The 72,089-nt window shown below is 46.5% G+C and overlaps 1 protein-coding gene across 1 annotated transcript; it reads left to right on the forward strand.

Moving 5' to 3' along the window:
* The first annotated feature begins 15,928 nt into the window (after nucleotides 1-15,928).
* On the forward strand, nucleotides 15,929-40,415 carry LOC136588322 (schlafen family member 9-like). Its single transcript, XM_066587480.1, has 5 exons — nucleotides 15,929-15,972; nucleotides 24,402-25,423; nucleotides 26,762-26,884; nucleotides 35,347-36,058; nucleotides 39,529-40,415. The coding sequence occupies exons 1-5, from the start codon at nucleotides 15,929-15,931 to the stop codon at nucleotides 40,301-40,303; spliced, it is 2,676 nt and encodes an 891-aa protein (XP_066443577.1). The 3' UTR covers nucleotides 40,304-40,415.
* Nucleotides 40,416-72,089: the final 31,674 nt, after the last annotated feature.

Below are 72,089 nucleotides of genomic sequence, written 5' to 3' on the forward strand. Positions count from 1 at the left end.
ACCCCGGCGTCCATCTTCAGCAGGTGAGTATGAAGACGCCGGACCGCCGGGATTCAGGTAAGCACTCTCCGGTTTGTTTTTTTAACCCCTGCATCGGGGTTGTCTCGCGCCGAACGGGGGGGGGGGGGGTTAAAAAAAAAAAAAACCCGTTTCGGCGCGGGACAACCCCTTTAAAGCGGTCTGTGTCAAGCACCATGCTTGACAAAGACTGCTTTAAGGTAGAAATGTTGCATGTTTCTGTATATTATGGAGTGAAATAAACGTCTTAGATTTTTTTTCAAACAACTTGGATCTGCAATGAGTTCTTGAGTGCCGCACCATTGTATTCTATTAAATCTGTTTGAGTCCACATGAAAACCCGTGACAGATTAAATTGTCAGATCCATAATATTGGGAATTTGAATGGAGCAACAGGGTGCATGCTCAGCCCCTGCTCAGTGCAAACTCGTCCTAGTCACAATCTGACTTCCACCGACCTAGCTTTAATCCAGTGGATAATTTAGGACTAATGCACACAGGTGGGTCAGATTCCGCATAAGAAATCGGACCCTGCCAGCGTCCAGCATCCGTGCGTACCTGCTGTTTCTTCTTTTCTGCTGTACTGCAGATGGTCCGCACAGCGAGCAGTCAGACATGTGAAGTACAGAATATATATAATTTTTTTTAAGCCGCTGCTTTTCCTGCATCATCGCTTAGAGATGACTCGGAATCCGTGACCCTTCTGCAATGTCATCGTGGAAAGGCCGCGGACTGGATGGCTTCCATTGATTTCAATGGAAGGAATCCATGCTGGAATAGGACATGCTGTTATTTTTTTTCCTTCTGTGATTGGAAAATCGCAATTGACTTCCGCTCATGGACATGGAAAAGCAATTACATTCCCCCCCCCCCCCGCATGCAGCTTAAAGCCGGCTTCACACAGGTGCACTAATCGTGCACTACTTGTTTGTTTTTGAGTTGTACAAATCTTGCACAAATATATACCCCACTCATTTGAATGAGTTAATATACATGAGTGATGTTTTCTCACATGGCTCCGCGATGCTGTGCGGCAAACAAATGCGATGCTGTGACAGCCGCAGGGGAAGATTACTTCTACCCCGAAGTGATGTGAGGCTGTTTTCCCATGAAAACACATCACAACACTTAGTATTTCACATGGTAGGGAGCGCGATATGGGGATGGGATTCCCAGCCCCATACTGCGCTCATATGTGTGAAGTTAGTTTAAGCTAATTTTACGTGGGTGAGTGTGATATTGGGCTGTGAAACTCGGCCCGACATCGCGATTGTCAAAGCGTGATTTCCCTGCTGATGCAAGGCCTTTTTGCGTCACTTCAGGAAAGTAGCGATCCTCTGGAGCAGCCTGTCATTGGTTTCAATGGGAAACATTGCATTGCACTCACATGCATGTCGCACACATTGAGGGGTATATTCCGAGGGAACGCCCAAAGATGGGACATGCCACAATTTTTTTTTCATGCAATGTGGGGAAAAATTGCTCATGTAAATGACCCAATTCAAAAGAACGGGGTACATATTTGTGCATCTTCCAAAACACAAATCTTGCACGATTTTTATTTATTTATTTATTTTCCCCGGCCATGTGAAAGCGGCCTCAGTTCTTATTCACAAGGCCGTAGCCATGTGTAATGTGACTCTTCTTAGCCAGATGACTCTTCTCTGATAATGCCTCTTCCTTTGCCTCCACCGGCTAATGAAATATAGTTTGAGTTGAGATAGTGGTGACAGGTTCCCTTTAAAATAATTGAGAATATGTTGTATTAATTACTCTTCAGCAAATCTTAGGTCTTGTTTTAAATGTAAAAAATAATTGTTTCTTTATATTCATTATGGTATCTTTCAGCTTACTACTTTCTTTGTGGACTTGCCGTAGTGTTCTTGCCAACTTGAATTTTATTCTGAGAAAGATGGCACAGAGGTAAGTCGATGCTGACTCACTAAAACCTTTATATATTGAGCAAGACTTTGGAAAAATAAGCTGAATTATGTTATTCAAGAATGCTAACCCCTTAGTGATGAAGCCGTTTCTCGCCTTAATGACCAGGCCAAAGTTTTGAAATCTGATGTGTCACTTTAACATAGAATGTAACTCTGTAAACTTAGACCTTTATGAAAGGGGTTAAAACAACGTTCACCATTCATGCAAGCATTCAGTGTGTGACTAATGGGTTTACTCTGTTCTAGAAAGTCCTTTTATTGAAAGCAGGTAGTGTGCGGAGCACGGCGGCCGCTCTGATGCTGGAGGGCTTTCCTCTGAAGTTTAGTTACTGTTGAATTGCTTTAGGGTGTTGGACAGGCTACAGCTGTACTCCCAGACTGTACCTGGAAAGGGCGGCCTATCATGAACTGGGGGGAGAAGTTTGCTTTGAGCGCCGGCATCGTGGTAAACTAAGATTTTGGATAGAATTAGGTTTTCGTGGACATTCTTTAACTTTTATTTGTCATTAAAGCATGCCGTAAAGTGAAGGTTCAGTGCTACATTCAAAACTTGTTGGTTACAGTAGAGTACCTGGATCTTTTAAACATGTATTAGTTTTTATTTTTTATGTACTTTTTAATTTTTTAAAATGGCTTTTCAAAAATACATTTCAGAATGCGAGTCTATTGGTTCCTTCTCAGTCACACGTGCCACAAACCCTTCTCTCCCTGTATGACCGGTCTCCTCAGAGCAAAGTGTGTTGTCGCACATGAACAATTGTTGCACTGTACTAGTGTCTCAATGTGAAGTGAGATAAAGTAGCCATCGCCTCCTACAGTTCCAAGAAAAGCTGTCAGTCTCGAAGCCTCAGTAATAGGTTGTTATGACTGCTGTTCCAAAGATCTTTTACTAAGGATATAGTACAATATATTCAGTCAACTGCAGGGTTCCTAAAATTGGCATTTGACCAAGCCCTCGAAGTAACAGTTTTTGGCTATGCTCACACTGAATCAGATGAACATGTTTGGCAAAAGCACTTGGAAAGCTCCCGGTTTATATGCTGTGAACTTGTCCAAAGGGCACTTATTTACCTAACACAGGTAAACAAGGGACTCCTATTTACCCGGGAAAGACTTTTTTTTTTTTTTTTTCGCACTTTATAGGATAACTCGTCAGACTACCTTTTCCTACACAGGAGGTCATTGCAAAAAAAAAAAATTCCAAGGTATAACTTTTTTAATTGTGTCCAATGGCTACAGGATACTACTATTTGGCTGTACCATGGAAAACGTTATGGAAATAGATGAGTAAAGCGTACGAAACTATTTCTGTAACTCCCTTAGGCCACTTTCACATGTGCATTTGGAAAACACTGCTTGTAATCGCTGCCTTTTTTACTGCAATTTAGAGCGGTGCTTTTGAATGCATGTCACCACCTTTGACAGCGCATTTTAACACACCCTATCATTGTGATGGCTGATGAGGTGCGTTAAAAAGCGCTGAAACATGCCTTTTTAGCAAGGTCGTCCTACTCTTGTAGCATTACAGACCATATACATTTAACTGAGAAACCCACATTTAGTTTGTTTTACTGGATATCAGTAGTACAGCGATTTGTGCAGCATTAAAAAAATAAACTGCTTTGTTGTTTTTAGAACTCTTGAAAGAAAGCAATGCATCTTGGAGTGTTACCAATCATGTTAGATAGATTGCGTAAGGATGTTAAAAATCACCCCAAGGACTCTAGAAGCCAGTAGTCCATAAATAGTGTAACTTAAAGGGGTTGTCTCGCGGCAGCAAGTGGAGTTATACACTTCTGTATGGCCATATTAATGCACTTTGTAATGTACATCGTGCATTAAATATGAGCCATACAGAAGTTATTCACTTACCTGCTCCGTTGCTAGCGTCCCCGTCGCCATGGATCCGTCTAATTCTGATGTCTTCTTGCTTTTTTAGACGCGCTTGCGCTGTGCGGTCTTCTTCCTGGTGAATGGGGCCGCTCGTGCCGGAGAGCTGGTCATCGTAACTCTGCCCCGTCACGTGTGCCGATTCCAGCCAATCAGGAGGCTGGAATCGGCAATGGACCGCACAGAGCCCACGGTGCACCATGGGAGAAGACCCACGGTGCATCGTGGGTGAAGATCCTGGCGGCCATCTTGGTGAAGGAAGAAGGAAGACGTCGCAGAGCGGGGATTCGGGTAAGTAATAAATTTTTTTTTTTTTTTTTAACACATCCTTTGGGGTTGTCCTGCGCCAAACGGGGGGGCCTATGGAAAAAAAAAACCCGTTTCGGCGCGAGACAACCCCTTTAATAGCCGAGATCCATATTCTGTTTGCACTTTCCTTCCTGTGGCCTTGCTGGTGTCTTTTTAAGAGAGGTTATTCCATATAATAAGTTAGAAACAAGTGATATTACTTTCTAAGTTTATGGAGCAATGAAATCTGTCCACAGAGAACAAGTTTAAGAACCTTAAGGCTTCATATCCACGGGAAAATTATATTTAGCAAATCCACTCGTGAAAAAAAACGCAAATCTGCATCCCATTGGAAAGCATTGACCATCCACAGGTAATTAAATAGCCGCGGATGGTATTTGCGGATTTCACACGCAGGGAAAAAAAGCGACATGCTCCATTTTAGTGCAGATCACCCATGCGGGAGCTCATAGAGCCCATATCTCAATTGATGTCCCGCATGAGAAAAAAAGACAAGTACGATGCATCCGCAGCAGAAATCCGTGTGGGCCTGATTTTCCCCGTTGACGTGAGGCCAGGTGTTGTCCAATTGCTGGAGAGTTTTAAGTTTCACTGAAAATGTCTTAAAATGACAATCAAGTGTATTTATTTATTTTTGGTTATATATGACTGTTAGGAGGTTGCATGTGAAGTCTGTCCTTTTGCAGGACTTGATTAGTGAATTTAATAATGTCTTGATCGGTTCATTTAACTACCTTGTAACCACAGTTTCCTTCCTCACACAAAATGTTTTCATCAGTGTTACACAACTATACTTCGCATCAAGTAAACATTCCGGTTATTTACTGAGAAATGCTCAACATCTTCTGCTCCTTGAAGTCCTGAAGCTTTGTAGATGTGCGCATAGGGTAAAGGGGATTGTCTACTAGAACACTTAAGTACTCAACCTGATCTAGGATGCAGACACCCAGATCTTCTGCCACTGTACTACTATGCAGATTTTTGAGTGTAAAATCCACAAAGAATGTCAGTAACAATTGGCTGCACATCCATGGCCATTGGGTTAGAAAACTCCTCATTCATGCACTGTAAATTTGTGTATGCTTTATCTGCTGTAAATGTCACAGATATCACCCACTGTATTGAGGGGGACAGGCAGCCGAACTTGTATCCTGAATTATTCCTGATTTTTATTTCCTCTGCAGGTTGTATAACTGAATTGCAGTTCTCTGAGAACTGGTGGGATGAGCCAGGTTGTTATGCTGTGTTCTATGGACTCAACTACAAATTCTGTGCTCTGTAACAGTGCCCCCTCCCCCCATCTCTAGTCCTCTGGGATCCCCAACAGGTCATGTTTTTAGGATTTCCTCAATATTGTACAGGTGATGTCATTATTGTCGGTGCCTCAGACATTCCTATAGGTGTTCTTACCATAGGATATCCTGAAAACATGACCTGTTGGTGGTCCCTGAGGACTGGAGTTGGTGACCCCTGCTGTAACACACACGCGATCCTGTAGGACAGTGTACAGCAGGACTAAGCAGTGTAGATGTGAATAAATGGCAAATAACTCTGCATTCACTGCAGTAGCAGGTCTGTGCTGACTGTTTCCTCCTCCTCCGCTTTCCCTTTTGCCGTAATGTCCTCTCCAGTCAGGCACTTGATAATGGGCAGTAAGCAGAAAGTAAGGAGGAAGGGAGGTTCCTAGTGTCCTGCATTTTAGAGCCTGTTTTGTTTTTTTCAGCACAGTAACCTTAAATAGCCAGTGTGATAATTAGCAAATCTGCTATCATATATAAGCCTAAGTTGTTTGAAAAATTAGTGACCATTCTCATTCCGGGATCTGTGGAAGAGCAGTGATGGGGTCTACACAATTTTTAGGCAGATCGGATAACTGTATTCTATAGCACCCTGGTTAGGCCTATAGCAATGTCCGTACATAACATGATTACTGATTTTCTAGACTGAAGCTGCATGGGTGATAGCGATATCTGGACTAGAAAACGAGCCCAATACTGCGCTTGTCAACGTTCTGCGAGGCATTTTCATGCAAAACCCGCCTCGCATCACTTCTGAGATTCTGATCCGCTGGCACCTGCCTCAAACGCGTTGGAGGATCGACAAGTGCTTCCCATTGATTTCATTGGGAAACGTCACATCGAACTGCATGCGATATGTTTGACTGTCCCATTGAAAAGTGCATTCCAAGGGCCTCGAAAAAATACAACATGCAGCAATGCTGCAAGGGAAAACGCCACTCATGTGTATGACTCCATTCAAAAGAATGGGGTTCACATTTGGGAATTTTGTGCATCTCTCAACGCACAAAACTCATACGATGTTCACACTTATGTGAATGCAGCCTTAGAGATAGAAATGAGCAGATTTTTTGCAAGGACTTCAGTGAAAGGCTTTTTATTAAAGGGAATCTGCCACCAGATTTATGCAGCTATATGAGCCCCTGACTTCAGTACCGTCACTTGCTCTCTTTTTTTTTTTTTTTACTGCAGAACATGCTAAGTCTTGGAGTCCTTGCAATAATGTGCTAGCTGAAGAGTCCCCGGTATTAATGAGCTGCTGGTTCTTGCACAGTGGTTGATGGTTTTCTCCCTCTGGAGTGTCCGTAACTCCACTTTTTTCCCCCCTTTTATTTGAAGTGAAGCCACAACCCGCCCTCTTGTTGCAAAACTACTTAAAGGGGTTGTCCCGCGCCGAAACGGGTTTTTTTTTTTTTCAACCCCCCCCCCGTTCGGCGCGAGACAACCCCGATGCAGGGAGGTAAAGAAAGCTCACCGGAGCGCTTACCTGAATCCCCGCGCTCCGGTGACTTCTCTACTCACCGCTGAAGATGGCCTCTTCCTCCGTGGACCGCAGCTCTTCTGTGCGGTCCACTGCCGATTCCAGCCTCCTGATTGGCTGGAATCGGCACGTGACGGGGCGGAGCTACACGGAGCTACACGGAGCCCCATAGAAGACTGCAGAAGACCCGGACTGCGCAAGCGCGGCTAATTTGGCCATCGGAGGGCGAAAATTAGTCGGCACCATGGAGACGAGGACGCCAGCAACGGAACAGGTAAGTATAAAACTTTTTATAACTTCTGCATGGCTCATAATTAATGCACAATGTACATTACAAAGTGCATTATTATGGCCATACAGAAGTGTACAGACCCACTTGCTGCCTCGGGACAACCCCTTTAAGGTGTAATTTTAGAAAGTGTGCTTTGTTAAGGATCAGTAGCTTAACCACCTCATAGACTATAAATGTTCATGCAGTCCTTATCTGTCTCTGCAGGGATGTTTTAAAGCACATGTGTCAAACACAAGGCCCGCGGGCCAAATCTGGCCCGCTGTCTCGTGTTATGCGGCCCGAGGCGTGCCGATGCCGCTCACCACTGCAGCGATTACCAGCTGGGGTGCTGCAGCTCCCCGCTGGTAATCATGCTGTTAGTGCTGATCCCAGCTGCACACTGACGTCAGTGTGCAGCCAGGATCCTTCTCCCCTGAGTCCCCTGCTCTTCAGTTCCACAGGAGAGGACTCGGGGAGGAAGCGTGTCGGGCGCACACACTGATGTCAGTGTGCATCCGGGCTCATCGTGAGCAGAGGGGGAGCGACGCTGACAGCTAGGAGGAGGTAAGTATATGGGTTGGGGGGAACTATTATTATTGGGGGGGCTTATTATTATTATTATTATTATTTATTATTATTATTTAATCTTATTACTTTGGAGGGATTATTGTTGTAGTTGTAGTTGTAGTAGTTTGGGTCAATATTAGGACTCGTTCACACGGGCATAATCGTATTTCGGTCGCACAAATACACTGCGTATTTGTGCATTCGAAAATCGCTTATGCCTGCGTATTTAGGCACACAAAAAACATAGATGGGTCTACTGAAATGGTGCGCAAATATGAAGTGAATACATAGGTTTTTGCGCGTTCACCACGTATTTGCACGGCCCATTCACTTCAATGGCCTATTGGGGTGCATAGTACGCAACAAAATAGGTTATGCTGTGTGAAAATATACATAATGTGAATGACTCATTGAAATCAATGGCTTCTATTCACTGCATATTATGTACGCAAATACGCTGGTGTGAACAAGCCCTTTAATACTTTAATACTTTAGACGTACAGATTTAACATTAATATTTTGAGGAAGACTTTGTTTTCCTAAACCAAGCCAAGATTGCAAAGGCCCATACGTATCAAAATGATAGGTACCACCACAAATGACCCCATTTTAAAAAAATACACATTAATATATTCACTGAGGGGGGGTCATGAATATTTTAACCTTACAGTTTCTTTTCAGGGCTTAATGAAATTTTATTTTTTCTTCTCTAAATTGCATTTTTTTTTTTTTGCAAATATGTAACTTTAAAGACATAATTTTTTCTATAGTGTACATTAAAATGAGAATTTGCACCCCAAAATGGATACCCCCTGTTTGTTCAGAAACATACCCATTGTAGCCCTAATCTGTTTACAGGACACATGGCTAGGCCTATAATAGAGGGGACACCCATTGGATTTCAGAGCACAACTGAATAAATTCCAGACCCCTAAATCTTAGATAAAAGTAATAATGTAATCTGTGTGGTGTGTCTGAAAACGGGGGTAATTACGGAGGCCTGGTTAAGATGGGCACATGGGACAATAAAACCGGGTATCCCTCCTCCTCCCATGCGTGCTGTAAACCTGACACTTTTTGGGGGGTATTTCTTGACCTCAGCGGCAGGGATGGGGTGTAAAAAGTGGTGCTCTGTGAGGCTTTGTAAGCTTTCTGCAGTGCGGCGGTCTCGCACAGAAGGCGCTTAACGAGCTGCTCCTAGAACTGCAGGAAGGCGAGCGTTCCCGGGGGCTTCTTGTAAATCACGTATTACAGGTAGCAATCTGAATAATGCTGAGCTCACACAGCCATATGTGGAATCTACTTGCGGAGGCCTGCAACAAATCCTAGCTGTGAGCCCAGCCATGGCCCTGCGTAAATGCGTACTCGCACAGGCGGTCATGCGCAGTACACTTTTTTTTTTTTTTTTTTTTGTTTATCTGTGACCATGGAGCTCAATGGACTCGTATGTTGCAAATATCCGCCGTAAAATAGAACATGCTGTGTTCTGTTTTCTGTGAGTGGATTACGTAATTCCGACTCGCTAATGTGAGCAAAATTATGTAATCCAATGCATTTGATTGATCTGCGTTTTACCACAAATCAAACACATGCGGATTCTGTAATTTTCCCAGTCTTCACGACCGCACCAGCTGGGATCGCCTCCTCCTGATAGGACATGAACACACAGAGGTTTAAAAGCTCCCCCCTCTCCCATCTTCCTCATTTTTTTTTTTTTTTCTTACTGTCCTGCCAGGAGGCGGGATCACAGAGAGATGCTGGGAATTCCAGCAGGATACTTACTGGGAACTGAGGTCAGGAAGTTGGTCCTCCTTTCCAAAAGATCGTCTGCTGGGATGCTGCATCGGGTGGTAAACCCAGGCCGAATTCCTCCCACTGTGAATCATCGGGGGCTTTACGTGAGGGGGTTGTAGTCTCTCCCTGCGGCGCTGGTCCACGTGGGTGCCGCGGGCCTAGAGCTCTGAAGCTCCCCTAGGCAGTGGTGCAGGTAGTGGGCGGAGCCTGTGGTGTCACGTGACTAATGCGACCACTTTGGGGGCGTGGTAAGGTGTGGCAGGTGCCAATTTAAGAAAAACACTTTGAAAGGAATCCGAGAGAAGATAAGACTAGATGCGAAGAAAGCTCTGCAGGACAAGTTTCTGTCCACAGGTGGTCTGCAGTACTGCAAGAATGAGTACTCCAGTACTGGATATTCCCGAACCGGCTGCTACCATGGGGGGCGTACGCAGCCCATTGGGTAAAAAGTCGCTTAATTGTATGTCATGTTTAATGCAATATTGATACATTTACTTGCATTTACATATTTGTTGAGACAAGAAAATAGACCCACCAAAAGCAAGGCCAAAAAAGTGTGCAGAATGCACAAAAAGTTTGCCCTCCGCATACCGCAAATGGCTATAGAAGCTTTGTATAGCCAAGGTAATTAAAGAAGCGGTGAGTGGTTTTATGGAGGATATTAGGCAGTTAATCAGGGAAGAAGTTTGCTCGGCCCTGATATCCCAATCCATACAGCCAGCTACAGCATCCGTGTCAAAGCTCTTAAGGAAGCCTTGTAGCTTAGATGAGTATTCAGACTCTGAAAGGATTACCACGTTTTCAGATATGGAGGAACATCCAGCTCCAGATGAGTCCTCGGATGATTATAAGAAATTTCTGTTTAATCAGCAGGACCTCTCTGAACTTCTAAAGTCAGTCAGAGCTACCCTCAAGATGGAAGAGCCCAGGCAAGCTCGCACCATTCAGGATGAGCTTTTCGGGCGGCTGGGGGAAACGCGTAGACTCACTTTCCTAGTCCATAAAAACATCCAGAAGTCGATCAAAAAAGAAAGGGGTAAACCCGGGGTCCTTTATGAATAAGGGAATCAGGAGACCCATTTTGAGAGGAGGTGTGCGCGGATTGGGAGGAAATACCCAAGGTGGATGTCCCTGTGGCTAAAGTGTCCAAGCGAAGAACTCTACCATTTGAAGACGCTACACAGCTGAGAGACCACCTGAATAGAAAAGCGGAGGGCCTATTGAAAAAAAACGGGGAGGCAGCTACTAAAATCTGGCGTAGCAACCACCTGCGTGGCCCAAACCTGAAGCGTGTGGCTGGATCAGTTGAATATCCACATATAATATTTATTTGTATAGCGCCAACTTATTCTGCAGCACTTACTTATTCCGCAGCGCTTATCTAATAAGTCCCCGAGAAAAATTCTGGATTCCCTCCTGGTCTTGAAGATGGACATAAATTTCTCGGGTGATTTATCGGCCAAAGCTGTCAGCTTGCTCTGCAGCACTATCAAACTCCACTAGAACGGTGCTGTGGCTAAAATCCTGGTCTGGCGATTTAGCCTCCAAAAATAATGTTCGCTTCCCTTCCATGGGCAATTTTTATTTGGCCCGAACTTGGACAAAATTTTAGAAAAAGCGGCAGATAGAAAAAGGTTTCCAGAAGAGAGGCAACAAAGAAGGAAGACCTTTTCTTGGGCCCCCATGCAGCAGTCAGAGCCCTATAAGGGAAAAGGCAAGTTGTGGAATGCGAAGCGCCTGGATTCCCCAAATTCTACATCAGGGGTACCAAATAGAACTCATGTCTCATCCCCAGAAAAAATTTCTGACAACAGGAGGCTCAGGCCGCCAATTAGATTTTCTACAGCAAGGTGTTCAGGACCTGTTGAAGTCGAAAGCAGTAACCCCGGTCCCTCAAATAGAAAGATCTATGGGTCATTACTCCAGACTGTTTTTGATTTGAAAAAAAAAGCGTGTGGAAAATGCTGAATGATCATAAATCTAAGGGCTCTTACCCACTTTTTTTTTTGTTTTTTTTTAACGCTGCAATATTGCTGTGTTTTTTTGTTTTTTTTTAAATGTGATTGTCAATGGGACTTTCTAATGTTAAAATCGTAAAGCACAAACTTGCGATGTGTTTTTAACACTAGAAAGTCTCATTGACAATCGCGTTAAAAAAAAGCAACGATTTCGCATTGTTAAAAAATGCAAATGGGCAAGAGCCCTGAAGCCGCTAAATGCTTGTATCCAGTATCAAGGGTTCAAGATGGAGTCAGCGAACTCTGCAATAAAACAAGGTCCTTTCATGGTGTCCATAGATTTAAAGGACGCATACTTCCATGTACCGATTTCATATAGACTCGCAAAAATCCCTCAGGTTTGCGCTCCACATTGAGGGAAGAACAAAGCATTTTCAATTCTCTTGCTTCCCCTTCGGGATATCATCGCCCCCACCCCCCTCCCCCCACACACACACGTTGTACTTCATTTAGGTGGTGAAAATGGTCCGATATAATTTGTGTATATTTATTACAAGTGCCAATATTGGGAAAATGTTTTTTTTCACATTTTCAATTGTAATATAGCAAATATGTGCAAACATACTGTACAAACTTTTGCTAAGATATATATTTCCATCTGTTTACTTTATTCTGAATGCGCATTAAGCTACTAACACGTTGTAGTAAGTAAGTGGCTCCAAGCCGCATAATCCGGGCCGGCTTTTCCTGGAGTGACCAAAGTGAAGGGTGGGATGGTCACTCCCACGTACCAGGTGGGGCTGGTACCAGGCCTTATAAAGCCTGGGCCTACAGGGCCAGGAGGAGAGCTGAGACCTTTGCAGGTCTAAGAGTCCTGGCTGGCTGTGTGCAGGAGCCATTTATTTACCAGTACGTAGACAGGGACGCTACATGTATAGTAAGTGCTCAGATGAGCAGGGTTTACTTTGTTTGCCTGATGTAAAGGCCTGTATTTTGCTTTGTTTGCTTGGAAATAAACCCAGGCAAAGCCTGGACTAAAGACTTTATCCTGTGTCACTGTCTCTGACTGTTTATGCCCAGGTTGCTACCAATCCTAAACGCTAGTCCCTCACATATGGTGGAGGATGCAGGCAGCGGTTTTAAAGAGACATACACCAATTAATGGACATTTTGCTGCAGCAGCTGGAGAACCGTTGCTAAGGGCAACCGCCCAAGAGAGATTGACTGGAGAGTGCTGTAACCCCCATGTCCTGGTTGAAAGCTGCAACGGCACAGCCATCAGATACTGCCAAGATGGAGGAACTGATAAAGCAGCTGGTACAAATGAACGTGCAGCAACAGCAAGCGTTGGCCCAGCAACAACAAGTGGCGGCGACCCAGCAAAAGATCCATGAGGAGGCCATGAGAGCTCAGGCCGAGACTAATGCTCTCCTGGCGCAAGGTGTGCAGAGGTCGTCTGGTTCGCTCCCCACCACCCGTACCGCGGTACAGACGGCCTTACAAAAGATGACGGCCACCGATGACATCGAAAAGTTACCGGCGCCTCAGTGGGCTGAGGTAGTAGCGCCTTTCCTGACGGGAGAACCCCAAAAGGCCTACTTTGACCTCGGTGAGCAGGATGCCAAGGACTATAATAAGCTCAAAGGTGAGATCCTGGCACGCTTGGGCGTGGACACCCATGTGCGGGCCCGACGCGTACACGCCTGGACTTTCGCGGACGACCTACCAGCTCGCTCCCAGATGTACGACCTGTTCCACCTGGTGAGAAAGTGGCTGCAGCCAGAGGAGTCGTCCCCGGCGGAGATCGTACAAAGAGTGGTTCTGGACAAGTTCATCCGCTCGTTGCCCCCCGCAATCCAGCGCTGGGTGGGACAAGGGGGTCCCCAGGATGTGGGCCAACTCGTGAGCCTCGTCGAGAGGTATAAAGCCACGGAGGACTTACTGCAAGCCATGCCTCCTCGACGTTCCAACCCCGGGAACAGCAAGTCGGCCGGAGCACCTGGTAAGACTGTTCCGTATGTAAGGGGTGTCAAAAGTGTCCCAAAGGGAGGCGGCTCAGAGGGGGATCATGTGGGACAGAAGAGGAGTCCCAACTGGACAGTCCGGTCCCCGGTAGAACCCCAAGGGGACCGGGGCCCCATACTATGTTGGCGCTGTCGTGAGCCCGGGCATATTGCCGCCAACTGTCCACTTACCGTGGAACCCATGGACTGTGACTCTGCCCGGCGGAGGTCGATGTTCGCACGGCCAGTGTGTTCTGCAGAGACTGCGTCAGAGACTGATCGACCATTATGTCACCTAAAGGTGAATGACTTTGCGGTGACAGCTCTACTGGACTCAGGGAGCTTGGTTACGCTGGTGCACTCCAGCCTGGTCGATCCCACAACCTTCACCAGCCGTCGCATGGGGGTTGTTTGTGTGCATGGGGACACCAAGGAGTATCCTATTGCCCTTATACGACTTGATACTCCGTGTGGACTTGCCACCCATGAGGTGGGCGTCGTCAAATCCTTAATGCACACCGTGATCCTCGAGAGACTTTCCCCTATTTTGGGACTTGTGGCGACACCGAGGGTCGTCTGCAAATAAGGTTCATGATGATTCAAATGTGTGTGTCCAGAACCGTTTGACCCAGAGGGTACGGTTTTGGCAGTAGGGGTGACCCAAGAGAATGGGGATAACTTTCCCTTAACAGTATTGGCGGGTGAGACGGAGGTACAGGATGAAGTAGTTGCTATGCCTGACTTAGAGGTCTCACGTGCCAATTTCGGAACTGAGCAGCTCCGAGACCGCACCTCGGTAAAAGCCAGGGAAAATGTAAAAGTGATAAATGGGGAGCCTCAATTCCCGTGGGCTGATACTGTGTTTCCACACCTGGCAGTCAATCAAGAGTTGTTGTATCAGGTTGACAAGGTCCGTGGGGAGGTTGTGGAACAGCTGGTGGTACCTCAGTCTTATCGCAGGATGGTCTTAGACCTGGCGCACAAGCATGTGCTGGGAGGTCATCTCGGGAGCGAAAAGACTAGGGAACGCATCCTTCAGCGTTTTTTCTGGCCGGGGGTACATGGTGATGTAAAACGTTACTGTGAGTCGTGCCCGGAGTGTCAAATAACAGCTTCTATGCCCCATTACCGGAGCCCCTTAGTGCCCTTGCCCATCATAGAGGTGCCGTTTGAGCGGATCGCTATGGACCTAGTTGGGCCCTTGGTAAAGTCTGCCCGGGGTCACCAACATATATTAGTGGTTGTAGACTATGCCACCCGTTACCCCGAAGCCGTTCCTTTACGCAATACGTCATCCAAGGGTATTGCAAAGGAACTACTTCACATGTTCTCCCGCACGGGCATACCAAAAGAGATCCTGACGGACCAAGGAACCCCCTTTATGTCAAAGGTCATGAAGGCAATTGTGTAAGCTGCTGAATATTAAACACTTGCGGACGTCTGTGTACCACCCACAGACGGATGGTCTGGTTGAGAGATTTAATAAGACCCTAAAAAGCATGCTCAAAAAGGTAGTCAATAAGGATGGGAAGGACTGGGACTGTCTGCTGCCATATTTAATGTTCTCAATCCGTGAAGTACCACAATCCTCCACTGGGTTCTCTCCCTTTGAATTAGTTTATGGTAGACATCCCCGAGGGCTCCTTGATGTAGCTAAGGAGACCTGGGAGCACGAGTCCACCCCCTACAGGAGTGTTATTGAACACATCTCCCTCATGCAAGATCGAATTGCGGCGGTCATGCCCATTGTTAGAGAACATTTACAGCAGGCTCAAGAAGCCCAAAGCTGGGTATATAACCGGTCCACCAAGGTGAGAACCTTCAGCCCTGGGGGGGTACTAGTGTTGGTGCCCACCCTAGAAAGTAAATTCCTAGCAAAATGGCAAGGGCCCTATGAAATAATTGAGAAAGTCGGAGAGGTAAATTATAAGGTATACCAGCCAGGTAGGCGGAAACCAGAACAGTTGTACCATGTAAACCTAATTAAGCCATGGAAGGACAGAGAAGCCCTGACTGCAGTGAGCACCCCCCCATGGTGGGGTCCCAGAGGTGTGTGTATCAGGGTCCCTGTCCAAATCCCAACAACAAGAGTCGAGGGAATTTATACAACGTAACTCAGATGTGTTCTCTGATATACCAGGGCGTACTGGTGTCATAAAACACGACATTATAACTGAACCAGGGCTAAAGGTTCAGTTGAAACCGTACAGGGTTCCAGAAGCCCGCAGACGAGCCATCTCAGAGGAGGTCAAGAAAATGCTAGACCTCGGAGTAATTGAGGAGTCGAAAAGCGAATGGTCCAGCCCTATCGTGCTGATACCAAAACCTGATGGCTCTCTGCGCTTCTGTAACGACTTCCGGAAGCTAAATGACGTGTCAAAATTTGACGCATACCCAATGCCGAGAGTGGACGAGTTAATTGAGAGACTGGGTCATGCCAGGTACGTTTCCACTCTTGACCTTACTAAAGGCTACTGGCAGGTTCCCCTTACAGAGAGCGCGAAAGAAAAGACTGCGTTTGCCACACCAAAAGGGTTGTTTCAGTACATCTGCCTACCCTTCGGTTTGCATGGAGCCCCAGCAACCTTCCAAAGATTGATGGATATCATACTCAAACCCCATCGTCAATATGCGTCAGCATATTTAGATGATATCATCATCTTTAGCGAAGACTGGGACAGCCATCTACCCAAAGTACAGGCAGTACTGAACTCCCTTAGAAAAGCAGGGCTCACAGCAAACCCAAAGAAGTGCGCCCTGGGTCTTGAAGAAGCACGATACCTGGGGTATATAATAGGTAGGGGTATTATAAAACCCCAGGTCAATAAAGTTGAAGCCGTTCAGAACTGGCCACAACCCACAACTAAAAAGCAGGTGAGAGCCTTTTTAGGCATTGTAGGGTACTATAGGCGGTTCGTGCAAAACGTTGCTAAAACAGCAGCGCCCCTAACAGACTTGACCAAGAACAGTAAGTCAGTCATGGTCGTGGAACCCTGACGCAAAAAAGGCGTTCCAAGAGTTAAAACGGGCCCTCTGTAGACGTCCAGTGTTAGTCACACCCAATTTCAAAAGAGAATTTATTGTCCAAACAGACGCGTCCGATGTGGGACTGGGAGCAGTTCTGTCCCAGGAAGTAGAGGGAGAGGAACATCCCGTGATATATCTGAGCAGGAAGCTCACGCCACCGGAAAAAAATTATAGTATCGTTGAGCGGGAGTGCCTAGCCATCAAGTGGGCCCTGGAATCCCTAAAATACTACCTGCTAGGTCGGCACTTCACGCTGATCACAGACCACTCCCCCTTAACCTGGATGTCACAGGCAAAAGAAAGAAATGCCAGAGTCACTAGATGGTTCCTGACCCTTCAAAATTTTAGCTTTTCAGTAGAGCACAGGGCCGGAAAGCTACAGGGCAATGCCGATGCCTTATCAAGGACGCATTGCATGACGGCGAAAGGTGTCCGACCCCACAGGCTCGAACAGAAGGGGAGGGTATGTGAGACGGTGACCGGCAAGGTGCTGGAGGGCAGGTATATTTCGCCTAGGATGCTCTCCTATGCTGCTTTGGGGAGCGCTTGGGCAGATACGTGCCACCGAGCAGCCTGGGCTCGGTGGAGGAAGCCGGCAGTATAGTGTTAGTAGCATTAAGCTACTAACACGTTGTAGTAAGTAAGTGGCTCCAAGCCGCATAATCCGGGCCGGCTTTTCCTGGAGTGACCAAAGTGAAGGGTGGGATGGTCACTCCCACGTACCAGGTGGGGCTGGTACCAGGCCTTATAAAGCCTGGGCCTACAGGGCCAGGAGAAGAGCTGAGACCTTTGCAGGTCTGAGAGTCCTGGCTGGCTGTGTGCAGGAGCCATTTATTTACCAGTACGTAGACAGGGACGCTACATGTATAGTAAGTGCTCAGATGAGCAGGATTTACTTTGTTTGCCTGATGTAAAGGCCTGTATTTTGCTTTGTTTGCTTGGAAATAAACCCAGGCAAAGCCTGGACTAAAGACTTTATCCTGTGTCACTGTCTCTGACTGTTTATGCCCAGGTTGCTACCGATCCTAAACGCTAGTCCCTCACTAATATATAGATATATAGATATATAGATATATAGATATATATATATATATATATATATATATATATATATATAATATAAATTTTTTTATTTTTATTTTTAACCATTTAGGAGACCTACAAATTTAACATTACTTTTCAGCATTTTGAGGAACATTTCAGAATAATACCTCCACAAATGACCCTATTTTAAAAACTACACTCCTTAATGTATTCACTGAGGGGTGTCATGAGTATTTTGACCCCAAAGTTTTTTTTTCAGGAATTAATTCAATTTAGAGGAGAAAAAGTAAATTTTCATATTTTTGCAAATATGTTATTTTAAAGAAATCTTTTTCCTATAGTTTACATGAAAATGAGGATTTACACCCCAAAATGAATCCGTTTGTCCTGTGTTTAGAAATATACCCATTGTAGCCCTAATCTTATATCTGAGTGCACAACGGGGCCCAAAATGAATGGAGTAGTCAGTGTCTTTCAGAACAGAAATTTTGCTTGAAGTCCTTTTTAGGCCCCATAGCACACATGTAAAGTTCTTGAGCGACCAAAACCATAGAAAACACCTAAAAATGACCCCAGCTTGAAAACTAGACTCCTTAACAAATTTATCTAGGGGTGTACTACCTATTTTGACGCCATTGTTTTTGAATTAATTCAAGCAAAGCAAAAGGAAAAATTTATTTTTTTTGGCAATTCTGTCATTTTCAAAACTTTTTTTTTTTTTTTTTTTGTACAGCACACATATGAATGAAGACTTGCACCCCAAAATGGATATCCCTGTTTGTCCCGTGTTCAGAAACATACCCATTGGGGCACTAATCTATTTACAGGACACATGGCTAGGCCTATAATGGAAGGAACACCCGTTGGATTTCAGGGTACAACTGAATAAATTCCAGGGCCATTGCTCACTTGTACGGAATAAAAATTGACTCTCTAAAAATAACCACCCTCCGCGCCCTTTTCAGTGTTCCCCCAAATCTTATATAAAAGTAATAATGTGAACTATGTGGTATTTCCAAAGACAGGGCTAATTAAGGAGACTGGTCGGAATGAGCACATGGGGCAATTAAACCGGGTATCTTCCCCCCCCCCCCCCCTCCTCCTCTCATGCTTTTTGGGGGGTATATTTTGACGTCAGTGGTGGGTATGGGGTGTAAAAAGTGGCGTTCTGTGAGTCTCCGTAAGCTTGCGGAGGTTCGGCGGTCTCGCACAGAAGGCACTCAACAAGCTGCTCCTGGAACTGCAGGAAGGCGAGCATTCCCGGGGCTTCTTGTAAAATACATATTACAGGTAGCAGTCTACCTGTAATATGTATTCCAGATGTATTCCCAGCTGTGAGCCCGGCTGTGACCCTGCGTACGACCGCGTAATGTACTGCCTACTCACAGGTGGTCATGCACAGTACACCTTTTTTTTTTTTTTTTTTTGTATTTCCTGCACCGTCGCTTAGCAATGACACGGGTACCCGCAGCCCGTACACAATGTAGTTGCATATGGGCTGCGGGTATATCCGCGACCGTGGAGCACAATGGGCTCTACGTTGCGGATATCCGCAGTGAAATAGAACGTGCTGTGTTCTCTTTTCTGCGAGTGGATTACACAATTCCGACCCACTAATGTGAGCGGAATTGTGTAATCTAATGCGATTGATCTGCGTATTACTGCGGATCAGACTCATGCGGAATATGTAATACCTATCTGGTCATGTGATAAATAGTAAACCAGCAGCATCAGGGGTGTCAGTAAGATAAGTAGAAAATCTTCATGGATACTAAAATCCCATCTTTAATTCATCTTGCATAGTAAAATACAACGTTTCGACTGGTGAAACTCCAGTCTTTATCAAGCCAAAATTTCCTGGGCTCCCCGGGTCCTGCGAATGTGTCCGGCATTTTGCCGGTGGGCGCATGCGCAGCAGCTGGCAGGATCCATGGAGGATAATCACATCTGGATTGAAATGCGGAAGCCTCCGAGAAGATGTTTCATCTCCTCTCACCGATCGCATCGGTGAGGGGAGATGAAACTGCCACTTTTTAAAGAACTTTTACGTGATCGCCATTATGCATTGGATAACGGCGATCACGTGACCAGTAACCGCATACCGCGGCTCCCCGTGACATCTCCAGGCTCTTGGCTACCTTTGGATAGCGGCGACCACGGGCCCGGGGACCGCTCACCACGGGCCGGGGGCCTCTCCTGGTTCCTGGCTACCTTCAGGAGCCCGTAGATTTTGAATTTGCTGGGGCTGCCAGCCTTCTGCGCATGCGCGTGATGTCATTCGTCTGGCGCGCATGCGCGGTAGAGTGGTGACGGGTCCCGGAGGACCCCTTCACTGCAGAACACCCCGGAGAAGGAGGGTGAGTAATTTCAGTTGCCCTGATGGATCCGATCCAGCAGGGCAGCTGAATCTTTAACTTTTTTAAACTTTTTTTTTTTTTGTTATTGCGATCGCATTGTCAGGGGGGACTGCCCACAGCCCAGGATGAGGGTTCCATGCTGTCAGCTAGCTGCGGCCACTGACAGCATGGAGCTGTCACGTCCAGAGCCCACGTGGCTTTATTCCTTGCAGGACATATGTTTTTATGTCCTCAGTGAATAAAGCCCACTTGGGCAGGACGTAAAAACACTATGGGCTGGTCACTAAGGGGTTAATAGAACATCTAGCGACAACTATTCAGCTTCTCCAGTACTTAGGGTAGATGGTAAACTCTGACAAGCCGGACATTATTCCTAGCCAAAAGAAGCTGTTTCTGGGCATCATGCTAGACTCAGTCGGCGGACATTTCTCCCTGATTGAAAAATACAGGGGGTTCAGAGCCAAGTCAGTGCTTTTCTGAATAACAAAACATGCTCAATCAGGGAAGCCATGTCACTACTGGGGAAGCTAACTTGCTGCATCCCAGGGGTGGTGTGGTCTCAAGAACACACCAGGGTCCTACAGAATGCAGTTCTGGGGGCCTTGGACTAAAGCAAGTCCTCACTAGCAAGAAAGCTGTACATGGAGAACTCAGGATATCTGAGGCTCCATCACAAGTAACTTATCACAATATGTTGACCACTAACTGCAACGGTTTCCTGCCTACTTGCCATCTTATCTAAGGGACACAGGACACCTAAATTTAATTAGAGGTACCCTGGAAAGGGGTCCTACCTCTGGGCATCCTTAGATGTGAAATCTTTGTACACCAGCATCTCCCATGATAGGGTAATCCAAGCCATTCAATAGTTTGACGAGGATCCCCTGTTGCTGGGCCCACCAGCGGGCCTTTATTTTGGATGCGATTGTCTTTATTCTCACAAACCATTATCTTCAGCAATTATTAACTCCTAGAGGTAGGGTACCACAATGGGCATTAAATTTGTGCCTAGTTACGCCAACTTGTATATGATCACTTCTGAAGAAAAATGTGAATAACCCAAAAATAGTCTTTTACAAGTGTTTTGTAGAAGATATTTTCATTATTTGGGATGGCTCATGTCCAAAATTTTGTACAGGGTCTTAGCAACAACGCATGGGGCTTGGAGTTTTTTTATTTAAACTAGTAAAACTTTTTTAAACTTATTTTTACTTTTAGTTCCCAAAGGAGACAAGAACATACAATGCTTTGATCACTCCTGCAGTATAATGTAATACCATAGCATTACGTTATACCTTGCTCTGACAAGCATTCTATGATGGCTTGATAGGCATTCTGCTATGACAGCCTTTCAGAAGGCCCCTGGCTGCCATGAAACCCGCACGACAACCCGCGATCCCATTGCAGGGGGCCGCACAGGAACCCAGAACATCGGTCGGGGAACTTAAATGCCGCTGTCAGAATTGACCGTGGCATTTAAAGGGTTAACTGCTCGATGAGCCACAGGGCTTATTGGTGCTGTTACAAGTGGGTGCCGGCTGTAAGAAACAGTCTGCACTCGCGTTGTATGGAGCAAGATCGCCCTGCGTTCTCCTTTCATAAATAACCCGAACGTGCATGATGTAACTGTATGTCCTATAGCGTTAAGGGATTAAATATCCCATATGGCCAATTTTGCAGAATTAGGAGAAACTGCACTACAGATCTAGATTTTACTGAACAATCGAATATTTCAAAGAAATGATTTAACGAAAAGGGTCACTCTGTGACTTTGATAATATCAGCAATAGCGAAAGCACGTTGTGATGAACCAGTCATGCATCAGAAAACAAATTATTTTAATAAGGGTAAAACTCCATCTTATTACTAAATTCAATACACATCATTCCCTTTAAAAAAAATAAATAAAAATTTGAACACTTAGGCATCCTGCAAAGTGATCCCTTTCTTTTGAAACAAACTTCTGACCATCCACGAATAATCTTTCAGAAGAACACTTCCAAATCTTTCAGCACAATAACGACCACAGACATTTGACGGCAAACCACCGTACTTCATCTAATATGTGGGGTAAACAATTACATGGGGCTTCATCACAGGTCCTACAGTTATATATAAAACGCAGAGCAGAAGAACAACAAAATTGGGGCTCTTGGAAGGGGAGGACAAAAATAACAAAATGAAAATACAACAATGCTATTTTTATCTCGCCCAAAACTCGGCGGTCCTGACCGTAGACACCGACCTACCTCCACCAAAGAGATCTAGCCGGCTGAAGCATCAGCGGTAACGTCACTACTGTGGGAGGAGCCATTGTGCAGTTTGGTACTGCGGGTTCTCCTAATACTCCACCCCTGGTGACATCATCGCAAGTCCTACATGATATATAAAACACAGACCCTGACCGACAAAAGAGCAACACCGTTAGGGCTCTTGAAAAGGGGAGGACAAAAATAACAAAATGAGAATACAACTAAGCCATTATCTCAGGCACCTCAGTCGTCCTGACAGAAGACACAGACCTACCACCACAGAGATTTGGTGAGCTAAAAGACCTGCGGTGATGTCACTGATGTGGGAGGAGTTGAGCTGTGTTTTGTCTTGTGTGAAAATCAAGATTGATGTAGTAGAGCTGTGTCTGTGATGTTTTATATATATATCTAAATCTATCTAATTTAAAAAAAAGTTTTTTGTTATACCATAAAGCCCCTCCCCCTTATTATAACACCTTTATTATTCTAATTACTATAAAACCCTGGGTGTCTAGGGATGACTCCATTCTATTTATCTTAATACTCATATTTGTTTGTTTGTACTTGTCATTTTTACATGTGTCTTATCCAATTAATTGGGTCGAAAGGTATCACCCCTTTCCCTTGGACTTAGCTGATTTCAGGAAACCTACAAGCCTCTGTGAGCAGTATTGGACTTGTGTACTTTTAAACTATTTATTACCGGACTTCGAGTAAAGCAACATTGCCAAACGTTGCCGGCTTTGTTTTCAGCTACTTTGTGTGAACTGTTTTTCTATAACTTAGCCTCACCGCAGAGGAATGAACAGGGGTGCCACGTGTGACAATCCAGTAGGACAAAAACCAGGTAGCCAAGTTCCCGGATGCCCACCCTTTAATAGCCTGCCCACGGACCTGTGAGATGTGCCTCTGGCTAACCTCTGGGTGAGAGACAGTAGAGCCACCGTGACAAGGCCTACAACTCATCCACACTTTCTTGTAGGCTAGGGTCCACTCCTCGGACACTGCATAATCATATGACAGTAACACCAGGGTCTAACGTGTGGCCACGTGACCTGAGCGATCACCTGATGAGGAGTCCTTTCGAAATAGTGTTTGGCGCAACCCTATCATCCAATGGGATTTCCCCCCCACAGCTAATCATGCCATCATTATATTGACACTACATAAACTATATGTTGAATCAATCTCTCATGCTTGAAAAGGAAGATTTCATTGTACACCTTTGAAACACGTTGCGTATTACTGGCCTACATTATGTCTTATGAATACCCTGCTTGAATGAATAAAAGGTGTGACTGAAATTACCCAAGGAGTCTTCTGGATTTAGAGGAGTCCTAACATCATTTATGTACGCATTATCGAATCACCAGGAGCGTGAGGATTTTTACTAGATTTCCTAATGTATATGTATCGGAAACCTGGAATTCGGGGGTACAGGAAGAGACAAAGCAGGCTCGAGTGTCTTGTAGGGACGCGGTGAGCTCCTCCATTCTCATTATGTCATCGACTTTATAAAGGCAATGAGAGAGGGCTGGAGAGGAATTGGACCTCCAGTGGGCTAGAATGTATCATCTAGCGGTGTTGATTAAATGTTTTAGTATGGACTTCCGATAGGTTCTCACAGGTAGTTTAGAAAGATCTAGTAGATATTTTTAGATCTAGTAGATTAGGTAGACTTTTATTTTAAATCCATGTGTAAAACATTGCGTAGAATTTTGTGAGTCTTCTCCACACTTTTTTTTTTTTTTGTATATTCTTAGAATAAGCCATAAAGACAGGTGAGGGTTTGCTCATTGTCAACAATCATTTAAAATGTAGGCGCTGTGGCTCCAGCCAGCTATGCTCGTGTTTTCTTGGAAGACATCGGGTTGACCCACAAACGATCATGGATTGATCTGATCTACCAGTTATAAATGTGTGGTATATTGATAGGATAGGCTATGAATTAAAAGTGACCCTCTGTCATAGACAATCTAAGGCCGCTCTCATACATGCCACTTTTTACTGCGATTAGCGCAACATCCCGAGTGCCGTGCTAGCCACAGTACGACGCAGTCATTGTTTTCAATGGGGCCTAGCAGACATGCACACTAAGGCCATGATTTTCAAGCGCTGTCTGTTCTATTTTAGTGCATTTTACAGTAATGTAATGGTGACCTAAGTAAGATTTTCTTTTTTCTCTTCCAGTGACGATTATTTAAGGCAAGCGTTTAAATATCCTGATAATCTGGTATATGCAGGTGAAGCTTCACTGGGTGAAGAGAGAAGAAGAAAAATGAACCCTGAAATCAGAAAACGCGAGCGGGAAAATATAAGTAAAGCAGTGTGTGCTTTACTGAATTCTGGAGGAGGAATAGTACTGATTGAAAGTTGTGATAAAGATTTCAATTATATTAGAGATAGGTTAGGACTGGACCTTGAAGACAAATTACATGAACTCGTGTATGAATTATCTGCATGCGACTACTATGACTTTTCTCAGAAAGGATCATATTTAATTATATTTGTTAAAACCTGGGGTATGCAAAAACCCCATCCCGAGCTTTGTACTCTAGATACTGGTTTACATGCTCGAGACTTCACCTCGAGGAAATTGCTAAATGCTACGCGGCTGATGAACATTCTAGAAAAAAAATCACAAGGGAAAGGGAAGGTGGCTCGCCTTTCTACAGATACCGAGCAACGTATCCTAGAAGACTTGCTAGCCAAAGAGTATCTGTGTCTTGGTCAAACAATGGGCCTTGCAGAATCAGATCATATTGAATTCAAAGATTATAGCACGGAGAAGTCGACACAAAGAATTAAAGAAGTAATTAAACAATATGCCTCAGCGTTTGGAAACAGTCAGGGGGGATACTTCATTATCGGAGTAGATGATAAAGGAACAGTAAAGGGTTGTGCAAGAGGAACCACAAGCTCAGAGCTTGAATGTAAAATTAAAGAATTCCTGAAAAGTCTGATATTTGTCCATCTTGGTGACTGCAAATCAGATGATGACTTTTACACACTCACAATTAAGGATGTTAAGCATGAGAACAATCATTCTGGATATGTAATCTTCTTGGAAGTGAAACCATTTTGTTGTCTTGGCTTTGTGGAGAATCCTCAGTCCTGGATTCTAGATTCTGAGCCTCCTGACTGTTTGGGGAAATGCTGTGAAGCAAAGCAACTGACCGCATCTGAGTGGGTAAAAATTGTGACCAACCAAGGTCCAGGTAAGTATTTTTTTGGTTTCTTATAAACCAGACCAGCTGGTATGAGAGGTGTATATATAAAATGTAGCTTATGCATCTGCTCTGCATGCCTAACCCCTCACCTACAGCTTAAGTATGTCAGCCTTTTATGGCTGCACTACTGATTGTCACACTGATAAAAACTGAAAAATAGTGAGGTTTCATAGGGTTGTGACAAGCAATGCTGCTTTTAGGCCTCCTGCACACTGCAGAGCAGCATTCTGCATGCAGAATCCCTCGCTACCCGCAGCAACGACTGTGCATACCTGTTCTGTTGCTGGGTAATCTGTATTGTGGATAGACCCAACAACTCTCCTTCGCACAAGTGCAGTGCATTACAGATTTTTTTATTTTTCAAATTTTTTTTTTTCCCCCCGCGCTGTCACTAGGCGACAACACGGAATCTGCAGCCCATCTGCAATGTTCATTGCAAACGGGCTGTGGGTCAGACTGCTTCCATTGACTTTTTTAAAAAATTTTTTCCCCCTCCGCTTGTGGAAACCGCAATTGGTTTCCGCAAGTATGGAGGAAGAATCTATTTCCTATAGCATACTATAGGCGCTATTTGCTGTGGATCTGTTGTGCGGATACCCGCCATGGATTATGCAGCATGTATCCACCCATGGGCAGAAGCACTTAGCAGTATCTCCTATGTAGTTCTGGCCTTATGCAAGAGAAACACACTACACTTATAGGAAGGTGTAAAAAAAAATGCCCTTCATGGAATGGTCGATTTGGCCTAAAATTAACTTTTTCTTTTTTCAAATGTTTTTTTTTCAAATTTATCTTTAATCTTTTTTTTTTTTCTTGTGCAAGCTAAAATACAAAGACTTTTTTCCATAATGGGACTGCATGCACAGCAATTCCTTAATGTATACTGATTATCTGAGTTGTATTGGACAATTCTGATATCGGTGTATCAAGGAACCACTGTGCATGCAGTCCCCAGAGTACTGAATCCCCATCAATTTGCACTGGGGTATTCATCAGACCTGCATTTTTCATGCTGCACTTTCTTTTTTTTCTATTGCACATTTTTTGTACTCCTGTCTACTTTTGTCACATTTGTTTTAACAGTGTTTTTTTTTTTTTTTTTGAGAGTGAGCCCTCTATGATGCCTCCGACCCCTATGACGTCAGTACAGCTGTGTCGGACGTCAGCAGGCCGGACGATTAGCTGATGACCAAGTAGGAGGTCCTGGATGATGATTTATCCTTAGGATAGGTCATCAATAGTATTTGCTCGGAAAACCTCCTTTTAATCACTTTAATAGCTTTACTGAATGTTTGACATGTTACCTTCATGCTTTCATAGTTCCTTCTCCGGAGTCACAGTTTGAAAGACTATCCATCGAGAAAAGACCACCACTGGCTAAACCAGTGTACAGAAAGAAAGGCCTGGAAAAGTTATCAGAGTTACAAGACAGTCTGTTTGGAAGTATGTACTTAATCACCAAAATAGAATTTAATTCACTCAAATTTTTAGAATTGACTTTCGTCTTTTAGTAACTGTTTCCTTTTGTAAAATAAAGCGAGACCATCGTGTGACAGTACAAAAGTGGAAGGAGAAAGCTGAGCAAGGGTACATAACGAAAGCAATTTGTAGGACTCATGTCTACATACAATGTAGATAGTTGGAGGAAGTACTAGGACAGTATTGTTGAGGACAATAGCTAACCACCAGGCCAAAACTATATCTACTATCTTTTATTTGGGTGGCTTATTGTAATGACTTAAAGACAGATTCACTGACCTACAGTAATTTCAGGTGTAACTGTCTTTTTATTATGGCTCTCCTCCTATACAATGCTTTGTGTGTCATGAGTTTCCTACAAATTTTGTGTTGTGTGGAAAGAGTGGGTCTCTTGCACTGCTGTTTGTGTTCTGGACACAAGAGCAATTTATCCAGAAGGGAAAGCGTGTCTCTGGTCTTATTCTGAGGGCTGAAGTGCGAGTATGCATTTCTACCTTGGTTGAATATGATTGGTTAAGGATCAGCCAAGCATTTTCATTATGTCCCGCTACTGGTAATGAGTATTCTTCCTGTTTTTTTAATTTGCCACGTCTTCTCCTTCAAACATATTAAGGAGAATGGCAATATATGGCATAGTTTTTGCCGCTATGGTGTTATTTGTAAATATCCAGCACCTTTTACGTTTATTTGATTTATTGAAAGTCTAAACCATAATATTGCGATGCCTAACAATTTTTAGGCTGGTCTCACACGACTGGATTTGAATTGCGCATGGACGATACGCAGTAATATGCGGGTATTAAAAGGCATGGACTTTCGCTGGTTCGCTCACACGTGCAGGTAGGAATTGCGTATTCCGCGAGCTGAAGAAAAAATGCAGCATGCTCTATTTTAACTCTGATTCTGTGCGTATTGTCTCCATGGATCTTATGGATGCATGGAAACCGCAGTGCATACGCAATTAACATTGCACGTGAGCTTGGAATCACTCGCAACTTGCTAGGACAAGATACAAAAGCCGGAATCGTATTTGCCTGAACAGGTAGTCTGGCTTTGGAGTAACAGCGAGGAAGTATTTTGGTAGCTCTGCCTGAGTTTGTCTGGCACAAGCCATGTATCCCTGCAAAAACATGGTCGCAGCATTGTTGAAGGCTGGTGCAATCCAAGTAGAAGACACAACCTCACACATTACCTACTTTCAGTGATTGTTTTGATCCATGGCTCAAATGTGACATCATAGAATAAAGCATTCAAGGGAATCACAGGTGTTTACCTTTCCTCCAGACTCCCTCTTCATCCAGTTTTGCACCCTTCCAATGCTACACCTTCTTTTCACCACTAGGGCTGGTTCCTGATTCAGTTGCAACCAGGTGGATAGTTGTTACGTTGCTCAGAGAGAGCTTAATTGCTGCCTTGGCAACTTTTTGATTTCCCATAACTTCTGGAGTCCTTTCTTTGGTGTGAGCCTGGTACAAGGATACTGTCTCTGCACTTTGCATTCTGTATTGGGTTACCCAATGATCCAGCAAAATTTCTGCTGAGCTTCAGGTGATAAATTGAATGTGATTCCCAAAGGCATTTTTCCAGTCGTAGACACGAACAGTCTTGCCTTCAGCCAATTTACATGCTTCAGCGAGCACCAGCAGCTCGGCCTCCTGAAAAGACTTCTGGGGGGGGGAAGTTGTGAGCGGTTTCTGTCTAATTACCTTGTTGTTGGCTATCACTGCATAGCCTGTTTTTGCGTGCCCATTTTCATGGTACCTAGAACCATCTACGAAAAACTCAAAATCTGCATCAGCAATGAGAGTTTCAACAACATGTCAAGATCCCTGATCTCATTTTCCATTAACTGTAAACTTATATGCATTTGCATTTGATGTTCCACGTTTTGTCCACCTCTCCTAAATTCACTGGAAGTAATAAAGCTGGATTCACGACTGTACATCTTCTAATTGTGAGGGTGCTATTTGGGAGGGACAGGCAGTCACAGAGGAGTTGCAGAAAGCTTCAGGCTGGGGTATCCATTCCCTACAATATCCCATTTAATCCAAGGAAAGTGTGCGGTTCCTGAGGAGTGGTATAACCTCAATTTCCTGTATTTTGTCAGTAGTAATGTACCTAGTGCCCTATGAAATGCAATGGCCTAGGAACACAACTGTGGATTGGCAAAACTGAAGTTTGGACTTGGGTGCCTTGCAGTCATAGGGATGTCTGTATTGCGTTGTTTGAAATCTTTATGGTGGTGTCCAAAAAGTTGATTTCGGTATACGAGTATCTTAATGTGAGGTTTATGGTGGGGTGGAATGCATTGAATCTCTCATGAAATTTTATTAATTCTTGTTCGGTGTTGGTCCAGATAATTATGATGTCGGCAATGTAGCGGTAGTAGGCCAATGATTTGCTGGAGCAGGAGTCCAGAAAGTCACTCTCCAGTTTTGCCATAAACAGGTTGGCATATTGCAATGCCATTTTACTGCCCATGGCAGTCCCAGTTAGTTGCAGCAATATCTCTTTGCCAAAGGAGAAATAATTGTGTGTGAAGATGAATCTTGTGAGTTGTAACACGGATTCAGAGGCAACCCCATTGGCCTCAAGGTGTGCCTGGCAGGTGGTCAGTCCATCTTCGTGTGGGAAGTTGGACTATAAGGACTCCACATCCATAGTGGTCAGGATGGCGCCATTGGGGAGGGGACCTACGGTTGACAGTTTGTTCAGTAGGTCCGTGGTGTGTTGCAAGTAGCTGGTTGTGTTTCTCACCAGTGGTTTGAGGACTCCTTCCACCCATCCTGAGATTCCTTCAGTGAGGGTTCCCACACCTGAGATAATTGGCCTGCCTGGGTTGCCAGCTTTGTGTAGTTTGGGAAGCACGTAGAATGTTCCAACCTTGGGGTTCTCCGGTATCAAGTCAAGAAGTATTGTGGAACCCACAGACAGACTTCTGATGACCCTTCTCAATTCCCTCACATATTTTTGAGTCTGGTCTTGATCCAGTTGGTGTTGTATCTGGTGTCTGTCAGCTGTCTGTCTGCTTCTTGTAGTCGGCTGTATTCATGAGGATTATAGCACCGCCTTTATCTGCGGGCTTAATGGTGATTTCCTTGTTGCTCTTAAGTGCATAGATCAGTGGTGGCAAACCTATGGCACGCGTGCCAGAGGCGGCACGCAGAGTCCTTACCGCTGGCACGTGCCGCCATCGGCCGTTCCACCAATAGGGAATACCGTCAGGGGCCGCGGCTTGCCAGTATTTTTGTATTATGTCGCCACCGGAAGTTAGGGGTGGCGACATAATACAGGGGTTTCACATGTTGTAACGCCCCCAGATTCTGATAGACTGGGGGCGTGTGTGGCCTTAGCAGGGGAAGTGTCGGTGGCAAAGGAATCCGCAGCAGAGGGAGCAGTGGACCGAGCAGAGAGATCAGCGGCAGCAGGAGACGGAGCGCCGGCATCGGCAGGGACGCTGGAGGGTTTGTCACTAGTACGCGGGGGGGGGGGGCGCGCTAGGGTTTGTCACTAGTACGCAGGGAGGGGGGTGGCGGAGGCGGCGGCGCTGGGGTTTGTCACTAGTACGCAGGGAGGGGGGGGCGCTGTGGGGTTTGTCACTAGTACGCAGGGAGGGGGGGGGCGCTGTGGGGTTTGTCACTAGTACGCAGGGAGGGGGGGGGCGCTGTGGGGTTTGTCACTAGTACGCAGGGGGGGGGGGGCGCTGTGGGGTTTGTCACTAGTACGCAGGGAGGGGGGGGGCGCTGTGGGGTTTGTCACTAGTACGCAGGGAGGGGGGGGCGCTGTGGGGTTTGTCACTAGTACGCAGGGCGGGGGGGCGCTGTGGGGTTTGTCACTAGTACGCAGGGAGGGGGGGGTGCGCTGTGGGGTTTGTCACTAGTACGCAGAGAGGGGGGGGGCGCTGTGGGGTTTGTCACTAGTACGCAGGGAGGGGGGGGGGGGCGCTGTGGGGTTTGTCACTAGTACGCAGGGAGGGGGGGGGCGCTGTGGGGTTTGTCACTAGTACGCAGGGAGGGGGGGCGCTGTGGGGTTTGTCACTGGTGCGCGCGCGGCGCTGTGGGGTTTGTCACTGGTGCGCGCGCGCGGCGCTGTGGGGTTTGTCACTGGTGCGCGCGCGCGGCGCTGTGGGGTTTGTCACTGGTGCGCGCGCGCGGCGCTGTGGGGTTTGTCACTGGTGCGCGCGCGCGGCGCTGTGGGGTTTGTCACTGGTGCGCGCGCGCGGCGCTGTGGGGTTTGTCACTGGTGCGCGCGCGGCGCTGTGGGGTTTGTCACTGGTGCGCGCGCGCGCGGCGCTGTGGGGTTTGTCACTGGTGCGCGCGCGCGGCGCTGTGGGGTTTGTCACTGGTGCGCGCGGCGCTGTGGGGTTTGTCACTGGTACGCGGGGGGGGGGGGGCGCTGTGGGGTTTGTCACTGGTACGCGGGGGGGGGGGGGGCGCTGTGGGGTTTGTCACTGGTACGCGGGGGGGGGGGGGCGCTGTGGGGTTTGTCACTGGTGCGCGGGGGGCTGTGGGGTTTGTCACTGGTGCGCGCGCGCGGCGCTGTGGGGTTTGTCACTGGTGCGCGCGCGCGGCGCTGTGGGGTTTGTCACTGGTGCGCGCGCGCGGCGCTGTGGGGTTTGTCACTGGTGCGCGCGCGCGGCGCTGTGGGGTTTGTCACTGGTGCGCGCGCGGCGCTGTGGGGTTTGTCACTGGTGCGCGCGCGCGCGGCGCTGTGGGGTTTGTCACTGGTGCGCGCGCGCGGCGCTGTGGGGTTTGTCACTGGTGCGCGCGCGCGGCGCTGTGGGGTTTGTCACTGGTGCGCGCGCGCGGCGCTGTGGGGTTTGTCACTGGTGCGCGCGCGCGGCGCTGTGGGGTTTGTCACTGGTGCGCGCGGCGCTGTGGGGTTTGTCACTGGTACGCGGGGGGGGGGGGGCGCTGTGGGGTTTGTCACTGGTACGCGGGGGGGGGGGGGCGCTGTGGGGTTTGTCACTGGTACGCGGGGGGGGGGGGGCGCTGTGGGGTTTGTCACTGGTGCGCGGGGGGCTGTGGGGTTTGTCACTGGTACGCGGGGGGCTGTGGGGTTTGTCACTGGTACGCGGGGGGCTGTGGGGTTTGTCACTGGTACGCGGGGGGCTGTGGGGTTTGTCACTGGTACGCGGGGGGCGCGCTGTGGGGTTTGTCACTGGTACGCGGGGGGGGGGGGCGCTGTGGGGTTTGTCACTGGTACGCGGGGGGAGGGGGGGTGTTACTAGTACGTGGGGGGCGCAGCGCTGTGGTGTGTCACTGTTACCACTGGGGGTATGTTTACATGTGGTGGAAATGGGCAGGGCTGTTTCAAAATAGACCGGGTGCAGATTTTGACTGCTGTTTGGATGCGGAAATGCTGCAGAAATTTCCGCTGAGGACATTCTGCAGTATTTCCGCATCTAAAAAGCAGTCCAAATCTGCACCCTGTCTATTTTGAAACAGCGCTATCCTTTTTTAGAACGATGGGGGGGGGGAAATCCTACGTGGTGATAAGCTCCGCCCCCTGATGTGTTGGCACTTTGCAACCCAAAACCTACTTATTTATTGCAGTTTGGGCACTCGGTCTCTAAAAGGTTCGTCATCACTGGCATAGATGGCCCTTCTTTCCTGCATGTTGATATTAAATGTTTCCCTTCTCTGCTTGTCCAGTATAGTAGATTGCACCATATTTCTATAGGAGCCTATGTATTAGTCCAAAGTGGATTTGCGGCTAGGAGGGGGTGTCCAATCAGACTTCTTTTTGTCCCAAAATCCCTCTTGTGTTTGTGTGCTTGAAAGTCCTGTGTCCTCTTTATCATGAAAGAATTCTTTCAGTCTTAGTCTTCTGAAATACTCCTCCATGTCGCTACGGAGTTCTATTTTGTCAAGCGTTTTAGTGGGACGGAATGAACGTCCCCTGGAGAAGATACTGAGCTCCACATTGGTGGGGTTGTAAGATGACAGATTGTGTCCTGTAGGGGGTTCTGTTCGATCCTGCCAGGCTCGGAGTCAAGTATAGTCCTTCATGGTAATGGTATTGGTATTCTCTTAGTGGACTGTTTTTAGTGGGATTATCAGCCCTGCCACACTGCAAAACATGTTTAGGAATGGTTTGAGGATTCATGACAAAGAATTCAAGCCTTTGACTTGGCCTCCAAATTCCCCACATGGAACTTTAAAAAGCTATTCTCCTATCATAACCTCAACAAAACCCATCATAAAGCAATTCCAAGTGTAAATAAATCACTCTGATAGCACAGAATGCAGTGATGTAATATTGTATGAAGAGTCAAGCTAAATAAAAATAGATCTGTACTTGCTTAAAGGGGTTGTCTCGTGAAATCAAATGGGGTTATACACTTCTGTATGGCCATATTAATGCACTTTGTAATATACATCGTGCATTAAATATGAGCCGTACAGAAGTTATTCACTTACCTGCTCCGTTGCTAGCGTCCCCGTCGCCATGGATCCGTCTAAATTCGCTGACTTCTGGCGTTTTTAGACGCGCTTGCGCAGTCCGGTCTTCTCCCTGGTGAATGGGGCTGCTCGTGCCGGAGAGCTGGTCCTCGTAGCTCCGCCCCGTCACGTGTGCCGATTCCAGCCAATCAGGAGGCTGGAATCGGCAATGGACCGCACAGAGCCCACAGTGCACCATGGGAGAAGACCCGCGGTGCATCGTGGGTGAAGATCCCGACGGCCATCTTGGTAAAGGGAGAAAGAAGTCGCCGCAGCGCGGGGATTCGGGTAAGTAATAAACTTTTTTTTTTTAACCCATCCCTTGGGTTTGTCTCGCGCCGAACGGGGGGCCTATTGAATAAAAAAAAAACCGTTTCGGCATGAGACAACCCCTTTAAGGGGGTTATGCACACAAATACTATTTACGAGCTATCCTTGGGATAATCATCAATGGTTGATCAGCTGAGGTCTGCTGATCAAGTGCGTGCACCACAACACATGGGTACGGACCAGAAGCAGTTCTTCTGACCCCCCTAAGTAGGGGCTGGCAATTATAATTGCAGATGCAGCTGTCATTGATTATTTATTTTTTTATTTTTTTTTGAGTTGTGCCTGCAGTTACAAGCATCGACTCCTGCATAGAGGGCAGAGATATCGGTTTCAGCTCCACCCCTTGAATGTTTGTGGTGCAGGTGCCTGATCAGCTGATTGGCTAGAGTCCACCTCTCAGGACCCTGGCAATCAACTATCATTGGCCTATCCAGCGACCTTTCGACCAAACATTCGGGTCTTTCTCAAGCTTGAGAAAGATCCGAGTGGTGGGTCTAAACGTCACTGTTGCTGTGACTATGGAAGAATAAAGAAACACACTGTGGCTATGTACTGTGCTCATTGAAAGTTTTATTACACCCCCTGATGCTGCTTCCTAGTTGTGCAATATTGAAGTTTATATGGATTTGAGTCTAATCCCAGGTTAAGCGGGCATAGTTTACCACTGCATCCAAGCGGAGAAGATTGGTGAGCGCAGCTATTTCCTGTGTTGATGTAGGTTGCCAGTAGTGTTTATGTGGACAACCACAAGTGAGCACGTTTTGTCTTGTGACAGTTGAAAAAGGTTGGGAAACCTTATTATAAACATGTTAGATAATACAGAAGTGAATAAACGCCATAAAGCCAGGCTGTAAGCATGTTTCATCACCCTGTACAATGCCTTACAAGTCTTTTGTCTCTTACCGTAAAACCAGACAACACCACTAGTAACAATGATTTTTCTGACAGCATGACTGATGAATATCAACAAACGATTATTGATTTTCTTCTTCATAACATTATGCAATTATCATTAATGTGACTGTCAGTTATTAGCTCTCCTCCAATCAAAGGCACTGCTAACACAGCTTGGCACCCCTGATTAGAAATCACAGTGGTGGGTGGGGCAGGGGGTTCTCTAACTGCACCAGGTAAAAGAAACTTTGAGGCAAGAAGATCTGTTTGAATTCTTGCCTAAAAAACTAAATGTGTATTTATCTTTTAGTCATTTGGACATTAAGTAATCGTTTTTATAAGCTATAAATTATCTGGTCACAATAGAGTAAACCAGGCACTATAGTGATTAGAGATGAGCGAGTATACTCGCTAAAGGCAATTGCTCGAGCGAGCATTGCCTTTAGCGATTATCTCCCCGCTCAAGACCAAAGGTTCGGGTGCCGGCGCGGGGGAGCGGTGAGTAGCGGCAGTCAGCAGGGGGGAGAGAGGGAGAGAGAGATCTCCCCTCCGTTCCGCCCCGCTCTCCCTGCCCGCTGCCGGCACCCGAACCTTTGGTCTCGAGCGGGCAGGTACTCGCTAAAGGCAATGCTCGCTCGAGCAGTTGCCTTTAGCAAGTATACTCGCTCATTTCTAATAGTGACACATAATACTAGCATTGTTGTTCGTTATGGTAAAGTCTTGAAATGGCTTACATTTTTTGTTTGTCTCCTTGCACAGGTATTGGGGATAAATTTACTGTAAAACCGGATAGACTGTATGAGGATCTTAAAGCAGAGTACCCTGGTTTAGAAGACCTCCTGAGTCCTATACTGCCAAACGCTGGGGTGGTAATTGTATCCAGGAGCTGGGCTGTGGACCTAGAGCTGGGGAGCAACCCCGATGTTGTGTGTGACATTTTGCTTCTATCACCTAACCGCTATCCAACACTATACTCTGTCCTCAATACAGAGGTTTCAGAAAATGGGCTTAATTATTCACAAAAATCAGCCTTTGCCTTGAAGCAAAAATTGGTTAACATTGGAAGCTACACTGGGAAGTTGTGTGTAATTCCTACTGTGTTGTGTCTAAATGCTGAACATGGCAAATCCAGCTCCTCCGGCCCTGTGATGGAGTACCCAGAGACCTACAAACTGGATGATTTGGATACTGTGAAAGAATTACTGCAGTCACTATCTATAGTAATACTCGGTTTTAGGAACCTGCTAAGTGACAAGATTGGAGTTGAGTACTTCAACCTTCTTACCATAGAACAGTATAGGCTGCTGGCAAATAACTTAATTAATGAGACCTTATTTGTGCATGGACCACCAGGAACTGGAAAGACTGTTATTGCCCTGGAGATTATCAAGAGAATAAAAAATAGATTTAATTGTTCAATTTCTGACATCCTCTATATTTGTGAGAATAAACCGTTAAGCAATTATGTGAGGTAAATATAGTAATCAGAATTTTTACTTATTTTATTTTCCAAGAAATGTATATATACTTGCCTAATTGGAAACACCTGGCCTCCTGCAGCAACCTAGATCATGGGTGCACAATTTTTTCTGTCAAAGGACATAAAACTTAGACTTGTATCACACGAATAGATTTGCGTATGAAACTTTTGCACGTGCAATGCACTGAAAATACAGCCCGTTGATTTTTTGCAGCATGCTCTATTTTTCTGTGCTTTTGGGAGGCAAAGAGCATCTCTTGCACTTATTAAATTAATTTGGCCATTTCAGTGATGGAGCACTGCACTGTGTTTTGCATGCGCAAAAAGTATGGTAAAAACCGCTGTTGGATATGCACATATCCAATTCCTGATATGAAAAACACCACACAAATACGCATATACTCGCGTGACACGGGCTTTAAAGCAGTATTACCATCTGAGGCATTCATGGCATTTCCAAAGTATAACATAAGTATGTGAAACACTGAACGAGAAGTGTTTAAATGGAATGACAAGCGAACGAGCTATCTATGAAATGAATTGAGTTCATATAAATCTTTGACTAGCTTGCTGCTCCTCATGGCAGCCGTGCACTGTAAACTTTATATATATAACTAGCGTACCCGTCGCGCGTTGCTGCGAAGACAGACATACAGACATACATTCGTTTTTATATATCTAGATGACGGCAGCAGCGACCACTGAGGTTTTGTAGGCCGCTGCTTCCCCCTTAGGCTGAATAAAATAGCCGTTGTGTGGAACATCCAATTTATCCGGCTGCTGTGGCTTCTTGGGAAGATAGCCTAGTACATGTTTGCCCACTTCCAACTCCAATGGAGACTGACTGTAAATGGCTGGCGTGCTCTAGTATTTATGGTTCCAAGCTGTACGTGTCATTGCATACAGTCTATCTATCTATCTATCAGGGTTATTGCATACAGTCTATCTATCTATCTATCTATCTATCTATCTATCTATCTATCTATCTATCTATCTATCTATGACATCAGGAAATGAGAGAATTATATTCCGTACGTAAAATTTGAACGCTAATTCTTTGGCGCTTTGAATTGAATAATCGAGTTGGGACCCATTAACTTTTCCTATTTATGACATAATCAATGCTCGTGCCAAATTTCAAGTTTCTATGACATTGGGAAGTGAGAGAATTAAATTCCGTACATAAAATTTGGACGCTAATTCTTTTGCGCTTAGAATTGAATAATCGAGTTGGGATGAGACATAAGGCCTTGCCCATAAGCATTCCCCAACCTCCAAGAACTGAACCTACCTACCCACTTCCAACTCCAATGGTAATTGGCTGGCGTGCTTTAGTGGTTCCAAGCTGTACGTGTCATAATAGAGCCTTAATGACATCACAATGCAGCTTATGAGAACATGTTGGGGCATGTTCGCGCGTTGCTGCGAAGACAGACATACATACATACTACGTTTTTATATATCTAGATGACAGCAGCAGCGACCACTGAGGTTTACCGCTGGGGTATGTCACTCTTATTACTAATGGGGGGAGTGTCACTATTATTACTGCTGTGGGATGTCACTATTATCGCTGGGGTGAAGGTGTCACTATTACCGCTGGGGTATGTGTACATGTGGCAGAAATGGGCAGGGCTCTTTCAGAATAGACCGGGTGCAGATTTTGACTGCTTTTTAGATGCGGAAATGCTGCAGAATTTTCCACAGAAATCTCCGCTGAGGACATTCTGCAGTATTTCCGCGTCCAAAAAGCAGTCAGAATCTGCACCCGGTCTATTCTGAAACAGCCTTGTCCTTTTTAGAACGACGGGGGTAAAATCATACGTTGTGATAAGCCCCGCCCCCTGACGTGTTGGCACTTTGCGATACATAAGTGGGTTTTGGGTTGTAGTTTGGGCACTCGGTCCCTAAAAGGTTCGCCATCACTGGCCTAGTACATGTTTGCCCACTTCCAACTCCAATGGAGACTGACTGTAAATGGCTGGCGTGCTCTAGTATTTATGGTTTCAAGCTGTACGTGTCATTGCATACAGTCTATCTATCTATCTATCTATCTATCTATCTATCTATCTATCTATCTATCTATCTATCTATCTATCAGGGTTATTGCATACAGTCTGTCTATCTATCTATCTATCTATCTATCTATGACATCAGGAAATGAGAGAATTAGATTTTGTAGGCCGCTGCTTCCCCCTTGCGGGCTGAATAAAATAGCCGTTGGGTGGAACATACAATTTATCCGGCTGCTGTGGCTTCTTAGGAAGATATCCTAGTACTTGTTTACCCACTTCCAACTCCAATGGTAATTGGCTGGCGTGCTCTAGTGGTTCCAAGCTGTACGTGTCATAATACAGCCTTAATGACATCACAATGCAGCTTTATAGAACATGTTGGGGCATGTTCAAGGGCGTCCGATGTTGATGACATCAGTGATGACATCACAATAGCAGGTGGCTTACTTATTCGATCTACGTGGGGGGGGGGGCGTAACTTTCGACGACGCTCGCGCGCCATTTATCGTAGGATATTTGTACTATGCCTATAATCTTCCCAGGAGTGTACTCAACAACTTCCCAAAGTTTCATGGCGATCGGATGAATGGTGTAGTAGCGCATAAAGGACAAACAGACACGCACGCAGACACGCACGCACGCAGACAGACATACATTCAATTTTATATATATAGATTAATATCTGTCACCAGGACAGATCTGTTTACACTTGAGACATTGAAAAATGCCAAAAAATAAGCACAGCCCCATTGATTGTTCCCTTAAAACTCCTATTAAAGCCTCAGCCCCAATGTCCACGGGCAAAATAGAATAAATAAAACCCGCACATGTGATCTGCACCCATAGGGAATCATTGGATGCCCACAGGTAATTAAATACCTGCGGATGTCATTTTTCCCTGGCGCACGGATCGCACGTGCGGGAAACTACCTGCAGCATGCTCCATTTCGTGTAGTTTTTCCACACGGATGACTCCCACAGCTTCCATGGAAGCCGTCCGATCCCGCGGCACACCCACAGCTGTTGTGCTGTGCTGCAGGAAAGCGGGATTTCCAAAAAAAAAAAAAAAAAGATCCGGCCGTGACGGAGGGGAGAACCGCAGCATCTTGACAGGTAACTATATAATTTATGTTCTTGGCCTCATGTCTGCGGGGCAGGAAGGATCCACAGCGAGATTCTGCACAGGCCCGAATTTCCCCGTGGACATGAGGCCTCACTGTAAACCTTGTCCTATATACAAAGTAACTATCCCTAATTGAAGACCTAATTGTAAATTTGACCTCCTTTTTTTGATTTTATTTTTTTTGCCCTTGCTTTTACATACTTTAGAATTTACTGTGTATCCATGAACTCATAGGTGCTTTATTTTCTTATATTTATCAAATAGACTAACATTCTAAATATTAAATGTATTGTTTTAAACATATCCATGTCTTTCACTTTCAGGCGTTACATCATTTGTAAAGTCATGACTCGTGCTTGGTTTGAAACTCTGGAAGAAGTTAATGTTAAGCACATTGTAGTGGATGAGGCTCAAAACTTTCGTTTAGAGAAAGGTAATTGGTTCACGAAAGCAAAAGACATTACTATAAAATCTAATGGTGTATTTTGGATTTTCCTGGACCATTTCCAAAAATGCCACAATAAATTTACTGGCTTGCCAGAATGGAGATCGCAGCATAAGTACATCTTAACAAAGGTGGTTCGGTGCCCACAGTTAATATATTCAAAAATGCATGAGAAAATGAAAACACTTGCTACCAAATTTTGGCTCAGTTTTTTGAATAATGTAATGGAAGATAGTAAGTGTTGCCATGAGATAGAAGGGTTCTATACAATGAAGTCCCTGTCTAAGGCAAACATTGTGAACTATGTTTCTGAAAACTGTGATAAATATCTTTCGGAAGGTTACGCACAAAGTGATATTGCTGTGTTATGCAGCACACACGAAGTAGCCAAAGAATACAGGGAGCAGCTGGATGAGGCAATGAGCAGACTTGCAAGGAAAAGAGTACTGATTATGTTCAGAGATGCTGAAGAGATCTCCCGAAATGCTATCCTTGTAGACAGTGTCCGTCGGTTTTCTGGACTGGAATGCCTCATTGTATTTGCAATTGACCCTGTTTCTACATATGGTAACGTTAATGAAAACCTTTTTATCTGTGCTGCCTCAAGAGCAACTGGAAAGCTACATGTACTCTATGAAAAAAACACTGAGTAGTTCATGCATAATTAGGTGCCATTTGAAGAATTGTGGGCAATATTTCTAAACACTTTTCTCATGGGGTTGTGCCTAGATCACAACCACTATTGACATGCTCTCTTAGGGCATATAAACATCACAACCCCCCACCACCACCACCACCACATAACACAGAATGCAGAATTGCTCTGTAAGGCATTTACACATCTGAGAATAACGAGTGAGTTCTGTGAGATCTCAAGCATTATTTTAAATTTTCATGCTCGGCAGATCGCGGCTATAAATCGTGTGAAGAATAGCCGCCATCAAGCTCCGAGCTTAATTAGTATTTACTCATCCATTAAGACCATATGGATATCGAACGCTGCGGGAGAAACAATGCACATTGGCAAAAGTAGAACCATGCTTCCTCTGGGGATTAAAGCCCTGCAGGCTCTGCTCGTGACAGCTCCAGGCACCGACACCACCACCACCACCCTGGTCATGCGATCACATTAACCCCTTAACGACTGCCCCATCGGGAAACTACGTCCTCAGTAAGTGGGCTTTAATCCTAGAGGACGTAGTTTTATGCGTCCTCTTAGGATTAATGCCCACTTGCCTGAGGACGTGACAGCTCCATGCTGTCGGTGCCCGCAGGTAGCCGACAGCATGGAGCTGTCATCCCAGGATGCGGGCAGTCCCCCCCGGTATTGCGATCGGCGCTATCCGGTGGATAGCGCCGATCGCAATAAAGTAAATAAAAATGTGTAAAAAGGTAGATATTCAGCTGCCCTGATGGATCGGATCCATCAGGGCAGCTGAAAATACTCACCCGGCTTGTCCGCGGTGTCCCCCCAAGATCGGGTCCTCCCGGACCCGCCGCCGGCCTTCTGCACATGCGCGCCAGACGATGACGTCACGCGCAGAAGCCCGGGAGCCCCCGGGAAATTGAAAATCTCCTGGCTCCTGAAGGTAGTCGGGGACCAGAAGGCGTTACCGGGGACTGCTGTGAGCGGTCACCGGGCCCGCGATCGCCGCCATCCAATGGATAGCGGCGATCGCGAAAAAGTTACAAAAGTTAAAAAAAAAGTAAAGTTTCACCTCCCCTCATGGATCGGATCCATGAGGGGAGGTGAAAATACTCACCTCGGGTCCTCTGCGATGTCCCGGGACCCGAAGTCCCCGTCTGCGCATGCGCGCCCGATATCAACCATCGGGCGCGTGCGCAGACGGGCTCGAGCCCCGGGAAATTTAAAATCCCTCTGCTCCTGGCTGCCATGTGTAGCCAGGAGCAGAGGAATGTCACTGGGGACATGATCACTGTCATCCAATGGATGACAGTGATCATGTAAAGTAAAAAATAAGTGTAAAAAGTGAAAAAAAAGATTTAAAAAGTTTTTAAAAAGTTAAAAAAGCTTGCGTTTCATCTCCCCCCATGGATCATATCTGTGAGGGAGGATGAAATGACGTACCTAAGGCCCGCGGATTTATCCGTGGACCTTACCCCAGCTTCTGCGTAATTTAAAATCTCCCTGCTTCTGGCTACAAAACTTAGCCGGGAGCCTGGAGATTTCACTGGGGGCCGCGGCGAGCGGTTCCTGATCACGTGTTCGCCGTTATCCAATGGATAATGGCGATCACGTAAAAGTAAAAAAAAAGGTGAAGGTTCATCTCCCCTCACCGATGCGATCGGTGAGAGATGAAACTTTTTACCGGAGGCCTCCGTATTTGCACACCGACGCGATCTTCCTCCGTGAACTTTCCCGGATTCTGCACATGCGACCACCGGCAAAACACCGGACACGTGCAGGAGTCGGGGAGGCCAGGAAATTTAACATCTCCTTACTCCCAGCGACAAACGGTCGCCGAAAGCCTGGAGCAGTGACGGGTGGCCTCGTTGAGCGGTCGCCGGTCACGTGAAAAAAAAGGTAGCGATCTACCTTTGGCCGGTCTCACATGACCGGATAGGAATTGCGGATTCCACATGCGTCTGATCCGCGGTAATACGCAGATCAATCGCATTGGATTACACAATTCCGCTCACATTAGTGGGTCGGAATTGTGTAATCCACTCACAGAAAAGAGAACGCAGCATGTTCTATTTTACCGCGAATATCCGCAACATGGAGCCCATTGTGCTCCATGGTCGCGGATATACCCGCAGCCCATATGCAACTACCTTGTATACGGGCTGCGGGTACCTGCGTCATCGCTAAGCGACAGTGCGGGAAATACAAACAACCACAAAAAAAAATACTGCGCATGACCGCCTGTGTGAGTAGGCAGTTATGCGCAGTACATTACGCGGCCGTACGCAGGGTCACAGCCGGGCTCACAGCTGGGATCCGCTGCGGGCCTCCGCAAGCGGATTCCGCCTACGGCTGCGTGAGCCCGGCGTTATTCAGACCGCTGCCTGTAATACGTAATTCACAAGAAGCCCCCGGGAACGTTCGCTTTCATGCAGTTCCAGGAGCAGCTTGTTGAGCGCCTTCTGTGTGAGACCGCTGCACCTCATCAAGCTTTCGGAGACTCAGAGCGCCAGTTTTTACACCCCATACCCGCCACTGAGGTCAAGAAATGACCCCCAAAAAGCATGAGAGGAGGGGGATACCCGGTTTTATTGCCCCATGTACCCATCCAACCAGCCTCCGTAAATACCCCTGTCTTCGGAAATACTACACAGTTCACATTACTTTTTTCTAAGATTTGGGTAACGCCGAAAAGGGCGCAGAGTGTGTGTGTGGGAGGGGGGGGGGGGGGGGTATTTTTTTAAGGTGTCAATTTTTATTCCGTACAAGTGGGCAATGGGGCCTGGAATTTATTCAGTTGTACCCTGCAATCCAACGGGTGTTCCCTCCATTATAGGCCTTGCCATGTTTCCTGTAAGTAGATTAGGGCCACAATGGGTATGTTTTTGAACTCGGGACAAACGGGGGTATCCATTTTGGGGTGAACGTCTTCATTCCTATGTACACTGTACAAAAAAAACAGTTTTTAAATTGACGAAATTGCCAAAAAAATGAAAATCGTAATTTTTTTCCTTCTGCTTTGCTTAGATTTATTCAAATACTGTGGGGTCAAACTACACAGTACACCCCTAGATGAATTCGTTAAGGGGTCTAGTTTTTAAAATTGGGTCATTTGTGGGGGTTCTTTATCGTTTTGGACGCTCAATGGCTCTAGAAGTGGGCGATGGGGTCTGGAATTTATTCCGTTGTACCCTGAAATCCAACGGGTGCTCCTTCTATTATAGGCCTTGCCATGTGTCCTTTAAGTAGATTAGGGCCACAAGGGGTATGGTTCTGAACACGGGATAAACAGGGGTATCCATTTTGGGGTGAAAGTCTTCATTCCTATGTGTGCTGTACAAAAAAAACTGTTTTTAAATTGAAACTGCCAAAAAAATGAAAATTGTAATTTTTGCCTACTGCTTTGCTTAGATTTATTCAAAAATTGTACGGTAAAAATACACAGTACACCCATAGATAAATTCGTTAGGGGGTCTAGTTTTCAAAATGGGGTCATTTGTGGGGGTTCTCTGTCGTTTTGGCCGCTCAAGGGCTCTACAAGTGGGCAATGGGGCCTAAATCACCTTCATGCTAAATTTCTGTTCTGAAAGCCACCGACTACTCCTTTCATTTTGGACCCCGTTGTGCATCCAGACATAAGATTAGGGCCACAGTGGGTATGTCTCTGAACATGGGACAAACAGGGGTATCTCTTTTGGGGTGCAAGTCTTCATTCGTGTGTGCTGTACAAAAAAAGCAGTTTTTAAAATGACAGAATTGCCAAAAAAACGAAAATCACATTTTTTTCCTTTTGCACAGACAAAATCAGAGAAAGGAGTTTACAAATGCAACAAAATTAGGTGTAAATGTTGCATTCATATACAGCAAAAGAGACACATTTACATTGAATATAGAAGGTAAAGATGTCACCATTCACTATAAAAGTAAATTAAATTGCGATAGCACTCACATTATATATCTTTTAGAATGTGATTGCGGTTTAACCCGTTAACGACCGGGCCATAGCCTTTTTATGTCCTCCCGAAGTGGGCTTTATTCTGAGGACGTAAAAACACGTATCCTGCAGAGAATAAAGCCCCTCGGGCTGTGGACGTGACAGCTCCATGCTGTCGGTGTCCGCAGGTTGCCGACAGCATGGAGCTGTCATCCTGGGCTGTTCGGACCCCCCCCCCCGGCATTGCGATCGGCGCTATACAATGGATAGCGCCGATCGCAAAAAAGTAAATAAAAGTACAAAAAAAGTTAACGATTCAGCTGCTCTGATGGATCGGATCCATCAGAGCAGCTGAAATTACTCACCCAGGTCCGGCACGCTGCTCCCCGCTCTCCTGCTGCTTCGGGGCCCGAAGCCGGTCTTCTGCGCATGCACGCCAGGCGGCATTACGTCAGCCGGCCGCGCAGAAGGCCCGGCGGCGCAGGAGATTTAAAATCTCCTGGCTCCCGGCTCCAGTAAGTAGCCGGGAGGCAGGAGATGTCAGCGGGGACCGCAGTGAGCGGTCCCCGATACCGCGATCGCCGTTATCCAATGGATAGCGGCGATCGCGAAAAAGTTAATAAAAAAAAGTTTTTAAAAAGTCAGTTTCAGCTCCCCTCATGGATCGGATCCATGAGGGGAGGTGAAAATACTCACCCCCAGTCCTCAGCGATGTCCCGATGTCCCGGGACCCGAATCCCCGTCTGCGCATGCTCGCCCGATGATTGACATTGGGCGCGTGCACAGAGGGGCTCGAACCCCGGGAAATTTAAAATCCCTCTGCTCCTGGCTGCCATGTGTAGCTAGGAGCAGAGAGATTATACCGGGGACATGATCACTGTCATCCATTGGATGACAGTGATCATGTAAAGTAAAAAAAAAAAGTTAAAAAAAGTTTAAAAAGCGTACGTTTCATCTCCCCTCACGGATCATATCCGTAAGGGAGGATGAAAGTACGTACCTAAGGCCCCCAGATTTATCCGCGGACCTTACCACAGCTTCTACGCACGCGCCCGTCACCAAAATGGCGGGCGCATGCGCAAAAGCTGTGGATTGCCAGGATAATTTATATTCTCCCTGCTCCTGGCTACAAAACGTAGCCAAGAGCCTGGAGATTTCACGGGGGGCCGTGGTGAGCGGTTCCTGATCACGTGTTCGCCATTATCCAATAATGGCGATCACGTAAAAGTAAAAAAAAAAATTTGAAGCTTCATCTCCCCTCACTGATGCGATCGGTGAGAGGAGATGTAACTTTTTACCAGAGGCCTGCGTATTTGAACCCCGACGCGATCTTCCTCCGTGGACCTTCCCGAATTCTGCACATGCGATTGCCGGCAAAAAGACGGACACATGGGCAGGAGTCGGAGAGCCCAGGAAACTTAAAACCTCCTTGCTCCCAGTGACTAACGGTCGCCGAGAGCCTGGAGCAGTGATGGGTGACCTCGTTGAGCGGTCCCCGGTCACGTGATAAGAAGGTAGCGATCTACCTTAGGCCGGTCTCACATGGCCGGATGGGAATTACGGATTCCGTATGCGTCTGATCCGCGGTATTACATGGATCAATCGCATTGGATTACACAATTCCGCTCACATTAGCGGGTTGGAATTGTGTAATCCACTCACAGAAAAGAGAATGCAGCAGGTTCTATTTTACCGCGGATATCCGCAACATAAAGCCTATTGTGCTCCATGGTCGTGGATATACCCGCTGCCTATACGCAACTACGTTGTATACGGGCTGCGGGTACCCGCGTCATCGCTAACCGACGGTGCGGGAAATACAAACAAAAAAAAAAGGTGTACTGCGCATGACCGCCTGTGTGAGTAGGCAGTTATGTGCAGTACATTACGCGGCCGTACGCAGGGTCACAGCTGGGCTCACAGATGGGATCCGCTGCGGGCCTCCGCAAGCGGATTCTGCCTGCACCCGCGTGAGCCCGGCGTTATTCAGACCGCTACCTGTGATACGTATTTTACAAGAAGCCCCGGGAACGCTTGCCTTCCTGCAGTTCCAGGAGCACCTTGTTGAGCGCCTTCTGTGTGAGACCACCGCATCTCATCAAGCTTACGGAGACTCACGGAACACCACTTTTTACACCCTATACCCACCACTGAGGTCAAGAAATGACCCCCAAAAAGCATGAGAGGAGGGGGGATACCCGGTTTTATTGCCCCATGGGCCCATTCCAACCAGCCTCCGTAATTACCCCTGTCTTCGGAAATACTACACAGTTCACATTATTACTTTTATCTGAGATTTGCGAATGCCAAAAAGGGCACTGAGTGTGTGTGTGGGCGGGGGGGGGGGGGGGGGTAATTTTTAGGGAGTCAATTTTTATTCCGTACAAATAAGCAATGGGGCCTGGAATTTATTCAGTTGTGCCCTAAAATCCAACGGGTGTTCCCTCCTTTATAGGCCTTGCCATGCATCCTGTAAGTACATTAGGGCCACAATGGGTATGTTTCTGAACTCGGGACAAACGGGGGTATCCATTTTGGGGTGAACGTCTTCATTCCTATGTACACTGTACAAAAAAAATGTTTTTAAATTGAAAAAATTGCCAAAAAAATTGAAAATCGTTACTTTTTCCTTCTGCTTTGCTTAGATTCATTCAAATACTGTGGGGTCAAAATACGCAGTACACCCCTAGATGAATTCGTTAAGGGGTCTAGTTTTCAAAATGGGGTCATTTGAGGGGGTTCTTTATAGTTTTGGCCGCTCAATGGCTCTATAAGTGGGCAATGGGGCCTGAAATTTATTCAGTGGTACCCTGAAATCCAACGGGTATTCCTTTCATTGTAGGCCTAGCCATGGGTCCTGTAAGTCTATTAGGGCCACAATGGGTATGTTTCTGAACACGGGACAAACAGGGGTATCCATTTTGGGGTGAAAGCTTTCATTTATATGTGTGCTGTACAAAAAAAACTGTTTTTAAATTGACACAATAGCCCAAAAAATGAAAATCCTAATTTTTTCCTTTTACTTTGCTTGAATTTATTCAAAAACTGTGGGGTCAAAATATGCCGTACATCCCTAGATAAATTCGTTAAGGAGTCTAGTTTTCAAAATGGGGTCATTTGTGGGGGTTCTATATGGTTTTGGGCGCTCAAGAACTCTACAAGTGGGCAATGGGGCCTAAAAGGACTTCAAGCAAAATTTGTGTTCCGAAAGCCACCGGTCGCTCCTTTCATTTTGGGCCCCGTTGTGTATCCAGACATAAGATTAGGGCCACAATGGGTATGTCTCTGAACACGGGACAAACAGGGGTATCCATTTTTGGGTGCAAGTCTTCATTCATATGTGTGCTGTACAAAAAAAGCAGTTTTTAAAATGACAGAATTGCCGAAAAAACGAAAATCACAATTTTTTCCTTTTGCTTGGTTTGAATTCATTCAAAAACTGTGGGGTCAAAATATGCAGTACACCCCTAGATAAATTCCTTAAGGGGTCTAGTTTTCAAAATGGGGTCATTTGTGGGGGGTTTCTATGGTTTTGGGCGCTCAAGAACTTTACATGTGTGCTATGGGGCCTAAAAGGACTTCAAGCAAAATTTCTGTTTTGAAAGACACTGACTACTCCTTTCATTTTGGGCCCCGTTGTGGACTCAGATATAACAATAGGGCCACAATGGGTATATTTCTGAACACGGGAGAAATAGGGGTATCCATTTTGGGGTGTAAATACTGATTTGCATGTAAACTATAGGGAAAAAAATATGTCTTTAAAATGACAGATTTGCAAAAATATGAAATTTTACTTTTTCTCCTCTAAATTGAATTAAAGGGGTTGTCCCGCGCCGAAACGTTTTTTGTTTTTTTTTCAAGCCCCCCCCCCCCCCCCCCCCCCCGTTCGGCGCGAGACAACCCCGATGCAGGGACTTAAAAAAAAAAACGCTCAGCGCTTACCTGAACCCCCGCGCTCCGGTGACTTCTATACTTACCGGTGAAGATGGCCGCCGGGATCTTCTTCCTCCGTGGACCGCAGCTCTTCTGTGCGGTCCATTGCCGATTCCAGCCTCCTGATTGGCTGGAATCGGCACGTGACGGGGCGGAGCTACACGGAGCCCCATTCAGAAAAGCAGAAGACCCGGACTGCGCAAGCGCGTCTAATTTGGCCATTCGACCATTTTAGACGGCGAAAATTAGACGGCAACCATGGAGACGAGGACGCCAGCAGCAGAGCAGGTAAGTGAAAAACTTTTTATAACTTCTGTATGGCTTATAATTAATGCACAATGTACATTACAAAGTGCATTAATATGGCCATACAGAAGTGTATAGACCCACTTGCTGCCGCGGGACAACCCCTTTAATTCCTGAGAAAAAACTGTGGGGTCAAAATACTCATGACACCCCTCAGTGAATACACTAAGGGGTGTAGTTTTTAAAATGGGGTCATTTGGGGGGGTATCTATTATTCTGACACTCATGAGCCTTTCCAATCTCAGCTTGGTATAGGAAAACAAAGTGTTCCTCAAAATGCTAAAAAGTAATGTTAAATTTGTACGTCTCCTAAATGGTAAAAAAAAACGAAAGTTTTTCCAATGTGCGCCCAAAATAAAGTAAATGGGTGGAAATATAAATCTTAGCAAAAATTTCTATATTATGTTTGCACATATTTAAGATATTGCAGTTGGAAATGTGAAAAAATGACGATTTTTTTCAAAATTTTCCCAATTTTGGCGTTTTTAATAAATAAACACAAATTCTATCGGTCTATTTTTTCCGCCTAAATGAAGTACATGTGGCAAAAAAACAATGTCAGAATCGCTTGGATATGCAAAACCTTTCTGGTGTTTTTCCATGTTAAAGTGACACATGTCAGATTTGCAAAATTTGGCCTGGTCATTAAGGCGCAAACAGGCTTGGTCACTAAGGGGTTAAAATATATAGGGAGAACTAAAAACGCAATACGTGCAAGATTAGCCAATCATAAATACAATATAAAACGTGGTTATACTAAACACAGTATATCAAAACACTTTGCCGAACAACATAAATGTCAATCCGGGACTTTAAAAATCACTCCACTAGAACAAATTATTAGTAAATCCATGAATGAATTGAAACGCAAGGAGATGTTCTGGATCTACAAACTCCAGACTCTCCAACCATCGGGGCTTAATGAAGTGTTGGAGAAGATTTGAATGAAAGAGAAAAAAATGGGAGCATAATGAAATTGATAGATATAAAGGGTTAATTAGATCAGGATTATATAATTATCGGATATAAAAAGGTTTGTTTTTTTAAATATAATTTTGAGGTATAGATTGATTTGAGAACGATAACCATAAAATATATACACAATATTAGCTTTATAATGCATTTAATAACACATTTTAGCATATTTATATATAAGAATAATATGGATAATTGTTGATTTTAGAGTGATGGAGGTTTTTTAATAAATGAGAGATATATAATTATGGGTGAAATTAGAACGTATAATATTGATGCACAACAGTTAAATAGGGAAAATTCATGTATTTCATGTTATATACGTATATAGAGTAGAAATTTTAAATTGTAGAAATTAATTATAGCTAAAGATGGTTATGTTTATAATGATGTTAAAAGGTAACACGATAATGCATAGCATATGTGCAGGAACATAAATTTTAAATGGAATGTAATGCCGGCTTTTTATGAATGGGCAGATTATAGTAGAACGGGAAGCGTCACATGATTTGTGAATGACGCATGAGACACGTGATTATGACGTGTGATCCCACGTGATGCAGGCAATGGCTCCGACCGGCGGCGTCCGTGGACTAATGTGAGATCAATATTTTGTATAAATATATGTTTGTGTTAGTTTATTTGTATGCCTGAAGAGGGCGGGTTACCCCGCTGAAACGCGTAGCAACTGAAGTAATAAATAATTTAAATTTATCCCATGGACTGTGTGTCCCTCAATGTTCCTGGACCCCATGAGCGCTGGGGTAATTTTTCTTGGAGTACGAAGGTGATATGCGAACAGCCTGTTCACGGCTGTAATCCCATTGACGCTCTGCGGAGATCGGATTCGGGACTCCAGGAACGTTATAAGCCTGCTAGGATACAGGGTGCCGGTGGACCTTCTAGGCAGGAGGTCCGGCTGAGCACCAGGTGAGTGCTAAATAGTATCTCACAATTTTGAAATTTGTTTTGAGTGAGTAGGCGCTGATTTATGTTTTTCTATTTTTTTTCCCTTTTGCTTTGCTTGAATTCATTCAAAAACTGTGGGGTCAAAATGGGCAGTACACCCCCAGATAAATTCATTAAGGGGTGTAGTTTTCAAAATGGGGTCACTTGTGGGGGTTCTCTTTGGTTTTAGCCGTTCAAGAGCTCTACAAGTGTGCTATGTGGCCGAAAACACCTTCAAGCAAAATTTATGTTCTGAAAGACACCGACTACTCCTTTCGTTTTGGGCCCCGTTGTGCATCCAGACATAAGATTAGGGCCACAATGGGTATGTCTCTGAACAGGGGTGTCCATTTTGGGGTGTAAATCCTCATTTTCATGGGCACTATAGGAAAAAAATGTCTTTAAAATGACATATTTGCAAAAATATGAAATTTTATTTTTTCTCCTCTAAATTGAATTAATTCCTGAAAAAAAACTGTGGGGTCAAAATACTCATGACACCCCTCAGTGGATACATTAAGGGGTTTAGTTTTTAAAATGGGGTCATTTGGGAGGGTATCTATCATTCTGAGACAAATAAGCCTTTGCAAACTTGGCTTGCTGTAAGAAAACAAAGTGTTCCTCAAAATGCTGAAAAGTAATGTGAAAAACTTGTGTTTTTTTAACCATTTAGAGGACGTACAAATTTACCATGTGCATTCAGAATAAAGTAAACAGATGGAAATATACACTACCGTTCAAAAGTTTGGGGTCACATTGAAATGTCCTTATTTTTGAAGGAAAAGCACTGTACTTTTCAATGAAGATAACTTTAAACTAGTCCTAACTTTAAACAAATGCACTCTATACATTGCTAATGTGGTAAATGACTATTCTAGCTGCAAATGCCTGGTTTTTGGTGCAATATCTACAAAGGTGTATAGAGGCCCATTTCCAGCAACTATCACTCTGTGTTCTAATGGTACAATGTGTTTGCTCATTGACTCAGAAGGCTAATTGATGATTAGAAAACCCTTGTGCAATCATGTTCACACATCTGAAAACAGTCTAGCTCGTTACAGAAGCTACAAAACTGACCTTCCTGTGAGCAGATTGAGTTTCTGGAGCATCACATTTGTGGGGTCAATTAAACGCTCAAAATGGCCAGAAAAAGAGAACTTTCATCTGAAACTCGACAGTCTATTCTTGTTCTTAGAAATGAAGGCTATTCCATGCGAGAAATTGCTAAGAAATTGAAGATTTCCTACAACGGTGTGTACTACTCCCTTCAGAGGACAGCACAAACAGGCTCTAACCAGAGTAGAAAAAGAAGTGGGAGGCCGCGTTGCACAACTAAGCAAGAAGATAAGCACACTAGAGTCTCTAGTTTGAGAAACAGACGCCTCACAGGTACCCAACTGGCATCTTCATTAAATAGTACCCGCAAAACACCAGTGTCAACATCTACAGTGAAGAGGCGGCTGCGGGATTTTGGGCTTCAGGGCAGAGTGGCAAAGAAAAAGCCATATCTGAGACTGGCCAATAAAAGAAAAAGATTAAGATGGGCAAAAGAACACAGACATTGGACAGACGAAGACTGGAAAAAAGTGTTGTGGACGGATGAATCCAAGTTTGAGGTGTTTGGATCACAAAGAAGAACGTTTGTGAGACGCAGAACAAATGAAAAGATGCTGGAAGAATGCCTGACGCCATCTGTTAAGCATGGTGGAGGTAATGTGATGGTCTGGGGTTGCTTTGGTGCGGGTAAGGTGGGAGATTTGTACAGGGTAAAAGGGATTCTGAATAAGGAAGGCTATCACTCCATTTTGCAACGCCATGCCATACCCAGTGGACAGCGCTTGATTGGAACCAATTTCATCCTACAACAGGACAATGACCCTAAACATACCTCCAAATTGTGCAAGAACTATTTACAGCAGAAGCAGGCAGCTGGTATTCTATCGGTAATGGAGTGGCCAGCGCAGTCACCAGATCTGAACCCCATTGAGCTGTTGTGGGAGCAGCTTGACCGTATGGTACACCAGAAGTGCCCATCCAACCAATCCAACTTGTGGGAGATGCTTCTAGAAGCGTGGGGTGCAATTTCTCAAGATTACCTGAACAAATTAACAGCTAGAATGTCAAAGGTGTACAATGCTGTAATTGCTGCAAAAGGAGGATTCTTTGACGAAAGCAAAGTTTGATGTAAAAACAATGTTATTTCAAATACAAACCATTATTTCTAACCTTGTCAATGTCTTGACTCTATTTTCTATTCATTTCACAACGCATGGTGGTGAATAAGTGTGACTTTTCATGGAAAACACAAAATTGTTTGGGTGACCCCAAACTTTTGAACGGTAGTGTATATCATCAAAAATTAGTGCGGTATGTTTGGACATATTTGAGATATTACAGTATTGAAAATGTGAAAAAATGACAATCTTTTCAAAATGTTCCCAATTTTGGCGCTTTTAATAAATATACACAAATTATATCTGTCTCTTTTTACAACCAAAATGAAGTACAACATGTGGCGAAAAAACAATGTCAGAATCACTTGGATATGTAAAGCCTTTACGGAGTTATGCAACGACACATGTCAGATTTCCAAAATTTGGCTCAGTCACTAAGGCGCAAACAGCCTTCGTCACTAGAGATGAGCGAGCACCAAAATGCTCGGGTGCTCGTTACTCGGGACGAAATTATCGCGATGCTCGAGGGTTCGTTTCGAGTAACGAACCCCATTGAAGTCAATGGGCGACCCGAGCATTTTTGTATTTCGCCGATGCTCGCTAAGGTTTTCATGTGTAAAAATCTGGGCAATTCTAGAAAGTGATGGGAACGACACAGCAACAGATAGGGCAGGCGAGGGGCTACATGTTGGGCTGCATCTCAAGTTCACAGGTCCCACTATTAAGCCACAATACCGGCAAGAGTGGGCCCCCCCCCCCTCCCAACAACTTTTACTTCTGAAAAGCCCTCATTAGCATGGCATACCTTAGCTAAGCACCACACTACCTCCAACAAAGCACAATCACTGCCTGCATGACACTCCGCTGCCACTTCTCCTGGGTTACATGCTGCCCAACCCCCCCCCCCCCCGCGCACGACAGTGTCCACAGCGTACACCAAATTGTCCCTGCCCAGCCTTCAGCTGCCCTCATGCCACACCACCCACATGTCTATTTATAAGTGCGTCTGCCACAGGAAAAGCAGGCACACACTGCAGAGGGTTGGCATGGCTAGGCAGCGACCCCCCCCATAAAAGGGGTGGGCCGATAGTCCACAATGCTGTACAGAAGCAATGAGAAATCCAATCCTGTGCCACCTCCATCTGGAGCTGCACACGTGGGCATAGCAATGGGGAACCTATGTGCCACACACTATTCATTCTGTCAAGGTGTCTGCATGCCCCAGTCAGACCGCGGTTTTTTATAAATAGTCACAGGCAGGTACAACTCCGCAATGGGAATTCCGTGTGCACCCACAGCATGGGTGGCTCCCTGGAACCCACCCGCTGTACATAAATGTATCCCATTGCAGTGCCCATCACAGCTGAGGTAACGTCCGATTAAATGCAGGTGGGCTTCGGCCCACACTGCATGCCCCAGTCAGACTGGGGTTCTTTACAAGTGGACAGATGTAGTAACAACTCCCTGTGGACCCACAGCATGGGTGGGTGCCAGGAAGCCACCGGCGGTACATAAAAATATCCCATTCCATTGCCCAACACAGCTGAGGTAGTAATGTCATGCTTAATACAGGTGGGCTTCGGCCCACACTGCATGCCCCAGTCTGACTGGGGTTCTTTACAAGTGGACAGATGTAGGTTAAACTCCGTGTGCACCTACAGCATGGGTGGCTCCCTGGAACCCACCGGCGGTACATAAAAATATCCCATTGCATTGCCCAACACAGCTGAGGTAGTAATGTCGTGCTTAATACAGGTGGGCTTCGGCCCACACTGCATGCCCCAGTCTGACTGGTAATATGTACCTTAACAGTAACCTCGTTGGTGGTAATGTGGTGGTGACTGCGGACCTGGTAGCGCGGTTTTATGTAGTTGGTTTTCGGAATGTGGCCAGGATTAAGTGGGCCGTGGCGGGGGGGATGGTGGTGGTGCTCTCTTGTTGTGTCGTTAAAGGTGAAATTCTTGGACTGCCACCAGACGGACCAATGCAAAGGTATTTGCCAAGAATGTTTTCATTGTTGGAGGAAGAGGGGGATGTTTTGGAGGCACTATGTGTCCTCTACACGTGTCCGTGGTTATATGCACCTTAACAGTAACAGCGTTGGTGGGAAATGGCCTCGCCGCCATCATGTCTTTGTGAAGCCTCTGTTTCCACACCCCAGTGACATACCATTAGCAGCGGTATAGGCAGAGCCCAGAATTATTAACATTTCAGCGGTAGCATTAGGGACAGGCCCCACTAACATATCACTAGCAGCAGTATAGGGGGAGCGCAGTCTTAGTTCCATTTCAGTAATAGTAGCACTCAAGACAGGCTCCAGTAACATTCCCATTGCAGCAGGTTAGGGAGATAACAGTCTCTTTCACATTTCAGTAGCTGCAGTATAGACAAGGCCCCAGTTACATTTATGTAGCTAAAGTGTAGGCCAACCCCACACACACTTCTGTACCATGAGTGCAGGCGAAGAACATAGAAATTACTATGATTACACTGTAGGTGAGGGCCCCAAAAAATTGGTGTGCCAACAGTACTAATGTACCTCAGAAAAAATTGGCCATGCCCAACCAAGATGGCAGGTGAAACCCATTAATCGCTTTGGTTAATGTGGCTTAAGTGGTAACTAGGCCTGGAGGCAGCCCAGTTTAACGAAAAATTGGTTCAAGTTAAAGTTTCAGCGCTTTTAAGAGCATTGAAACGTATAAAAATTGTTTAGAAAAATTATATGAGTGAGCCTTGTGGCCCTAAGAAAAATTGCCCGTTCGGCGTGATTACGTGAGGTTTCAGGAGGAGGAGGAGGAATATTATACACAGATTGATGAAGCAGAAATGTCCCCGTTTTGGATGGTGAGAGAGAACGATGATTCCATCCGCGGGTGCAGCCTACGTATTGCTTAGCTATCGCTGCTGTCTGCTGGTGGAGAAGAGAAGTCTGGGGAAATCCAGGCTTTGTTCATCTTGATAAGTGTAAGCCTGTCGGCACTGTCGGTTGACAGGTGGGTACGCTTATCCGTGATGATTCCCCCAGCCACACTAAACACACTCTCTGACAAGACGCTAGCCGCAGGACAAGCAAGCACCTCCAGGGCATACAGCGCGAGTTCAGGCCACGTGTCCAGCTTCAACACCCAGTAGTTGTAGGGGGCAGAGGCGTCACCGAGGACGGTGCTGCAATCGGCTACGTACTCCCTCACCATCCTTTTACAGTGCTCCCGCCAACTCAGCCTTGACTGGGGACCGGTGACACAGTCTTGCTGGGGAGCCATAAAGCTGGCAAAGGCCTTGGAGAATGTTCCCCTGCCTGCGCTCTACATGCTGCCTGATCTCTGCGCCTCCCCTGCTACCTGGCCCTCGGAACTGCGCCTTCTGCCACTAGCGCTGTCGGATGGGAAGTTTACCATCAGTTTGTCCACCAGCGCCCTGTGGTATAGCATCATTCTCGAACCCCTTTCCTCTTCGGGAATGAGAGTGCAAAGGCTCTCCTTATACCGTGGATCGAGCAGTGTGTACACCCAGTAATCCGTAGTGGCCAGAATGCGTGTAATGCGAGGGTCACGAGAAAGGCATCCTAACATGAAGTCAGCCATGTGTGCCAGGGTACCTGTACGCAACACATAGCTGTCCTCACTCGGAAGATCACTTTCAGGATCCTCCTCCTCCTCCTCTTCCTCTGGCCATACACGCTGAAAGGATGACAGGCAAGCAGCATCTGTCCCCTCAGCAGTGGGCCAAGCTGTCTCTTCCCCCTCCTCCTCATGCTCCTCCCCCTCCTCCTCAACGCGCTGAGATATAGACATGAGGTTGCTCTGACTATCCAGCGACATACTGTCTTCCCCCGCCTCCGTTTATGATTCCAAAGCGTCTGCCTTTATGCTTTGCAGGGAACTTCTCAAGAGGCATAGCAGAGGAATGGTGACGCTAATGATTGCAGCATCCCCGCTCACCATCTGGGTAGACTCCTCAAATTTTCCAAGGACCTGGCAGATGGCTGCCAACCAGGCCCACTCTTCTGTAAATAATTGAGGAGGCTGACTCCCACTGCGCCGCGCAAGTTGGAGTTGGTATTCCACTATAGCTCTACGCTGCTCATAGAGTCTGGCCAACATGTGGAGCGTAGAGTTCCACTGTGTGGGCACGTCGCACAGCAGTCGGTGCACTGGCAGATTAAACCGATGTTGCAGGGTCCGCAGGGTGGCAGCGTGCGTGGGGGATTTGCGGAAATGTGCGCAGAGCTGGCGCACCTTTCCGAGCAGGTATGACAAGTGGGGGTAGCTTTTTAGAAAGCGCTGAACCACCAAATTAAAGACATGGGCCAGGCATGGCACGTGCGTGAGGCTGCCGAGCTGCAGAGCCGCCACCAGGTTACGGCCGTTGTCACACCCGACCATGCCCGGTTGGAGGCTCAGCGGCGCAAGCCAGTGGTCGGTCTGCTCTGTCAGACCCTGCAGCAGTTCGTGGGCCGTGTGCCTCTTATCTCCTAAGCTGAGTAGTTTCAGCACGGCCTGCTGACGCTTGCCCATCGCTGTGCTGCCACGCCGCGTGACACCGACTGCTGGCGACGTGCTGCTGCTGCTGACACATCTTGATTGCGAGACAGAGGTTGCGTAGGAGGAGGAGGGTAGTTTAGTGGAGGAAGCATACACCCCCGCAGATACCACCACCGAGCTGGGGCACGCAATTCGGGGCGTGGGTAGGACGTGAGCGGTCCCAGGCTCTGACTCTGTCCCAGCCTCCACTAAATTCACCCAATGTGCCGTCAGGGAGATATAGTGGCCCTGCCCGCCTGTGCTTGTCCACGTGTCTGTTGTTAAGTGGACCTTGGCAGTAACCGCGTTGGTGAGGGCGCGTACAATGTTGCGGGAGACGTGGTCGTGCAGGCCTGGGACGGCACATCGGGAAAAGTAGTGGCGACTGGGAACCGAGTAGCGCGGGGCCGCCGCCGCCATCATGCTTTTGAAAGCCTCCGTTTCCACAAGCCTATACGGCAGCATCTCTAGGCTGATCAATTTTGCAATGTGCACGTTTAATGCTTGAGCGTGCGGGTGTGTGGCGTCGTACTTGCGCTTGCACTCAAACTGTGGCGCTAGCGACGTCTGGACGCTACGCTGAGAGACATTGCTGGATGGGGCCGAGGACAGCGGAGGTGAGAGTGTGGGTGCAGGCCAGGAGACGGTACTGCCTGTGTCCTCAGAGGGGGGTTGGATCTCAGTGGCAGGTTGGGGCACAGGGGGAGAGGCAGTGGTGCAAACCGGAGGCGGTGAACGGGCATCGTCCCACCTTGTGGGGTGCTTGGCCATCATATGCCTGCGCATGCTGGTGGTGGTGCCTACCCAGCTGATCTTGGCGCGACAAAGGTTGCACACCACTGTTCGTCGGTCGTCAGGCGTCTCTGTGAAAAACTACCACACCGTAGAGCACCTTGACCTCTGCAGGGTGGCATGGCGCGAGGGGTCGCTTTGGGAACCAGTTGGTGGATTATTCGGTCTGGCCCTGCCTCTACCCCTGGCCACCGCACTGGCTCGGCCTGTGCCCACACCCTGACTTGGGCCTCCGCGTCCTCGCCCGCGTCCACGTCCTATAGGCCTACCCCTACCCCTCAGCATGGTGTATTACCAGTGATTTGATTTCCCAGCCAGGAAATAAATTGGCGCAAGCCTGCTGTTAAACTTAGCTGGCTGCGTATGATTTTTTTTACGTTCTCCACCCAGCACACACGTACCCAGAACGCTGAGGACTGTCAGAGGCAGGCCAAATAGAATTTTTTCCCTTTTTTTTTTTAAAGGAAAGGCCCACTGCGTATATTCAATCAATAATAAATGTGTTGTGGCCCTGCAGTGTGTCACAGAACTGCAGTGTTGCACAGTTATTAACTACAGCAGAGCGGTGATTTCCCAGCCAGGAAATGAATTGGCGCAAGCCTGCTGTTAAACTTAGCTGGCTGCGTATGATTTTTTTTTACGTTCTCCACCCAGCACACACGTACCCAGAAAGCTGAGGACTGTCAGAGGCAGGCCAAATACAATTTTTGCCCTTTTATTTTAAAGGAAAAGCCCACTGCGTTTATTCAATCAATAATAAATGTGTTGTGGCCCTGCAGTGTGTCACTGAACTGCAGTGTTGCACAGTTATTAACTACAGCAGAGCGGTGATTTCCCAGCCAGGAAATAAATTGGCGCAAGCCCGCAGGCCAAATAGAATTTTTGCCCTTTTTTTTTAAAGGAAAGGCCCACTGCGTATATTCAATCAATAAAATATGTCTTCTGGCCCTGCCTACACAATTCTGTCCCTGTAGTATTACTGCAGGGCGCAATGCTCTGCACGGCCAATTTGGGGGGGAAAAAAATGTGCAACACTGCTAACAGCAGCCTCCACAGTACTGCACACTGTTAGATGTGGCCCTAAGAAGGACCGTTGGGGTTCTTGAAGCCTACACTAACTCCTAACACTCTCCCTGCCTAACCACCACTTCTGTCCCTGTAGTATTACTGCAGGGCGCAATGCTCTGCACGGCCGATTTGGAAAAAAAAAAAATGTGCAACACTGCTAACAGCAGCCTCCACACTACTGCACACTGTTAGATGTGGCCCTAAGAAGGACCGTTGGGGTTCTTGAAGCCTACACTAACTCCTTACGCTCTCCCTACAGCAGCTCCGGCACCAGCAGCACTGTCCCTCAGCTATCTCACAAGGCATCTGAGGCGAGCCGCGGGAGGGGCCGACTTTTATACTCGGGTGACATCTGATCTCCCCAGCCACTCACAGCGGGGGGGTGGTATAGGGCTGGAACATCACAGGGGGAAGTTGTAATGCCTTCCCTGTCTTTCAATTGGCCAGAAAAGCGCGCTAACGTCTCAGAGATGAAACTGAAAGGAACCCGAACATCGCGTGGTACTCGTTACAAGTAACGAGCATCCCGGACACGCTAATATTCGCCCAAGCATCAAGCTCGGACGAGTACGTTCGCTCATCTCTATTCGTCACTAAGGGGTTAAAGTGAATGGCAAGTTAAAAAAAAGTTAGTTTCAGCTCCCCCTATGGATCAGATCTGTAAGGGGAGCTGAAAGTACTCATCCCTGGCCTCCGTGATGTTCTCTGGCGTACTTGTCCTCCAGGACCTGACGCCAGCATCTGCGTATGCGCGGCAGATGTCATTACGTCACGCGCACAAGCAGAGGGCTGGGAGGCTCAGGAAATTTTAAAAACTACCTGCTCCCGGCTACTATGAGTAGGTGAGAGCAGGGAGCTGTCACTGGGAGCCTCTGAATGCGGTTGGCGATCATGTAAAACTTAAAAAAAAAAAAAAAAAATTTGGTTCATCTGCCTTTTACTGATCATATCCATGAGGGGAGATGAAATTAGGTACCTAAGGCCCCTGGATTTATCTGTGGACCTTACCCTGGCTTCTGCGCTCTCGCCCGTCGCCATTGTGGCAGACTCATGTGCAAAAGCCGCAGATTGCTGAGGGAATATAAAATCCCCCTGCTCCTGGCTACTAAATGTAGTCGAGAGCCTGGAGATCTCACAGGATGCTGCAGAACGCGGTTACTGGTCACGTGATGAATAACGGCGATCACGTAAAAGTAAAAAAAAGCTAAAATTTCACCTCCTGTCACAGATCCGAACCGTGAGAGGAGCTGAAATTACCTACCTAAGGCCTGCGGCGATGTCACCTGACGGGATCCTTATCTGTGGTCTGTACCCCAGCTTTGGCGCATGCGCCCGTCGACAAGATGGTGGACGCAAGCGCAGAAGCTGGGGAGGGTTTGGGAAATTTTAAAATCTTCAGGCTACCAAAGGTATTCAAGGGCCTAGAGCAGTAGCCGAGGTGAGCGGTTTCAGGTCACATGATCGCCATTATCAAATGGATAATAGTAATCACGTAAAAGTTAAGACAGTTAAAGTTTGATGCCCCGTTGTTCATCCAGACAGACGATTAGGGCAACAATGGGTATGATTCTGAGCAAGGGATAAATAGGGCTATCCATGTTGGTGTGTAAGTCTTCATTTATAGGTGTGCTGTACAAAAAAATTATGTTTAAAATGACACAATTGCCAAAAAAACAAAAATCAATTTTTTTTTTTTTTAACTTCTGCTTTGCTTCAATTTATTCAAAAACTGTGGGGTCAAAATACGCAGTACACCACTAGATGAATTCATTAAGGGGTTCAGTTTTCAAAATGGGTTCATTCGTGGGGGTTCCCCATCGTTTTGTCTGCTCAAGGGCTCTACAAGTAAGCAATGAGGCCTAAAACACATTCAGGCAAAATGTCTGTTCTGAAAAAATGTTTCGGTTTGGGTCGCGTTGTACATACGGACAATAGATTAGGGCCACAACGGGTATGTTTCTGAAAATAGGACAAACAGGGGTATCCATTTTGGGGTGCAAATCCTCATTTTCATGTGTATTCTTAAAAAAAATCCTGTCTTTAAAATGACATATTGGCAAAAATATAAAAATATTTTTTCCTCTAAATTGCATTAATACCTGAAAAACTGTGAAGTCAAATGACACCCCTCAGTGGATACATTAAGGGGTGTATTTTTTTAAATTGGGTCATTTGTGGGGGTAGCTATCATTCTGATACCTATGAGCCTTTGCAACCTTGGCTTGGTGTAGGAAAACAAAGTGTTCCTCAAAATGTTAATAAAATTTTACATTTGTACGTCTCCTAAATGGTTAAAAAAAAAACTAATGTTTTTTCAATGTACGACCAGAATAAGATACATATTTCCATCTGTTTACTTTATCAAAAATTTCTATATTATGTTTGCACATATTTGATATTGCAGTTGAAAATGTTAAAAAAAAAACATTTTTTTCAAAATGTTCCCAATTTTCACGCTTTTAATAAATATACACATTCTATCAGTCTGTTTTTTCACTACATATTATACTTTATTTAGGCAGTAAAAATGTCAGAATCACTTGCATATGCAAAAGCTTTACGGAGTTATTCCATGTTAAAGTGACACATGCCAAATTTCCCAAATTGGGCCTGATCATTAAGGCGCAAACAGGCTTGGTCACTAAAGGGTTAACAATGATAATAATTAAGTCCCCAAGTAGGACAAAGATTAAAAAGGTGAAGTGTAAAAAATACCGTTGAAACCCCACCGTTCCTTTCTTTACTATGTTAAATAAATAAATAAATCACATAATAATGATCCAGGGAAAAAGTTAGAATGTTATTTAACCTGCACAGTGCACGTAATAGAAAAAAAATATGCAAAATTGGCTATTTTCACCATATCTTGCCTATAAAAAAAAAACTGAATAGAAAGTGATTAGAGATGAGCGAGCATACTCGTCCGAGCTTGATGCTCGTTCGAGTATTAGGGTGCTCGAGATGCTCGTTACTCGAGACGAGCACCACGCGGTACTCGTCTCGATTAAACGAGCACTGACCATTGAATTCAATGGAGCCGGCAATACAGCCAGCTCCATTGAAAGCAATGGGCTGCCGGCGAGCGTGGGATGAATTTTCGGGAAGGGCTTAAAAATATAAGCCCTTCCCTGAAATTCATCCAGAAATGTGTAAAAACAAAAAAAAATATATACTCACCCGGTCCCGGCAGACGGAGTTCAGCCGCAGCCGGCAGCAGTTCTCCTGAACTGCTCTCTGTAGTATTCAGCAGTCGGGGATTTAAAATCCCTGCCTGCTGAATGAGCTGCCTCTGATTGGTCACAGCCTGACCAATCAGAGACAGCTCTCACTCACACCCATTCATCAATTCATGAATGGGTGAGTGAGTGCTGCCTCTAATTGGCTCAGCGCAGGGACCAATCAGGGGCAGCTCTCAGCTGTCATTCATGAATGGGTGTGAGTGAGAGCTGCCTCTGATTGGTCAGGCTGTGACCAATCAGAGGCAGCTCATTCAGCAGGCGGGGATTTTAAATCCCCGGCTGCTGAATACTACTCAGAGCAGTTCAGGAGAACTGCTGCCGGCCGTGGCTGAACTCCGTCTGCCGGGACCGGGTGAGTATATATATATTTTTTTGTTGTTGCTTTTACACATTTTAGGATGATTTTCGGGTAGGGGCTTATATTTTTAAGCCCTTCCCGAAAATTCATCCCGCGCTCGCCGGCAGCCCATCGCTTTCAATGGAGCCGGCTGAATCACCGGCTCCATTGAACTCAATGGGCTAACATCGTTCTTCTCTGCCACAGCTGTTACAGCTGTGGCAGAGGAGAACGATCTTTATGCTGACAGTGCAGGGGAAGGGGGGGGGCCCACTCTTGCCGCTATTGTGGCTTAATAGTGGGACCTGGGAGCTTGAGATGCAGCCCAACATGTAGCCCCTCGCCTGCCCTATCCGTTTCTGTGTCGTTCCCATCACTTTCGTGAATTTCCCAGATTTTCACAAATGAAAACCTTAGCGAGCATTGGCGATATACAAAAATGCTCGAGTCGCCCATTGACTTTAATGGGGTTCGTTACTCGAAACGAACCCTCGAGCATCGCGGGAAGTTCGACTCGAGTAACGAGCACTCGAGCATTTTGGTGCTCGCTCATCTCTAAAAGTGATCAAAACATCGCATGGATCAATAAATTGTGCCATTTTAAAAAGTACAACTCTTCCCACAAATTAAAAAAAACCTTTCACAGCACCATTGACAAAAAAAATTGAAAAATGTAGGGGGTCTCTGAATGCAGTTATAAACAAAAACTGCATTAAAAAATTGTGGAAAAAGTTGCAGAAAAAAAAACTTATACAAATTTGCTATTGACGTAATGGTATTGGCCTGCAAACTAAAGTTAACATATTTTTATACTGCACTGTCAATGCCAGATTTTGTTAATCTTGCCTCCAGAAAAAAAATATATAATAAAAAGCAATGAAAATATTATAATTTTCCAAAAATTGGACTAATGAAGACAAGAGTTAATTCTGTAAAAAACAGGCTTTCATAACCCCATTGATGGAAAAATAAAAATGCTCTGGCTCTTGGAATGCGGCAGCACAAAAGTAAATCTTTAAAAAAAGTGTATTTTTGTGTAGAAAAATAGTGAAACCTAAAAAACCTTTATGAACTTCGTATCTCCGGAAACATGCTGACTTGGAGAAGAATGTTATCACATTATTTTACACACTGAACGCCATAAAAATTACATTCAAAAATGAATACTCCTAAAAGAAAAGTTATACAATATATTATATGTACCCCAAAATTTTGCTATTAAAAAATGCAACTTGTCCCGGGAAAAAAAAGGGCCTTCGTCTGGCTATGTAGATGGAAAAATTAAAGGGGTTGTCCCGCGCCGAAACGGGTTTTATTTTTTCTTCAACCCCCCCCCCCCCCTTTCGGCGCGAGACAACCCCGATGCAGGGGTTAAAAAAGAACACCGGAGAGTGCTTACCTGAATCCCCGCGCTCCGGTGACTTCTTACTTACCTGCTGAAGATGGCCGCCGGGATCTTCACCCTCGGTGGACCGCAGGGCTTCTGTGCGGTCCATTGCCGATTCCAGCCTCCTGATTGGCTGGAATCGGCACGTGACGGGGCGGAGCTACAAGGAGCCGGCATCCAGCACGAGCGGCCCCATTGAGAAAAGAAGAAGACCCGGACTGCGCAAGCGCGGCTAATTTGGTCATTAGACGGCGAAAATTAGTCGGCTCCATGGAAACGAGGACGCTAGCAACGGAGCAGGTAAGTGAAAAACTTCTTATAACTTCTGTATGGCTCATAATTAATGCACAATGTACATTACAAAGTGCATTAATATGGCCATACAGAAGTGTATAGACCCACTTGCTGCCGCGGGACAACCCCTTTAAGTTATGGCTCCTAGAATGTGATTATGGAAAAAAAATGAAGAATGAATTGGTCATTAAGATGCAAACAGGCTTCGTCACTAAAAGGTTAAAGGGGCATTCCTGTCTCAGACTTTTATGGTATGTAACACATCACCCTAAATGTTGGTTCTTTTGTCTAGACATCAATGTCTAATCAAAGCAAGCAAGACCCCCAGGACCCTCAAAATCAGTGAATGTTTATCCATGCACAGCAAGATCTCCATACATGTGACTGTGTGTGGTACTGACACTCGGCCCCGCTGCACCATCTTCAGTCATAAAGGAGCGAGGGAACCGCAGTAGAGGCCCAGGCGACAGAGGGATCCTGCTGTACCTTAATCCCTGTGCCAGGGCTTCATCTCTGCTGCAGCCAGTCCTAGGGTGTCGCAGCTGGTATCTGATGGCTTGACCTAGGTGGTCCTTGAGTGTGGTAAAGGTTGTCACTCACCAGGGGCGGTAATTCCAAACCAGTGCTTGACTGCTTCTTCCAACAAAAGCGCCGTGGCAGAGTTCTGTGGGCCCGAATAGCATGTAAGGAGAGATGGGAATTATGTTGCTGCTGGAGCCTCTCTCCTAGCTGCTCTGCAACTCAACTAATTTTTGTACACCATGCCACATTTGCAGAGCCCTTGAGGTGCCAGTACAGTGGTACCCTCTAAAAAAGTGATTATATTGAAAACCATACAAGGACCTTACTTAGCAGTTTGGCCTCACTGGTGTTTTGTGGAATTTGTTAGCATTAGAGATGAGCGAGCACCAAAATGCTCGGGTGCTCGTTACTCGGGACGAAATTATCGCGATGCTCGAGGGTTCGTTTCAAGTAACGAACCCCATTGAAGTCAATGGGCGACCCGAGCATTTTTGTATATCGCTGATGCTCGCTAAGGTTTTCATTTGTGAAAATCTGGGCAATTCAAGAAAGTGATGGGAACGACACAGCAACGGATAGGGCAGGCGAGGGGCTACATGTTGGGCTGCATCTCAAGTTCCCAGGTCCCACTATTAAGCCACAATAGCGGCAAGAGTGGCCCCCCCCCCCCTCCCAACAATTTTTACTTCTGGAAAGCCCTCATTAGCAATGCATACCATAGCTAAGCACCACACAACCTCCAACAAAGCACAATCACTGCCTGCATGACACTCCGCTGCCACTTCTCCTGGGTTACATGCTGACCAACCCCCCCCCCCCCCCCCGCACGACCCAGTGTCCACAGCGCACACCAAATTGTCCCTGCCCAGCCTTCAGCTGCCCTCATGCCACGCCACACTCATGTCTATTTATAAGTGCGTCTGCCATGAGGAGAAACTGCAGGCACACACTGCAGAGGGTTGGCACGGCTAGGCAGCGACCCTCTTTAAAAGGGGCGGGGCGATAGTCCACAATGCTGTACAGAAGCAATGAGAAATCCAATCCTGTGCCACCTCCATCTGGAGCTGCATACGTGGGCATAGCAATGGGGAACCTCTGTGCCACACACTATTCATTCTGTCAAGGTGTCTGCATGCCCCAGTCAGACCGTGTTTTTTTTATAAATAGTCACAGGCAGGTACAACTCCGCAATGGGAATTCCGTGTGCACCCACAGCATGGGTGGCTCCCTGGAACCCACTGGCGGTACATAAATGTATCCCATTGCATTGCCCATCACAGCTGAGGTAATGTCATGCTTAATGCAGGTGGGCTTCGGCCCACACTGCATGCCCCAGTCAGACTGGGGTTCTTTAGAAGTGGACACATGCAGTTACAACTCCGTGTGGACCGACAGCATGGGTGGGTGCCAGGAAGCCACCGGCGGTACATAAATATATCCCATTGCAGTGCCCAACACAGCTGAGGTAATGTCGTGCTTAATGCAGGTGGGCTTCGGCCCACACTGCATGTCCTAGTCAGACTGGGGTTCTTTAGAAGTGGACACATGCAGTTACAACTCCCTGTGGACCCACGGCATGGGTGGCTCCCTGGAACCCACCGGCGGTACATAAATATATCCCATTGCAGTGCCCAACACAGCTGAGGTAATGTCGTGCTTAATGCAGGTGGGCTTCGGCCCACACTGCATGCCCCAGTCATACTGGGGTTCTTTAGAAGTGGACACATGCAGTTACAACTCCCTGTGGACCCACGGCATGGGTGGCTCCCTGGAACCCACCGGCGTGACATAAATATATCCCATTGTATTGCCCATCACAGCTGAGGTAATGTCGTGCTTAATGCAGGTGGGCTTCGGCCCACACTGCATGCCCCAGTCAGACTGGGGTTCTTTAGAAGTGGACACATGCAGTTACAACTCCGTGTGGACCGACAGCATGGGTGGGTGCCAGGAAGCCACCGGCGGTACATAAATATATCCCATTGCAGTGCCCAACACAGCTGATGTAATGTCGTGCTTAATGCAGGTGGGCTTCAGCCCACACTGCATGCCCCAGTCAGACTGGGGTTCTTTAGAAGTGGACACATGCAGTTACAACTCCGTGTGGACCGACAGCATGGGTGGGTGCCAGGAAGCCACCGGCGGTACATAAATATATCCCATTGCAGTGCCCAACACAGCTGATGTAACGTCAGCTGTAATGCAGGTGGGCTAAAAATTAATTTGATTACACTGTAGGCGAGGGCCCCCAAAAATTGGTGTACCAACAGTACTAATCTACCTCAGAAAAATTGGCCATGCCCAACCAAGAGGGCAGGTGAAACCCATTAATCGCTTTGGTTAATGTGGCTTAATTGGTAACTAGGCCTGGAGGCAGCCCAGTTAAAATAAAAATTGGTTGAGGTGAAAGTTTCAACGCTTTAATGAGCATTGAAACGTATAAAAATTGTTTAGAAAAATTATATGACTGAGCCTTGTGGGTCTAAGAAAAATTGCCCGTTCGGCGTGATTATGTGAGGTTTCAGGAGGAGGAGCAGGAGGAATATTATACACAGATTGATCAAGCAAAAAGGTCCCCGTTTTTGATGGTGATAGAGAACGATGCTTCCATCCGCAGGTGCAGCCTACGTATTGCTTAGGTATCGCTGCTGTCCGCTGGTGAAGAAGAGAAGTCTGGGGAAATCCAGGCTTTGTTCATCTTGATGGGTGTAAGCCTGTCGGCACTGTCGGTTGACAGGCGGGTACGCTTATCCGTGATGATTCCCCCAGCCACACTAAACACACTCTCTGACAAGACGCTAGCTGCAGGACAAGCAAGCACTTCCAGGGCATACAGCGTGCGTTCAGGCCACGTGTCCAGCTTCGACACCCAGTAGTTGTAGGGGGCAGAGGCGTCACCGAGGACGGTCGTGCGATCGGCTACGTACTCCCTCACCATCCTTTTACAGTGCTCCCGCCAACTCAGCCTTGACTGGGGAGCGGTGACACAGTCTTGCTGGGGAGGCAGAAAGCTGGCAAAGGCCTTGGAGAATGGTCCCCTGCCTGCGCTGTACATGCTGCCTGATCTCTGCGCCTCCCCTGCTACCTGGCCCTCGGAACTGCGCCTTCGCCCACTAGCACTGTCGGATGGGAAGTTTACCATCAGTTTGTCCACCAGCGCCCTGTGGTATAGCATCATTCTCGAACCCCTTTCCTCTTCGGGAATGAGAGTGGAAAGGTTCTCCTTATACCGTGGATCGAGCAGTGTGTACACCCAGTAATCCCTAGTGGCCAGAATGCGTGTAACGCGAGGGTCACGAGAAAGGCATCCTAACATGAAGTCAGCCATGTGTGCCAGGGTACCTGTACGCAACACATGGCTGTCCTCACTAGGAAGATCACTTTCAGGATCCTCCTCCTCCTCTGGCCATACACGCTGAAAGGATGACAGGCAAGCAGCATGTGTAGCCTCAGCAGTGGGCCAAGCTGTGTCTTTCCCCTCCTCCTCATGCTCCTCCCCCTCCTCCTCCTCCTCAACGCGCTGAGATCTAGACATGAGGGTGCTCTGACTATCCAGCGACATACTGTCTTCCCCCGCCTCCGTTTCCGAGTGCAAAGCGTCTGCCTTTATGCTTTGCAGGGAGCTTCAAGAGGCATAGCAGAGGAATGGTGACGCTAATGATTGCAGCATCCCCGCTCAGCATCTGGGTAGACTCCTCAAAGTTTCCAAGGACCTGGCAGATGGCTGCAAACCAGGCCCACTCTTCTGTAAAGAATTGAGGAGGCTGACTCCCACTACGCCGCCCATGTTGGGGTTGGTATTCCACTATAGCTCTACGCTGCTCATAGAGCCTGGCCAACATGTGGAGCATAGAGTTCCACCGTGTGGGCACGTCGTACAGCAATCGGTGCACTGGCAGATGAAACCGATGTTGAAGGGTCCGCAGGGTGGCAGCGTCCGTCTTGGAGTTGCGGAAATGTGCGCTGACTCGGCGCACCTTTCCGAGCAGGTATGACAAGTGTGGGTAGCTTTTCAGAAAGCGCTGAACCACCAAATTAAAGACATGGGCCAGGCATGGCACGTGCGTGAGGCTGCCGAGCTGCAGAGCCGCCACCAGGTTACGGCCGTTGTCGCACACGACCATGCCCGGTTGGAGGCTCAGCGGCGCAAGCCAGCGGTCGGTCTGCTCTGTCAGACCCTGCAGCAGTTCGTGGGCCGTCTGCCTCTTATCTCCTAAGCTGAGTAGTTTCAGCACGGCCTGCTGACGCTTGCCCACCGCTGTGCTGCCATGCCGCGCGACACCGACTGCTGGCGACGTGCTGCTGCTGACACATCTTGATTGCGAGACAGAGGTTGCGTAGGAGGACGAGAAGGGTGGTTTAGTGGAGGAAGCATACACCGCCGCAGATACCACCACCGAGCTGGGGCACGCAATTCGGGGGGTGGGTAGGACGTGAGCGGTCCCAGGCTCTGACTCTGTCCCAGCCTCCACTAAATTCACCCAATGTGCCGTCAGGGAGATATAGTGGCCCTGCCCGCCTGTGCTTGTCCACGTGTCTGTTGTTAAGTGGACCTTGCCAGTAACCGCGTTGGTGATGGCGCGTACAATGTTGCGGGAGACGTGGTCGTGCAGGGCTGGGACGGCACATCGGGAAAAGTAGTGGCGACTGGGAACCTCCGCCTCCGTTTCCACAAGCCTATACGGCAGCATCTCTAGGCTGATCAATTTGGCAATGTGCACGTTTAACGCTTGAGCGTGCGGGTGCGTGGCGGCGTACTTGCGCTCGCGCTCAAACAGTGGCGCTAGTGACATCTGGACGCTGCGCTGAGAGACATTGCTGGATGGGGCCGAGGACAGCGGAGGTGAGGGTGTGGGTGCAGGCCAGGAGACGGTAGTGCCTGTGTCCTCAGAGGGGGGTTGGATCTCAGTGGCAGGTTGGGGCACAGGGGGAGAGGCAGTGGTGCAAACCGGAGGCGGTGAAAGGCCTTCGTCCCACCTTGTGGGGTGCTTGGCCATCATATGCCTGCGCATGCTGGTGGTGGTGGCTCCCCAGCTGATCTTCGCGCGACAAAGGTTGCACACCACTGTTTGTCGGTCGTCAGGCGTCTCTGTGAAAAACTGCCACACCGTTGAGCACCCTGACCTCTGCAGGGTGGCATGGCTCGAGGGGGCGCTTTGGGAAACATTTGGTGGATTATTCGGTCTGGCCCTTCTCTACCCCTGGCCACCGCACTAGCTCAGCCTGTGCCCACACCCTGACTTGGGCCTCCGCGTCCTCGCCCGCGTCCACGTCCTATAGGCCTACCCCTACCCCTCAGCATGGTGTATTACCAGTAGTGCAGAAACAGAACGCTGTAATTAAATATGCCGCTTATTGGCCTGTGGTTGGAGGCTGACTTCGCTTACGGAACGCCAGTAAATAATTTTGCGCAAGCCTGCTGTAACACTTATCTGGCTGCGTATGAATTAGGAGGACTACTACACCCAGCAGAGACCCAGAACACTGAGGACAGTCACAGGCAGCCCAAATAGATTTTTTTCCCCAAATGTTTATGCAAAGGCCCACTGCCTATATTCAATAAATATATCTCTTCTCTCTCTGCATCACCGCTACTGGCCCTGGAGTATGTCAAATAACTGCAGAGTGTTGCACTGTGGACTGGAATACAGCGGTGATTTAACAGCCAGCACAGAGCCAGGAAATAATTTTGCGCAAGCCTGCTGTAACACTTAGCTGGCTGCGTATGAATTAGGAGGACTACTACACCCAGCAGAGACCCAGAACACTGAGGACAGTCACAGGCAGCCCAAATAGATTTTTTTCCCCAAATGTTTTTGCAAAGGCCCACTGCCTATATTCAATAAATATGTCTTCTGTCCCTGCCTCACAATATATGTCTTCTGTCCCTGCCTAACCACCACTTCTGGCCCTGGAGTATTACTGCAGGGTGCAATGCTCTGCACGGCCGATATACCAAAAAAAAAAAAGTGCAACACTGCAAAAAGCAGCCTCCACAGTACTGCACACGGTTAGATGTGGCCCTAAGAAGGACCGTTGGGGTTCTTGAAGCCTAAAATACTCCTAACACTCTCCCTATAGCAGCTCCACCATCAGCAGCACTTTCCCTAAAGTATGTCAGAACGCATCTGAGGCGAGCCGCGGGAGGGGCCGATTTTTATACTCGGGTGACACCTGATCTCGCCAGCCACTCACTGCAGGGGGGTGGTATAGGGCTTGAACGTCGCAGGGGGAAGTTGTAATGCCTTCCCTGTCTTTCTATTGGCCAGAAAAGCGCGCTAACGTCTCAGAGACGAAAGTGAAAGTAACTCGAACATCGCTTGGTACGCATCACGAGTAACGAGCATCTCGAACATGCTAATACTCGAACGAGTATCAAGCTCGGACGAGTACGTTCGCTCATCTCTAGTTAGCATCATGGAAATTGACAATTTTTTTCAATAATACAGAAGTTTAACCCTAATGTTTTTAATTGCATAAGAGACCATAGAAAAAAAGCACCTCACAATTTAAGTAATTTCTCCTGACTACAAAAATGTCCCATATGTGGGCATAAACTCCTACAGGACAGAGCAAGAAATGTGAGGCATTTTTAATTTAGTGAGGGACTATTAGCTGTATGTAATCTTTATGTACATTAACAAATAGAAATGTTTGATAAAAAGGGATTCATAAAGCAGGTTACACCAAATTCTGGAGTGAAAAGGTCACAACTTTTTGCACAAGTCCATTTTTCCCTAAAATTGTGAGAGTTCTCTCTTGCATTTTTGTAAAAAGTAGCTGGGAGGGGACGGGCCACCCAAGGCCCAGCGAATTCACTATAATTTATGCCAGAAACTGGTTTAAATTATATCCGAAATCTACAGCAGGTTTTACTTGTAAATTTCAACAGGTAGCGCATGGGTAGCCAAGGACGCAACAACTGCAATAAGAGGGTCTTATTACAGTTGGCACGTATTACTCCAGCATCACCTATCTAAGACCGGCATGTAAAACACTGGTTTTGGATCAATGTCCCCACATGTTTTTCTATGACACTTTGGTTCTATTTACACCATATCACGATGGAAAAAAGGGTAAAACCATATTTAAAAGTTCACATTTCTCTCCTCCCCACTCCTACCCTTTTTCATCTATGAATGATTTGAAAATTGCTGTTTATACCGCTAGATTTTATGCCAAAGAATAATTTTTTCTTTGTCAGTATACATACAAACAATTATTGTACAATGTGAATTTGTACAATTTAACAATCATATGATTGGCTTATGTAAAAAGACAATCAAGTAATCCAGAAGGGAGAGCTTGCATTGTTAATTTCAACAAAGGATATTTAATTATATAGGTATAATCAAAAG

The sequence above is a fragment of the Eleutherodactylus coqui genome, chromosome 1, assembly GCF_035609145.1.
Source record: "Eleutherodactylus coqui strain aEleCoq1 chromosome 1, aEleCoq1.hap1, whole genome shotgun sequence".
Classification (NCBI taxonomy): domain Eukaryota; kingdom Metazoa; phylum Chordata; class Amphibia; order Anura; family Eleutherodactylidae; genus Eleutherodactylus; species Eleutherodactylus coqui.

What these genes read in the sequence shown, in the direction of transcription:
- LOC136588322 (XM_066587480.1), top strand. Translation starts at nt 15,929, where the DNA reads ATGCCGAGAGTGGACGAGTTAATTGAGAGACTGGGTCATGCCAG. An exon ending in AAAAATTGTGACCAACCAAG is followed by an intron (nt 25,424 to 26,761) that starts GTCCAGGTAAGT and finishes ATGCTTTCATAG; the next exon opens with TTCCTTCTCCGGAGTCACAG. An exon ending in ACAAGACAGTCTGTTTGGAA is followed by an intron (nt 26,885 to 35,346) that starts GTATGTACTTAA and finishes CTCCTTGCACAG; the next exon opens with GTATTGGGGATAAATTTACT.